Source organism: Oncorhynchus masou, unplaced genomic scaffold, assembly GCF_036934945.1.
Source record: "Oncorhynchus masou masou isolate Uvic2021 unplaced genomic scaffold, UVic_Omas_1.1 unplaced_scaffold_2162, whole genome shotgun sequence".
Lineage (NCBI taxonomy): Eukaryota > Metazoa > Chordata > Actinopteri > Salmoniformes > Salmonidae > Oncorhynchus > Oncorhynchus masou.
In genome coordinates this window covers 35-72,123 of record NW_027008639.1, presented here as the reverse complement: position 1 = coordinate 72,123, position 72,089 = coordinate 35, and the positions used below count along the sequence as shown (strand labels likewise).

General features: G+C 48.2%; 1 pseudogene; it reads right to left on the bottom strand.

Moving 5' to 3' along the window:
* Positions 1-22,894: 22,894 nt before the first annotated feature.
* LOC135533022 (guanine nucleotide-binding protein subunit alpha-12-like) lies at positions 22,895-71,372 on the bottom strand (annotated as a pseudogene).
* Between the last annotated feature and the right edge of the window lie 717 nt (positions 71,373-72,089).

The following is a 72,089-nucleotide window of genomic DNA, read 5'->3' as shown; positions in this document are numbered from 1 at the left end:
TGTGTTCTCTCCAGGAGCAGACCCTGGGTCAGTTAACTGTTGTTACTGTGTGTGTTCTCTCCAGGAACAGACCCTGGGTCAGTTAACTGTTGTTACTGTGTGTTCTCTCCAGGAGCAGACCCTGGGTCAGTTAACTGTTGGTACTGTGTGTTCTCTCCAGGAGCAGACCCTGGGTCAGTTAACTGTTGTTACTGTGTGTGTTCTCTCCAGGAGCAGACCCTGGGTCAGTTAACTGTTGTTACTGTGTGTTCTCTCCAGGAGCAGACCCTGGGTCAGTTAACTGTTGTTACTGTGTGTGTTCTCTCCAGGAGCAGACCCTGGGTCAGTTAACTGTTGTTACTGTGTGTTCTCTCCAGGAGCAGACCCTGGGTCAGTTAACTGTTGTTACTGTGTGTTCTCTCCAGGAGCAGACCCTGGGTCAGTTAACTGTTGTTACTGTGTGTGTTCTCTCCAGGAGCAGACCCTGGGTCAGTTAACTGTTGTTACTGTGTGTTCTCTCCAGGAGCAGACCCTGGGTCAGTTAACTGTTGTTACTGTGTGTGTTCTCTCCAGGAGCAGACCCTGGGTCAGTTAACTGTTGTTACTGTGTGTTCTCTCCAGGAGCAGACCCTGGGTCAGTTAACTGTTGTTACTGTGTGTTCTCTCCAGGAGCAGACCCTGGGTCAGTTAACTGTTGTTACTGTGTGTTCTCTCCAGGAACAGACCCTGGGTCAGTTAACTGTTGTTACTGTGTATGTTCTCTCCAGGAGCAGACCCTGGGTCAGTTAACTGTTGTTACTGTGTGTTCTCTCCAGGAACAGACCCTGGGTCCAGTTAACTGTTGTTGCATGCGTTCTCTCAGGAGCAGACCTAGGGTCAGTTAACTGTTGTTACTGTGTTCTCTCCAGGGCAGACCCTGGGTCAGTTAACTGTTGTTACTGTATGTTCTCTCCAGGAGCAGACCCTGGGTCAGTTAACTGTTGTTACTGTGTGTTCTCTCCAGGAGCAGACCCTGGGTCAGTTAACTGTTGTTACTGTGTGTTCTCTCCAGGAGCAGACCCTGGGTCAGTTAACTGTTGTTACTGTGTGTTTCTCTCCAGGAGCAGACCCTGGGTCAGTTAACTGTTACTGTGTGTTCTCTCCAGGAACAGACCTGGGTCAGTTAACTGTTGTTACTGTGTGTTCTCTCCAGGAGCAGACCCTGGGTCAGTTAACTGTTGTTACTGTGTGTGTTCTCTCCAGGAACAGACCCTGGGTCAGTTAACTGTTGTTACTGTGTGTTCTCTCCAGGGAGCAGACCCTGGGTCAGTTAACTGTTGTTACTGTGTGTTCTCTCCAGAGACAGACCCTGGGTCAGTTAACTGTTGTTACTGTGTGTGTGTTCTCTCCAGGAGCAGACCCTGGGTCAGTTAACTGTTACTGTGTGTGTTCTCTCCAGGAGCCAGACCCTGGGTCAGTTAACTGTTGTTACTGTGTGTGTTCTCTCCAGGAGCAGACCCTGGGTCAGTTAACTGTTGTTACTGTGTGTGTTCTCTCAGGAGCAGACCCTGGGTCAGTTAACTGTTACTGTGTGTTCTCTCCAGGAGCAGACCCTGGGTCAGTTAACTGTTGTTACTGTGTGTGTTCTCTCCAGGAACAGACCCTGGGTCAGTTAACTGTTGTTACTGTGTTCTCTCCAGGAGCAGACCCTGGGTCCAGTTAACTGTTGGTACTGTGTGTGTTCTCTCCAGGAGCAGACCCTGGGTGGTTACTATGAACATCCTGTCTCAGGATTCAGAGGGCTTCCCCAGACGTGCTGTGGTCCAGTTCTTCATCAGCTGGCTAAAGACACACCCCTCATCTTCCCCTCCTCCTCCTCCTCCTCGCTGTGTTCTGTCCTATCGCTGGGCAGCACTGATCTGGACTGGGAGGTTAAAGTTCACACCCTGGAGCTGGTTGAGCTCCTGATGGAGGGAAACACTTCCAGGTCACCAGGAGTCAGAGCTGGGGTCAGCTCCTCCCCTTACGGTGGCTCTGGAGGGACAAACCTTACTAACACACTGACCTCACACACCTACGCTGTGACGCCAAGCCAGCCCTCACCCCTTCTAACACCCCAACTAACAGCACACACCCCCACACAGACACACCCAACTTCATCTGTGGTATGTGGGTCTGTCAGTTGGTGGAGCTCGGTGTTGTAACAGCGTTACTCAACGGCCTGTTTGATTGCGACAGACCTGCGCTTTAAAAGCCTGTGGTCTGTTGCTACGACTACGAGACGCGGTGTGTCCGTCCGGTCGCTCGGGAAAGGTGATATGACAACTGACGACACAACAGTTATGGTGACTTTTGATCTGTGAGGGTCAGGTTTGGGAGAGCGGGAGGTCACGAGGAAGTTACAGGACAAGAGAGGATCTGATTGGGTTAAGAGTCCAGGGAAGTAGAGTTTGATAGGCGAACAAGAACAGAGATTCTGACAGGACAGACGGGGCTGGTTCGAAGCCTGCGATAAGGTCGACAGGGAAGAGTGTGTGTGAGGGTAGCGAGGTGTGTGAGGTGCTGTGGTCGTTGGGTCTAGAGAGGCAGTGTGTTATCACAGAGTAGTGACCATGTCCAGAACTCACCCTCTCTCTGCTAGGGGACATCCTGAACACTACTGACACCTCACACACTGACGAGGTTATAGTAGACTGTTACCTGACGACACGACCTGAACACTACCGACACCTCACACACTGACGAGGTTATAGTAGACTGTTACTGACCAACACGACCTGAACACTACCGACAGCTCACACACTGACGAGGTTATAGTAGACTGTTATTGACCGACACGACCTGAACACTACCGACACCTCACACACTGACGAGGTTATAGTAGACTGTTATTGACCGACACGACCTGAACACTACCGACACCTCACACACTGACGAGGTTATAGTAGACTGTTATTGACCGACACGACCTGAACACTAACACCTCACACACTGCATTATAGACTGTTACCCCGGCCGACACACTGACGCTACTGACACCTCACACACTGACGAGGTTATAGTACTGTTATTGACCGATTACGACCTGAACGCTACCGACACCTCACACACTGACGGGTTATAGTAGACTGTTATTGACCGACACACGACCTGAACGCTACTGACACCTCACACACTGACGAGGTTATAGTAGACTGTTACTGACCGACATGACCTGAACACTACCGACACCTCACACACTGACGAGGTTATAGTAGACTGTTACTGACCGACACGACCTGAACACTACCGACAGCTCACACTGACGGAGTTATAGTAGACTGTTATTGACCGACACGACCTGAACACTACACACCTCACACTGACGAGGTTATAGTAGACTGTTACTGACCGACACACGACCTGAACACTACCGACACCTCACACACTGACGAGGTTATAGTAGACTGTTACTGACCGATTACGACCTGAACACTACCGACACCTCACACACTGACGAGTTATAGTAGACTGTTATTGACCGACACGACCTGAACACTACCGACACCTCACACACTGACGAGGTTATAGTAGACTGTTATTGACCGACACGACCTGAACGCTACCGACACCTCACACTGACGAGGTTATAGTAGACTGTTATTGACCGACATGACCTGAACACTACCGACACCTCACACACTGACGAGGTTATAGTAGACTGTTACTGACCGACACGACCTGAACACTACCGACACCTCACACACACTGACGAGGTTATAGTAGACTGTTACTGACCGACACACGACCTGAACACTACCGACACCTCACACACTGACGAGGTTATAGTAGACTGTTATTGACCGACACGACCTGAACACTACCGACACCTCACACACTGACGAGGTTATAGTAGACTGTTATTGACCGACACGACCTGAACGCTACCGACACCTCACACACTGACGGGTTATAGTAGACTGTTATTGACCGACCACCTACCTGAACGGCTACCGACACCTCACTGACGAGGTTATAGTAGACTGTTATTGACCGACACGACCTGAACACTACCGACACCTCACACACTGACGAGGTTATAGTAGACTGTTGATGACGACACGACCTGAACACTACCGACACCTCACACTGACGACTGTTATTGACCGACACGACCTGAACACTACCGACACCTCACACACTGACGAGGTTATAGTAGACTGTTATTGACCGACACGACCTGAACACTACCGACACCTCACACACTGAGCGAGGTTATAGTAGACTGTTATTGACCCGACCGCGACCTGAACGCTACCGACACCTCACACACTGACGAGGTTATAGTAGACTGTTATTGACCTGACCCACCTGAACGTTCACGACACCTCACACACTGGCGAGGTTATAGTAGACTGTTATTGACCGACGACCTGAATACTGACACCTCACACACTGGCGAGGTTATAGTAGACTGTTATTGACCGACACACGACCTGAACACTACCGCGACACCTCACACACTGACGAAGTTATAGTAGACTGTTATTGACCGACACGACCTGAACAATACCGACACCTCACACACTGACGAGGTTATAGTAGATGTTACTGACCGACCGCAGCGTTGTGATGGACTAACACAGTTTTATTTGTGATGATTGTTTCTCCTCTGTGCGTTGACTAGTGGATACTGTAAAGGATTGAGTTCCATTGGGACATAACTGTTGATCATCTACCAGGAAAATAAATAAAGATACTGTTTTGATATTTCAAACCACTGGTGTCAACGTTTTCCTGACTTGGTATGTTGAGAGTGAGTGAGGAGAGAGTGAGGAGAGAGTGTGAGGAGAGTGAGAAGAGAGTGAGGAGAGAGAGTGAGGAGAGTGAGGGGAGGAGAGTGAGGGAGGAGAGTGAGGAGAAAGTGAGAAGAGAGTGGGGAGAGAGAGTGAGGAGAGTGGGGAGAGAGAGTGAGGAGAGTGGGGGAGGAGAGTGAGGGAGGAGAGTGAGGAGAAAGTGAGAAGAGAGTGGGGAGAGAGAGTGAGGAGAGTGGGGAGAGAGAGTGAGGAAAGAGTGGGGAGAGTGGCTACATTGTGATTCCCTCCCCTTCTCCCGGTTGGACACCGCTCCCCTCAGGGATCTAAAAGATGGACAACAAAGCCTCAGTCAACGTACAGAGGAAGTACTGTCCCACAATGCAGTGTGATTTTCCACTGAAGAACGGAGAGGCGTGTCTAATTGAAAAGACACCTGTATGTATTTGTTTGTGTTGACATGTAACGTGTGAAATACGTCCCCAAATGAAATGTGTATTAATTAATGTTAATGAGGTTTATGTATTGTTAAAACGACAGGGGGAATTGTCTTATTTAAAATTTAAAATAAATTGAATTTCATGCTTGTTTTATTATTTAAAAGTGGAACATGAATTGAGTGAGCGTTTCCTGGGGAGGGTCTGTACACAAGACACCCCTGTCACTCCTGCTGCCTCCCTCGCTTCTGAAAGATGGAGGGACCCAGGGGAGAGGGAGGGGGGAGGAGAGGAGTAGGAGGGGATAGAGAGAGAGGAGTAGGAGAAAGAGAGGAGAGGGTAGAAAGAGGGGAGAGGAGAGGAGTAGGAGAAAGAGGAGAGCGAGGAGTAGGAGAAAGAGAGGAGAGGGTAGAAAGAGGGGAGAGGAGAGTGAGGAGTAGGAGAAAGAGAGGAGAGGGGAGGGGAGCGAGGGTAGACAGAGGTAGGGAGAGAGCGAGGGCACAGAGAATATATTTTTTTAAATATAGAGAGAGAGGGAGGAAGGAGAGAGAGGTAGGGAGGAAGGCGAGAAGTAGGGAGAAGTAGTGTGAGGTGTAGGGAGGGGAGAGAAGAGAAAGGAGAGAGGGAGGGAGGTAGGAGGGAGAGAAAAGGAGAGAGGGAGGAAGGAGTGAGAGAGGTCGGGAGAGGAGAGGGAGGAAGGCTGGAGTGAGAGATGTAGTAATGTCTTCCACATGCTGATCAGTCTTAATGTTTCCTGGAGATTAGAGTTCCTGGAACTTTACACTGATCAATGTTTCTGACCGACCCACCGTGTGGAAACCATACACTCTGACCCCGGGTCAGCTGTCTGTGTCCCTTCTGACTGGTAGAAACCATACACTCTGACCCCAGGTCAGCTGTCTGTGTCCTTCTGAACTGGTAGAAACCATACACTCTGACCCCAGGTCAGCTGTCTGTGTCCCTTCTGACTGGTAGAAACCATACACTCTGACCCCAGGTCAGCTGTCTGTGTCCCTTCTGACTGGTAGAAACCATACACTCTGACCCCAGGTCAGCTGTCTGTGTTTATTTTACTTTTATTTAACTAGGGGGAACAGTGGGCTAACTGCCTTGTTCAGGGGAACAGTGGGTTAACTGCCTTGTTCAGGGGAACAGTGGGTTAACTGCCTTGTTCAGGGGAACAGTGGATTAACTGCCTTGTTCAGGGAACAGTGGATTAACTGCCTTGTTCAGGGGAACTGTGGGCTAACTGCCTTGTTCAGGGGAACAGTGGGTTAACTGCCTTGTTCAGGGGAACAGTGGGTTAACTGCCTTGTTCAGGGAACAGTGGGTTAACTGCCTTGTTCAGGGGAACAGTGGGTTAACTGCCTTGTTCAGGGGAACAGTGGGTTAACTGCCTTGTTCAGGGGAACAGTGGGTTAACTGCCTTGTTCAGGGGGAACAGTGGGCTAACTGCCTTGTTCAGGGGCAGAACGGCAGATTTGTACCTTGTCGGCTCGGGGATTAGGCCAACGCTCTAACCACCAGGCCAACGCTCTAACCACCAGGCCAACGCTCTAACCACTAGGCCAACGCTCTAACCACCAGGCCAGCGCTCTAACCACCAGGCCAGCGCTCTAACCACCAGGCCAACGCTCTAACCACCAGGCCAACGGCCAGCGCTCTAACCACCAGGCCAACGCTCTAACCACCAGGCCAACGCTCTAACCACCAGGCCAACGCTCTAACCACCAGGCCAACCACCAGCTCTAACCACCAGGCCAACGCTCTAACCACCAGGCCAACGCTCTAACCACCAGTCCAACGCTCTAACCACCAGGCCAGCGCTCTAACCACCAGGCCAGCGCTCTAACCACCAGGCCAACGCTCTAACCACCAGGCCAACGCTCTAACCACCAGTCCAACGCTCTAACCACCAGGCCAACGCTCTAACCACCAGCCAACGCTCTAACCACCAGGCCAACGCTCTAACCACCAGGCCAGCGCTCTAACCACCAGGCCAGCGCTCTAACCACCAGGCCAACGCTCTAACCACCAGGCCAACGCTCTAACCACCAGGCCAACGCTCTAACCACCAGGCCAACGCTCTAACCACCAGGCCAGCGCTCTAACCACCAGTCCAACGCTCTAACCACCAGGCCAACGCTCTAACCACCAGGCCAGCGCTCTAACCACCAGGCCAACGCTCTAACCACCAGGCCAACGCTCTAACCACCAGGCCAGCGCTCTAACCACCAGGCCAACGCTCTAACCACCAGGCCAAGCGCTCTAACCACCAGGCCAACGCTCTAACCACCAGGCCAACGCTCTAACCACCAGGCCAACGCTCTAACCACCAGGCCAACCACCAGCTCTAACCACCAGGCCAACGCTCTAACCACCAGGCCAACCACCAGCCAACGCTCTAACCACCAGGCCAGCGCTCTAACCACCAGGCCAGCGCTCTAACCACCAGGCCAGCGCTCTAACCACCAGGCCAGCGCTCTAACCACCAGGCCAACGCTCTAACCACCAGGCCAGCGGCCAGCGCTCTAACCACCAGGCCAACGCTCTAACCACCAGGCCAACGCTCTAACCACCAGGCCAACGCTCTAACCACCAGGCCAACGCTCTAACCACCAGGCCAACGCTCTAACCACTTGGCCAACGCTCTAACCACCAGGCCAACGCTCTAACCACCAGGCCAACCACCAGGCCAACGCTAACCACCAGGCCAGCGCTCTAACCACCAGGCCAGCGCTCTAACCACCAGGCCAGCGCTCTAACCACCAGGCCAGCGCTCTAACCACCAGGCCAACGCTCTAACCACCAGGCCAACGCTCTAACCACCAGGCCAACGCTCTAACCACTAGGCCAGCGCTCTAACCACCAGGCCAACGCTCTAACCACCAGGCCTAACCACCAGGCCAACGCTCTAACCACCAGGCCAACCACCAGTCGCGCTCTAACCACCAGGCCAACGCTCTAACCACCAGGCCAACGCTCTAACCACCAGGCCAACGCTCCACCAACCACCAGGCCAACGCTCTAACCACCAGGCCAACGCTCTAACCACCAGGCCAGCGCTCTAACCACCAGGCCAACGCTCTAACCACCAGGCCAGCGCTCTAACCACCAGGCCAGCGCTCTAACCACCAGGCCACCACGCTCTAACCACCAGGCCAACGCTCTAACCACCAGGCCAACGCTCTAACCACCAGGCCAAGGCGCGCTCTAACCACCAGGCCAACGCTCTAACCACCAGGCCAACGCTCTAACCACCAGGCCAGCGCTCTACCAGGCCACCAGGCCAACGCTCCAACCCACCAGGCCAGCGCTCTAACCACTTGGCCAACGCTCTAACCACCAGGCCAGCAGCGCTCTAACCACCAGGCCAACGCTCTAACCACCAGGCCAGCGCTCCACTAAACCACCAGGCCAACGCTCTAACCACCAGGCCAACGCTCTAACCACCAGTCCAACGCTCTAACCACCAGGCCAACGCTCTAACCACCAGGCCAGCGCTCTAACCACCAGGCCAGCGCTCTAACCAGGCCAGGCCACCAGGCCAGCTCTAACCACCAGGCCAACGCTCTAACCACCAGGCCAGCGCTCTAACCACCAGGCCAGCGCTCTAACCACCAGGCCAACGCTCTAACCACCAGGCCAACCACCAGCGCTCTAACCACCAGGCCAACGCTCTAACCACCAGGCCAGCGCTCTAACCACCAGGCCAACGCTCTAACCACCAGGCCAACGCTCTAACCACCAGGCCAGCGCTCTAACCACCAGGCCAACGCTCTAACCACCAGGCCAACGCTCTAACCACCAGGCCAACGCTCTAACCACCAGGCCAACGCTCTAACCACCAGGCCAACGCTCTAACCACCAGGCCAACGCCAACGCTCTAACCACCAGGCCAACGCTCTAACCACCAGGCCAACGCTCTAACCACCAGGCCAGCGCCAGCGCTCTAACCACCAGGCCAACGCTAACCACTTGGCCAACGCTCTAACCACCAGGCCAGCGCTCTAACCACCAGGCCAACGCTCTAACCACCAGGCCAACCACCAGGCGCTCTAACCACCAGGCCAACGCTCTAACCACCAGTCCAACGCTCTAACCACCAGTCCAACGCTCTAACCACCAGACCAACGCTCTAACCACCAGGCCAGCGCTCTAACCACCACCACTCTAACCCGCAGGCCAGCGCCAACGCTCTAACCACCAGGCCAGCGCTCTAACCACCAGAACCAGCGCGCTCTAACCACCAGGCCCTTCTGAAGTGATAGAAACGTCTGACATAGAATCAACACTGTGTGGGGCGAAAACAACTATTGATCCCACCAGGCCAAACCTTTAGTGATAAACGGTCTGACATAGGAACCACCAGGCCACTCACCCCACTAGGGACAATGATGAATACTGGGTGTGTTTGTGTGTAGGTTGAGTGTGTTTGCAGTGTGTGTGTGTGTTATCAGTGTGTATATGTGTTATCAGTGTGTGGCCAGCGCTATAGACTCTGCTCCATGCTGGGTAGTAGTGTGTGTGTGTGTCCAACGTCTGTTGTGTGTTTTGTGTGTGTCCAACGCTCTAACCACCAGGCCAGTGTGTAACCACTTGTGTCTAACCACCAGTGTGTGCAAGCTGGGTAGTAATTTCCAGTGTGTGTGCAGTGAGTCATTATCTTCCTTTGAGTTCCAGAGTCAACAGTCCAACAGCCACATCACTAACCACCAGTCCAGAGATCTCCCTCTCTCCCCAGGCCAACGTTAACCAAATACCAGAGTTCAGCTTTAGGTCCAATCAAACGACCCTCGACCACTTGGGAAATATCAGCTAAACCAAAGTCATGGCCACCTCTCTCTCTCACACACACACACAACCACCAGGCACACCACACAACGCTCTAACCACTAGGCACGTCCAGGCCACGCTCTAACCACTACCACACCACTAGGCACGCTCTAACCACCAGGCCAACGCTCACAGGCACACACCAACACACTTGGCCAGCGCTCTACCCACCAGAACAACACTCTAACCACTTGGCCACGCTCTACTCACACACACAGCCACGTCCACAGGCACACCACAGTCCACGCTCCCACCAGTCCACCACTCACACACAGGCAAACACACACACCAGCCACGTCTGACATAGAATCAACACTGTGTGGGGAAAACAACTATTGATCCTGGTGATTTTAGTGATAAAACACATGGAACCGACTACCCCACTATATGAATACTGGGTGTGTTTGTGTGTATTGAGTGTGTTTTTGCATATCGGTGTGTGTTATCATGTGTATATGTGTTATCAGTGTGTGTATATATGCTGGGTAGTAGTGTGTGTGTGTGTGTCTGTGTGTGTGTCTTTGTGTGTGTCTGTGTGTGTGTGTGTCTGTGTGTGCAAGCTGGGTAGTAATTTCAGTGTGTGTGCACAGTACGACATAGTATCAACAGTCCAACAGTCACATCCAGAGATTCCCTCTCTCCCCCGTTGTTAAATACCATTCCGTTTAGGTCCATCAAAACGTAGGAAATATCAGCTAAACCAAAGTAACTATATCACACACACACAGCCACGTCCACTCATCCACACACACACAGCCATACTACACACACAAACACACACAGCCACGTCCACTCACACATGTATACTATATATATGTATATGTACCATATATATATGTACAGTACTAGTATATGTACCATGTATATGTATATAGTAATAATATATACAGTACTAGTATATGTACCATGTATATAATATATATATAATAATATATATATATATATACAGTACTAGTGTATGTACCATGTATATACTAGTATATATACAGTACTAGTGTATGTACCATGTATATACTAGTATATATACAGTACTAGTGTATGTACCATGTATATAATAGTATATATACAGTACTAGTATATGTATATAATAATATATAGATATACTATACGGTACCAGTCCAAAGTTTGGACACAACTGAATGTCACCGTGTCATTGGATGAAATCAACAACAGAATGTCACCGTGTCATTGGATGAAATCAACAACAGAATGTCACCGTGTCATTGGATGAAATCAACAGAATGTCACCGTGTCGTTGGATGAAATCAACAACAGAATGTCACCGTGTCGTTGGATGAAATCAACAACAGAATGTCACCGTGTCATTGGATGAAATCAACAACAGAATGTCACCGTGTCATTGGATGAAATCAACAACAGAATGTCACCGTGTCATTGGATGAAATCAACAACAGAATGTCACCGTGTCATTGGATGAAATCAACAACAGAATGTCACCGTGTCATTGGATGAAATCAACAACAGAATGTCACCGTGTCATTGGATGAAATCAACAACAGAATGTCACCGTGTCATTGGATGAAATCAACAACAGAATGTCACCGTGTCATTGGATGAAAAATCAACAACAGAATGTCACCGTGTCATTGGATGAAATCAACAACAGAATGTCACCGTGTCATTGGATGAAATCAACAACAGAATGTCACCGTGTCATTGGATGAAATCAACAACAGAATGTCACCGTGTCATTGGATGAAATCAACAGCAGAATGTCACCGTGTCATTGATGAAATCAACAGCAGAATGTCACCGTGTCATTGGATGAAATCAACAGCAGAATGTCACCGTGTCATTGGATGAAATCAACAGCAGAATGTCACCGTGTCATTGGATGAAATCAACAACAGAATGTCACCGTGTCATTGGATGAAATCAACAACAGAATGTCACCGTCACCGAATGTCACCGTGTCATTGGATGAAATCAACAACAGAATGTCACCGTGTCATTGGATGAAATCAACAACAGAATGTCACCGTGTCATTGGATGAAATTAACAACAGAATGTCACCGTGTCATGGGTATTTAGGTTGCCAGTTGAGTGAATTAAAAGACTCCCTGACTTTTTCACATCCAATCAGTTTTCCATGTTGATTCAATGTCATCACGGTTTGGGTTGCCCGGGGGTGTGTGTGGGTGTGTGTGTGTGTGTACAGGGTTACACGAGGAGAGGTTTCAGTGCAACTATTGTTTGTACAAACAAAAACACACTCAGTGGTCTGGAAGGACAAGAAGTCCTGTGTTCTCTTCTCCTCTCTACTATAATCTAAGAGTTTCCTTCCATCTGAACTCTACTATAAACGAAGGTTTTCCTTCCATCTAAACTCTACTATAAACAAAGTTTCCCTCTAAACTCACGACTATAAACGAAGAGTTTCCATCTAAACTCTCTACTATAAACTAAGGGTTTCCTTCCATCTGAACTCTACTATAAACGAAGTTTCCATCTAAACTCTCTATTATAAATGAAGTTTCCTTCCATTAGAAACTCTCTACTATAAACGAAGAGTTTCTTTCCATCTAAACTCTACTATAAACGAAGGGGTTCTTTCCATTAGAAATTCTACTATAAATGAAGGGGTTCTTTCCATCTGAACTCTACTATAAACGAAGAGGTTCCTTCCATCTAAACTCTCCTCTCTTTTCCATCCCTCCTCTTTCCTCCTCTCCCTGGCTTTGTAGGGCGCCACAGGGGCTGGTTTGAGAGGGAGGGTGGTATTCTGTCTAATGTGGCGTCTGTGTGTGTGTCTGTCTGTGTGTCTGTCTGTGTGTGTGTGAGTGACTGGTTAATTTTTCAGTTGCTCCATTTGTCTCTGGGCAGGAAGTGTGTGAATAGGAAACATGACCCCTTCTCCTATCTCCTTTTCTCTCTAGATCTTTGCTCTCGTTCTCTCTCCTCCCCGTTACTCTCTATCCCTCCCCATTTCCTGTCTGTCTTTCTCTCTCCTCCCCTTTACTCTCTATCCCTCCCTCATCCCTCCCATTTCCTGTCTGTCTTTCTCCTCTCTTCTCCCCTTTACTCTCTATCCCTCCTTCTCTCCGTCTCCTCCCCTTTCCGTCTCTTCCTTTCCCTCCCTCTCCTCTCTCCGTCTCTCTCCCCTCTCTCTCCTCTCCCTCCCTCTACTCTCTATCTCCTCCCATCCCTCCCCTATTCCTCTCCCTCTCCCTTCCCTCTCTCTCCTCTCTCTCCTCCCTCTCCGTCTCTCCTCTCCTCTCCCTCTCTCCGTCTCTCCTCCCTCTCCGTCTCTTCCTCTCCCTCCCTCTATCTCTCTCTCCGTCTCTCCTCCCTCTCCGTCTCTTCCTCTCCCTCCCTCCCCTCTCTCTCCGTCTCTCCTCCCTCTCCGTCTCTTCCTCTCCCTCCCTCTCTCTCCGTCTCTCCTCCCCTCTCCGCCTCTTCCTCTCCCTCCCTCTCTCTCCGTCTCTCCTCCCTCTCCGTTCCTCTCTCCTCCTCTCCCGTCTCCCTCCCCCCCCTCTCTCTCTCCCGTCTCCTCCCTCCCTCTCCGTCTCTTCCTCTCCCTCCCTCTATCTCTCTCCGTCTCTCCTCCCTCTCCTCTTCCTCTCCCTCCCTCCTCTCTCCGTCTCTCTCCTCCCTCTCCGTCTCTTCCTCTCCCTCCCTCTATCTCTCTCCGTCTCTCCTCCCTCTCCCTTCCTCTCCCTCCCTCTATCTCTCTCCGTCTCTCCTCCCTCTCCGTCTCTTCCTCTCCCCTCCCCCTCCTCTCCGTCTCTCCTCCCTCTCCTCTCTTCCTCTCCCTCCCTCTATCTCTCTCCGTCTCTCCTCCCTCTCCGTCTCTTCCTCTCCCTCCCTCTATCTCTCTCCGTCTCTCCTCCCCTCTCCGTCTCTTCCTCTCCCTCCCTCTATCTCTCTCCGTCTCTCCTCCCTCTCCGTCTCTTCCTCTCCCTCCCTCTATCTCTCTCCGTCTCCCTCCCTCTCCGTCTCTTCCTCTCCCTCCCTTTCTCCGTCTCTCTTCTCTCCTCTCCCTCTTCCTCCCTCTCCTCCCCTCTCCTCTCCGTCCTCCTCCCTCTCCGTCTCTCTTCCCTCTCCCTCCCTCTCCTCTCCTCTCCGTCCTCTCCTTCTCCTCTCCCTCCCTCTCTTCTCTCCCGTCCTCTCCTCCCTCTCCCTCTCCGTCTCTTCCTCTCCCTCCCTCTTCCTCTCCCTCCCTCTCTCTCCGTCTCTCCTCCCTCTCCCTCTCTCTCCGTCTCTTCCCGTCTCTTCCTCTCCCTCCCCCTCTATCTCTCTCCGTCTCTCCTCCCTCTCCGTCTCTTCCTCTCCCCTCTATCTCTCGTCTCTCTCCTCTCCCTCCCCTCCCTCTATCTCTCTCCGTTTCTCCCTCCATCAGGTCCCAGAGGTGCTGTTTCCACGGAAACTAAACTAAACCAGGTCTTTGTCCATGTTTCTTTCTCTCTCCAAGGTCAGTTAGCTAGGGTTGGACTAGACAGGCCTCAGTAAACTGATCCAAGGTCAGTTAGCTAGTGTCTCTGCTAAGGTCGATACTGGGGTCAGTTAGTTAGGTTTGGACTAGACAGGCCTCAGTAAACTGATCCAAGCTCAGTTAGCTAGTGTCTCTGCCAGTGTCTCTGCTAAGGTCAGTTAGTTAGGTTTGGACTAGACAGGCCTCAGTAAACTGATCCAAGCTCAGTTAGCTAGTGTCTCTGCTAAGGTCGATACTGGGGTCAGTTAGTTAGGTTTGGACTAGACAGGCCTCAGTAAACCGATCCAAGCTCAGTTAGCTAGTGTCTCTGCCAGTGTCTCTGCTAAGGTCAGTTAGTTAGGTTTGGACTAGACAGGCCTCAGTAAACTGATCCAAGGTCAGTTAGCTAGTGTCTCTGCTAAGGTCGATACTGGGGTCAGTTAGTTAGGGTTGGACTAGACAGGCCTCAGTAAACTGATCCAAGCTCAGTTAGCTAGTGTCTCTGCTAAGGTCGATGCTGGGGTCAGTTAGTTAGGTTTGGACTAGACAGGCCTCAGTAAACTGATCCAAGGTCAGTTAGCTAGTGTCTCTGCTAAGGTCGATGCTGGGGTCAGTTAGTTAGGTTTGGACTAGATAGGCCTCAGTAAACTGATCCAAGCTCAGTTAGCTAGTGTCTCTGCTAAGGTCGATATATATATATATATATATATATATATATATATATATATATATATATATATATATATATATATATACAGTACTAGTATATGTACTAGTATATGTATATAATATCTCTCCTCCTTCCAAGCTGTATATAATAATAATATATATATACAGTGCCTTGCAAAAGTATTCGGCCCCCTTGAACTTTGCAACCTTTTGCCACATTTCAGGCTTCAAACATAAAGATATTAAACTGTATTTTTTTGTGAAGAATCAACAAATCAAAAACTGATTAACAGTATCTCGGACCTGCCTGGTGTGTTCCTTGTTCTTCGTGATGCTCTCTGCGCTTTAACGGACCTCTGAGACTATCACAGTGCAGGTGCATTTATACGGAGACTTGATTACACACAGGTGGATTGTATTTATCATCATTTGTCATTTAGGTCAACATTGGATCATTCAGAGATCCTCGCTGAACTTCTGGAGAGAGTTTGCTGCACTGAAAGTAAAGGGGCTGAATAATTTTGGCACCTGCTGCTATAAACCAATGAGGAGATGGCACCTGCTCCTATAAACCAATGAGGAGATGGCATGTGGGTACCTGCTCCTATAAACCAATGAGGAGATGGGAGAGGCAGGACTTGCAACGCGATCTGCGTCAGAAATAGAAGTGACTTCTATTAAAGCCCTCGGCAACGCAGACACTCGTTGGCACGCACAAGCAGTGTGGCTGCAATAATTGAATAACATGGATTTCTAAAGGTATTTTGCAACGCTCGCAGTGTAATCAGCCTGTCAGGTTTGGAATAAACAGGCCTCTATAGACTGATCCAAGGTCAGTTAGTTCCTCCCCAATTTAGTGATATCCAATATTAGTTACTGTCTTGTCCCATCGCTGGCAACTCCCGTACGGACTCGGGAGAGGCGAAGGCCGAGAGCCGAAACATGACCCGGCCAAGCCGCACTGCTTCTTGACCCAGTGCTCGCTTAACTCGGAAGAGACAGCCGCACCAATGTGTTGGAGGAAAACACCGTCCAACTGACGACCGGAGTCAAGGAATCCGCCCGGCAAGGAATCGCTGGAGCGCACTGTGACACGGACAAACCCGGCCGGCCAAACCCTTCCCGAAACAGGACGACGCTGGGCCGTTGTGCACCGCCTCATGGCTCTCCCGGTCGGCTACGACACATCCCGGGATCGAATCCAGGTCTGTGGTGACGCCTTTAGCACTGCGATGCAGTGCCTTAGAACTCTGCCCCACTCGGGAGGCCCTTCTTGTGTATTTTACCAATCAAGAAAATATCCAAACCTCTGTGACTCACTGAAAGCTGTAGCATTGGACCGCGTTTGAAACACACACACACACACACACACACACACACACACACACACACACACACACACACACACACACACACACACACACACACAATAAGGAGGCAGTGAGGCGTGGGGTCAGCGAATTGCAGTGCTGTATTTATCAGAACAGAACCAAGGCTAGCCAGTAGAAAAACAAACACAGCTCAGAACAGAACCAAGGCTAGCCAGTAGAAAACAAACACAGTGTTGTATTTATCAGAAAAGAACCAAGGCTAGCCTGTAGAAAAACAAACACAGTGTTGTATTTATCAGAACAGAACCAAGGCTAGCCTGTAGAAAAACAAACACAGCTCAGAACAGAACCAAGGCTAGCCAGTAGAAAAACAAACACAGCTCAGAACAGAACCAAGGCTAGCCAGTAGAAAAACAAACACAGTGTTGTATTTATCAGAACAGAACCGAGGCTAGCCAGTAGAAAAACAAACACAGACCAAACAATAAATGTGCACAACACATCCTCCTCTCTTCTGTTTTTCCAGAACAATCTGGGTTTTTTTCAATCAATTTCGCTATATGAGATTTCATCCAGTGCAATCAACAACAACAACAGTTAGAGAAGATACAACAATGGAACTGTACACACGCCAGGGTAACGTTGGGGTTAGTGGTGATAGTAGTAGTGTGTTTTGACACAGTTTTACAGTATACTCACAGAGAACAGATACACACAGTAGGCTATATACACACTCACAGAGAACAGATACACACAGTAGGCTATATACACACTCACAGAGAACGGATACACACAGTAGGCTATATACACACTCACAGAGAACGGATACACACAGTAGGCTATATACACACTCACAGAGAACGGATACACACAGTAGGCTATATACACACTCACAGAGAATGGATACACACAGTAGGCTATATACACACTCACAGAGAACGGATACACACAGTAGGCTATATACACACTCACAGAGAACGGATACACACAGTAGGCTATATACACACACTCACAGATAACGGATACACACAGTAGGCTATATACACACTCACAGGGAACGGATACACACAGTAGGCTATAGACACACTCACAGGGAACGGATACACACAGTAGGCTATATACACACTCACAGAGAACGGATACACACAGTAGGCTATATACACACTCACAGAGAACGGATACACACAGTAGGCTATATACACACTCACAGAGAACGGATACACACAGTAGGCCATATACACACTCACAGAGAACGGATACACACAGTAGGCTATATACACACTCACAGAGAACGGATACACACAGTAGGCCATATACACACTCACAGAGAACGGATACACACAGTAGGCCATATACACACTCACAGAGAACGGATACACACAGTAGGCTATATACACACTCACAGAGAACAGATACACACAGTAGGCTATATACACACTCACAGAGAACGGATACACACAGTAGGCTATATACACACTCACAGGGAACGGATACACACAGTAGGCTATAGACACACTCACAGGGAACGGATACACACAGTAGGCTATAGACACACTCACAGAGAACAGATACACACAGTAGGCTATAGACACACTCACAGAGAACGGATACACACAGTAGGCTATAGACACACTCACAGAGAACGGATACACACAGTAGGCTATAGACACACTCACAGAGAACGGATACACACAGTAGGCTATATACACACTCACAGAGAACGGATACACACAGTAGGCTATATACACACTTACATAAACAGAAGGAACAGTGTCTGGAGAGGGAGGAGAGGAGGCAGAGAGAGGGACAGTGTCTGGAAAGGAGGCAGAGAGAGGGACAGTGTCTGGAGAGGGAGGAGAGGAGGCAGAGAGAGGAACAGTGTCTGGAGAGGGAGGAGAGGAGGCAGAGAGATGAACAATGTCTGGAGAGGGAGGAGAGGAGGCAGAGAGAGGAACAGTGTCTGGAGAGGGAGGAGAGGAGGCAGAGAGAGGGACAGTGTCTGGAGAGGGAGGAGGCAGAGAGAGGAACAGTGTCTGGAGAGGGAGGAGAGGAGGCAGAGAGAGGGACAGTGTCTGGAGAGGGAGGAGAGGAGGCAGAGAGAGGAACAGTGTCTGGAGAGGGAGGAGAGGAGGCAGAGAGAGGGACAGTGTCTGGAGAGGGAGGAGAGGAGGCAGAGAGGAACAGTGTCTGGAGAGGGAGGAGAGGAGGCAGAGAGAGGGACAGTGTCTGGAGAGGGAGGAGAGGAGGCAGAGAGAGGAACAGTGTCTGGAGAGGGAGGAGAGGAGGCAGAGAGAGGGACAGTGTCTGGAGAGGGAGGAGAGGAGGCAGAGAGGAACAGTGTCTGGAGAGGGAGGAGAGGAGGCAGAGAGAGGAACAGTGTCTGGAGAGGAGGCAGAGAGAGGAACAGTGTCTGGAGAGGGAGGAGAGGAGGCAGAGAGAGGGACAGTGTCTGGAGAGGGAGGAGAGGAGGCAGAGAGAGCAACAGTGTCTGGAGAGGGAGGAGAGGAGGCAGAGAGAGGGACAGTGTCTGGAGAGGGAGGAGAGGATGCAGGGAGAGCAACAGTGTCTGGAGAGGGAGGAGAGGAGGCAGAGACAGGAACAGTGTCTGGAGAGGGAGGAGAGGAGGCAGAGAGATGAACAGTGTCTGGAGAGGGAGGAGAGGAGGCAGAGAGAGGAACAGTGTCTGGAGAGGGAGGAGAGGAGGCAGAGAGAGGGACAGTGTCTGGAGAGGGAGGAGAGGATGCAGGGAGAGGGACAGTGTCTGGAGAGGGAGGAGAGGAGGCAGAGAGAGGAACAGTGTCTGGAGAGGGAGGAGAGGAGGCAGAGAGAGCAACAGTGTCTGGAGAGGGAGGAGAGGAGGCAGAGAGAGGAACAGTGTCTGGAGAGGGAGGAGAGGAGGCAGAGAGAGGGACAGTGTCTGGAGAGGGAGGAGGCAGAGAGAGGAACAGTGTCTGGAGAGGGAGGAGTGGAGGCAGAGAGAGCAACAGTGTCTGGAGAGGGAGGAGAGGAGGCAGAGAGAGGGACAGTGTCTGGAGAGGGAGGAGAGGAGGCAGAGAGAGGGACAGTGTCTGGAGAGGGAGGAGAGGATGCAGGGAGAGGAACAGTGTCTGGAGAGGGAGGAGAGGAGGCAGAGAGGGACAGTGTCTGGAGAGGGAGGAGAGGAGGCAGAGAGAGGGACAGTGTCTGGAGAGGGAGGAGAGGAGGCAGAGAGAGTGACAGTGTCTGGAGAGGGAGGAGAGGAGGCAGAGAGAGTGACAGTGTCTGGAGAGGGAGGAGAGGAGGCAGAGAGAGGGACAGTGTCTGGAGAGGGAGGAGAGGAGGCAGAGAGAGCAACAGTGTCTGGAGAGGGAGGAGAGGAGGCAGAGACAGGAACAGTGTCTGGAGAGGGAGGAGAGGAGGCAGAGAGATGAACAATGTCTGGAGAGGGAGGAGAGGAGGCAGAGAGAGGAACAGTGTCTGGAGAGGAGGCAGAGAGAGGGACAGTGTCTGGAGAGGGAGGAGGCAGAGAGAGGAACAGTGTCTGGAGAGGGAGGAGAGGAGGCAGAGAGAGGGACAGTGTCTGGAGAGGGAGGAGAGGAGGCAGAGAGAGGGACAGTGTCTGGAGAGGGAGGAGAGGATGCAGGGAGAGGAACAGTGTCTGGAGAGGGAGGAGAGGAGGCAGAGAGGGACAGTGTCTGGAGAGGGAGGAGAGGAGGCAGAGAGAGGGACAGTGTCTGGAGAGGGAGGAGAGGAGGCAGAGAGAGTGACAGTGTCTGGAGAGGGAGGAGAGGAGGCAGAGAGATGGACAGTGTCTGGAGAGGGAGGAGAGGAGGCAGAGAGATGAACAGTGTCTGGAGAGGGAGGAGAGGAGGCAGAGAGATGAACAGTGTCTGGAGAGGGAGGAGAGGAGGCAGAGAGATGAACAGTGTCTGGAGAGGGAGGAGAGGAGGCAGAGAGAGGGACCGTGTCTGGAGAGGAGGCAGAGAGGGACAGTGTCTGGAGAGGGAGGAGAGGAGGCAGAGAGAGGGACAGTGTCTGGAGAGGGAGGAGAGGAGGCAGAGAGGGGACAGTGTCTGGAGAGGGAGGAGAGGAGGCAGAGAGGGACAGTGTCTGGAGAGGGAGGAGAGGAGGCAGAGAGAGGGACAGTGTCTGGAGAGGGAGGAGAGGAGGCAGAGAGAGGGACAGTGGTTATAAGGTAGTGTTGGTAACAAGTTAGACTAGTTAGACTAGATGTTCTGGTGTAAGGGTGGGGGGGGGTTTCTTTACCCTCAGAGTCATTAATTCATCTTTCCAGCCACAACAGAGGAGGAGAGGGGGGTGAGGGGGTACAATCACTCCTTTGTGTGTGTGGGGGGGGCGGAGGAAAGGAGAGGAAGAGGGGGCAGTGGTTACAGAGACAGAATAGAGGGAGAGAGAGACAAACTCACATTAAGAGTTTCTGTCCTGAATATGATGTACTGATATCGTCAACATGTGATAGGAGGAGGGAGAGGGGGAGGGAGTAGAGAGAGAGAGAGAGAGAGAAACTCACTTTAAGTTCACCAAGAGGAACACTTGTGCAACACGATGATGATCACATAACATATGACTGGACTGATCTCTCTCTCTCTGTCTCTCTTTCTCTCTCTCTACCAACTCTTCCTCCTCTATTTAGTCTCTCTCTCTCTCTCTGTCTGTCTGTCTGTCTGTCTGTCTGTCTGTCTGTCTGTCTGTCTGTCTGTCTGTCTACCAACTCTTCCTCCTCTATTTAGTCTCTCTCTGTCTCTCTCTCTCTCTGTCTCCTCTTCCTCCTCTATTTAGTCTCTCTCTGTCTCTCTACCAACTCTTCCTCCTCTATTTAGTCTCTCTGTCTCTCTCTCTCTCTCTCTCTGTCTCCTCTTCCTCCTCTATTTAGTCTCTCTGTCTCTCTCTCTCTGTCTCTGTCTTTCTACCAACTCTTACTCCTCTATTTAGTGTCTGTCTATCTCTGATGTAACAGAATCAGAAGGAAGGGCTGAAGAAGAAGAAGTTGGAGACCAGCAGGATGTTAGACGAGTTCTCAGTCCTATGATTGGTCTCCTGCTGTGATAATGTCATCCACAATGTCATCATATCAGTGATGTCATTAAGAGTCTTCCTTGTCCTGAGACTGCAGTTCCCATAATCCACTACGATCCCCAGGGTCACCGGTCAGGCCTCTTTGACCTCTCAGGGTTCCAAAGATAATGACCCTGTATTGACCTATTGACTATTCCATAGGTCAGAGTCCAGAGTTCAGGAGGACTGTCTGTCTGCTTCTCAGTGCAGTGGTTACTCAGGTCATAGAAATATACATTCTAGAACAGATCAATTCTAGAACAGATCAATTCTAGAACGGATCAATTCTAGAACGATATAGTTCTAAAAATCCACAAGAACTGTCAAAATGGCGGCAAATTCCATCTAGTTGATGTAAAATGGCCGACAGCATGAAACAACTGCAGAACTTCCAGAGCAGGTGACTCTAACATCCAGTCCATCAAGGGTCCACAGAAGACCAAAATGGCAGCCGGTCTGGTCCATCCACCATGGACCGCTGTTCAGAAGGGGAAATCCTCCCTTCTAGTGGTTCTATAATCTACAAACACAGGGGAGGGGGAGGGGGGGGCTCTATATAATACCTGTATAATGTGTGTATATATAATGTTAGTGTGTGTGTGTATGTATGTGTATAACGTGTGTGTCTAGAATCTATGTGTGTGTGTGTATGATGTGTGTGTGTATATAATGTGTGTCTGTGTGTGTGTATTTAATGTGTGTGTCTGTGTGTGTGTGTATAATGTGTGTGTGTATTTAATGTGTGTGTGTATTTAATGTGTGTGTGTGTATATAATGTGTGTGTGTATTTAATATGTGTGTGTGTGTGTGTGTGTGTGTATATAATGTGTGTGTGTATTTAATGTGTGTGTGTATTTAATGTGTGTGTGTGTGTATATAATGTGAGTGTGTGTATTTAATGTGTGTGTGTGTATTTAATGTGTGTGTGTGTATTTAATGTGTGTGTGTGTGTGTGTGTGTGTGTGTGTGTGTGTGTGTGTGTGTATATAATGTGTGTGTGTATTTAATGTGTGTGTGTATATAATGTGTGTGTGTGTGTGTGTGTGTATAATGTGTGTGTGTGTATAATGTGTGTGTGTGTATATAATGTGTGTGTGTATTTAATGTGTGTGTATATAATGTGTGTGTGTATATAATGTGTGTGTGTATATAATGTGTGTGTGTATATAATGTGTGTGTGTGTATATCATGTGTGTGTGTATATCATGTGTGTGTGTGTGTGTGTGTGTATATAATGTGTGTGTGTGTGTGTGTGTGTATATAATGTGTGTGTGTGTGTGTATATAATGTGTGTGTGTATATATAATGTGTGTGTGTGTATATAATGTGTGTGTGTATATAATGTGTGTGTGTATATATAATGTGTGTGTGTGTGTATATAATGTGTGTGTGTATATAATATGTGTGTGTATTTAATGTGTGTGTGTATTTAATGTGTGTGTGTATTTCATGTGTGTGTGTATTTAATGTGTGTGTGTATATAATGTGTGTGTATATATAATGTGTGTGTGTCACTGCAGCATGATGTCTTTGAGGTTCTCTTGCAGTATGGTGTCTTTAACAGCGTGGAACACAAAGCGGATGTTCTCCGTGTCGATCGCCGTGGTAAAGTGATGAAACAGAGGTTTCCCACGGTTACGCCGCTTACGACTGAACGATTGCACCAGGAACGCCTGCAGAGAGAGAGAGAGACAGAGAAGAGGTTTGAGAGTTTGTGTGTACCTGGTCAGGTGTTTGTGTGTTTACCTGGTCAGGTGTGATTGTGTACCTGGTCAGGTGTGATTGTGTACCTGGTCCGGTTTGATTGTGTACCTGGTCAGGTGTGATTGTGTACCTGGTCAGGTGTGATTGTGTACCTGGTCAGGTGTGATTGTGTACCTGGTCAGGTGTGATTGTGTACCTGGTCAGGTGTGATTGTGTACCTGGTCAGGTGTGATTGTGTACCTGGTCAGGTGTGATTGTGTACCTGGTCAGGTGTGATTGTGTACCTGGTCAGGTGTGATTGTGTACCTGGTCAGGTGTGATTGTGTACCTGGTCAGGTGTGTGTACCTGATCAGGTGTGATTGTGTGTACCTGGTCAGGTGTGTGTACCTGGTCAGGTGTGTGTTACATGTAGGTCCTGTGTGTTTGATCCTACCTGTAGGTCCTGTGTGTTAGATCCTACCTGTAGGTCCTGTGTGTTAGATCCTACCTGTAGGTCCTGTGTGTTAGATCCTACCTGTAGGTCCTGTGTGTTAGATCCCACCTGTCGGTCCTGTGTGTTAGATCCTACCTGTAGATCCAGTGTGTTAGGTCCTACCTGTCGGTCCTGTGTGTTAGATCCTACCTGTAGATCCAGTGTGTTAGATCCTACCTGTAGGTCCTGTGTGTTAGATCCTACCTGTGTGTTAGATCCTACCTGTAGGTCCTGTGTGTTAGATCCTACCTGTGTGTCCTGTGTGCTAGATCCTACCTGTTGGTCCAGTGTGTTCGATCCTACCTGTTGGTCCTGTGTGTTAGATCCTACCTGTACATCCTCCAGCCTGCGAGGGTCTCCCTGTATTCTGGGAAGTGTTTAGTGATGTCAGACTGGCCTAGCTTCTCCACCAGCAGGTCAGTCTTGTTGAGGAAGAGGATGATGGACACGTTGAGGAAGAGCTTGTTGTTCACGATCGTCTCAAAGATGTTCATGCTCTCTACCAGCCGATTGGTCCTCCGGTCCTCCATCAGAACCTATGGGAAAGGAGGTGAGAAATGTCTCCTTCCTGTTGACTCACGTCAAACTGAAGATGTGATTTCACCCCCAAAACCTCCCAGCTACATCAACACCTCATATACTCAGGTCTGTTGGGTGGGTGTACCTGCTCGTCTGTCTGTCTGTCTGTCTGTCTGTCTGTCTGTCTGTCTGTCTGTCTGTCTGTCTGTCTGTCTGTCTGTCGGTCGGTCGCCTACCTGGTCGTACTCGGATGATGACACCATGAACAGTATAGATGTGATTCCGTCGAAGCACTGAAACCATTTCTGTCTCTGTGACCTCTGACCCCCACATCAACCATCTTAAACGGAATCTTCTTTATGATAAAGTCGTGTTCTACGATTCCTTTAGTCGCCTTCCGTGCAAACAGAATGTCCTGCCGACTCGGGATATAGTTCTGGAGAGAGGAGGAGAGAGGGATGGAAGGATGGAGGAGAGAGGGATGGATGGGGATGGAAGGATGGAGGAGAGAGGAGAGGAGGAGAGAGGAGAGGAGGAGAGAGGGATGAAAGGATGGATGAGAGAGGAGCAGATAGGGATGAAAGGATGGATGAGAGAGGAGCAGAGAGGGATGAAAGGATGGATGAGAGAGGGATGAAAGGATGGAGGAGAGAGGGATGAAAGGATGGATGAGAGAGGGGAGGATGAGAGAGGGATGAAAGGATGGAGGAGAGAGGGATGAGAGAGGGAGGATGAGAGAGGGATGAAAGGTTGGATGAGAGAGGGATGAAAGGATGGAGGAGAGAGGGATGAAAGGATGGAGGAGAGAGGGAGGAGGAGAGAGGGATGAAAGGATGGATGAGAGAGGGAGGAGGAGAGAGGGATGAAAGGATGGATGAGAGAGGGATGAAAGGATGGATGAGAGGGGATGGAAGGATGGATGAGAGAAGGATGGATGAGAGAAGGATGGATGAGAGAGGAGCAGAGAGGAAGAGAACAGTAATATTATCATGCTCTGATTGTTTTGGTTTGTCATTCATGTACAGTATTCATGTACAGTATTCATGTACAGTATTCATGTACAGTATTCATGTACAGTATTCATGTACAGTATTCATGTACAACAACAGTATTCAACAATAATGTAATTACATAGTCAGTAATACTATCAGATGGGGGGTGTGGCCAGAGGTTCTGACATTAAAGGTTAAACGTAAAGAAGCTCCGCCCACTCACCGGCTGGCCAATCCGGTCCAGGTTATCCAGGAAGTATTTCACCGACTCACTCTGTGAACAGGAAGAGACAACAGTCGTTTTAATTAAATGTTTTATTCAGTTGTTTCCATTGGACACAACAGGCTGAAAGCACAGCTCAAGCACAAGTTTTTGAAAGTATTTGCTGTATAATTCAACCACACACACAACAAACACTTTTCCCACTGGGCAAAGACGTCAATTCAACGTCTATTCCACGTTGGTTCAATGTAATTTCATTGAAATGACGTGAAAACGACTTTGATTCAACCAGTGTGTGCCCAGTGGGAAACGACGTTGACACCGAGGCCTCTAGAATGCTCTACAATGTTCACACAAACACAACTGATCATTAAACTCAACCCTGACACAGACAGAGAGGAGGGAGGGAGGAGGGACAGAAAGAGAGAGAGAGAGAGAGAGAGAGAGAGAGAGGGACAGAGGGGGAGAGAAAGGGAATAAGAAAGAGAGCAATGTTTTCTGATAAAAGTGTGTTGACCCTGTGTTCTGCCTCTAAGAGGGGAACAACACTAAACAGACCCAGGATCAGCTTATTGATGCGTTCCAGGGGCTCTATGAAGCAATCTCCCAATGCCTCTGACGGGAACAACACTAAAACAGACCCAGGATCAGCTTATTGATGCGTTCCAGGGGCTCTATGAAGCAATCTCCCAATGCCTCTGACGGGAACAACACTAAAACAGACCCAGGACCAGCTTCTTAATGCGTTCCAGGGGCTCTATGAAGCAATCTCCCAATGCCTCTGACGGGAACAACACTAAAACAGACCCAGGACCAGCTTCTTAATGCGTTCCAGGGGCTCTATGAAGCAATCTCCCAATGCCTCTGACGGGAACAACACTAAAACAGACCCAGGACCAGCTTATTGATGCGTTCAGCAGACACTTTCATCCAAAGTCATTGGACCATTTTATGAATAGGTGTCCCCAGGCTGTATCAAACCCACGACCTTTGACCTTTGGTCTCACATGAACCACACCGACTGAGCCAAACAGGATGTTTAACGTTATTTAGTATGATAGTTCAGTCTGGTACATTACAACCTCGCTCACATCCACCACCCCAGGAAACAGCTGTGTGTGTGTGAAAACAGAGAGAGGGATTAACCAGACAGAGAGACAGCAACCCCCCACCTTCCCCTCCCTTCCCCACACACAGAAAACTAGCCCTCGTTCCAAAACTATTCCTCGTTCCAAAACTATTCCTCTTTCCAAAACTATTCCTCTTTCCAAAACTATTCCTCTTTTCAAAACTATGCCTCTTTCCAAACACTATTCCTCTTTTCAAACACTATTCCTCTTTTCAAAACTATTCCTCTTTTCAAAACTATTCCTCTTTTCAAAACTATGCCTCTTTCCAAACACTATTCCTCTTTACAAAACTATTCCTCTTTACAAAACTATGCCTCTTTCCAAAACTATGCCTCTTTCCAAAACTATTCCTCTTTTCAAAACTATTCCTCTTTCCAAAACTATGCCTCTTTCCAAAACTATGCCTCTTTCCAAAACTATTCCTCTTTTCAAAACTATTCCTCTTTTCAAAACTATGCCTCTTTCCACTATTCTTCTTTCAATCCGTCTTTCATTTAGTTGATGGGCTCTGGTCTGGTCTTATTGTAAAAGTCAGTTTGTCTTCTTCTCCAAATGAGATTCCAACTTGTTTTATAAATGAATAATAATTTGTCACAGATTCGTGTCCTAAAACGGACCCCATTGGACGAACGGCCGTGAACCGTCGTGTTGCCGTGCCAAACAGGAAACGCGACCCCATGACCCAAAGGCTGACCTGTGATGTCACCGCCACAGGAAACAAAGTCCGCCAAAGTAAGGGGGAGGGGCCAGGAGTGGGGGAGAGGGGGAATTCCCAGCGTTGAGGAGATTAACACAGACTACATAGGCAGGCAGACAGACAGACACACTACACTCTAGTCTCACTTTGCCATACCACCGTCTGGAGAATTTAGATTTGGTGCAAAAACACAGCGAACCGATTTTGATAAGATGTTACATTTCTAGCCCCCTCCCCCTGTAGAACGGCTGCTGGGTGCTATGTGAATCACCTTTTTTTATTTATTTTATTTATTTCACCTTTATTTAACCAGGTAGGCTAGTTGAGAACAAGTTCTCATTTACAATTGCGACCTGGCCAGGATAAAGCAAAGCAGTTCGACACATACAATGACACAGAGTTACACATGGAGTAAAACAAACATACAGTCAATAATACAGTATAAACAAGTCTATATACGATGTGAGCAGATGAGGTAAGATAAGGACTACCGTCCCGGTAGTTGGTGTTGTTGTCTATGCTAGTTTTTCAAACGCAAGTTATCAAGTGTTGCTGACAAGTCTGCCGATTGATATTTTATTGAAAGTGAATTACGTTGGTAAAGTCAAAGGTCACGTTCTGAACCGCTCTGGTGACAAACCCCTTTTCTTTTTGTGTCCATTCATCCTGTCCACACGGCCGCTTTGCTACCACTGAAAATATCTTGAAAATGGCCCATTATTTAGTTTCTAAGGACCCATAAAACAGAAGCAGTGGGAGAACATATTCAAGTAATTAAATACATTAAAAACAACTTTAAACAGGGTATTATTAACTAGCTAGCTGGCTACAGTAGGCCACTTTGTAGGCTAACTCCACTGAGCTGCTAACTAGCTAGCTGGCTACAGTAGGCCACTTTATAGGCTAACTCCACTGAGCTGCTAACTAGTTAGCTAGCTACAGAAGGTCACTTTGTAGGCTAACTCCACCGAGCTGCTAACTAGCTAGCTGGCTACAGTAGACATCTTTGTAGACTCCACTAAGCTGCTAACTAGGTAGCTAGCTACCGTAGGCCATTTTGTAGGCTAACTCCACTGAGCTGCTAACTAGCGAGCTAGCTAACTTTACACACTGTTTAGCTAAGCGAATTAAAATGTCATCAGCTAGCTAACTTCCTATTGGCTAGCTATCTTGATGTAATCATTGTAAAATAAAAAATAGTCTCCAAATGTATTTTGTAGATAACGGCCATGGAAGAGGGTGACATTGCAGCTTCATCTGTCAGTAAAGGGAGAATGGTAGGCCACTGGACAGGTCATTATGAACAGATTCTCCAGTCCCTAGAGGGTTAAACTACGAGAGATAGAGAGATAATGGCAACATACTATTCAGTGCCGTCTCATTGGAGTATATATATAATGTATAATGTTACTTACCCTACATTATTCATCTCATATGCATACGTATATACTGTTCTCTATATCATCGACTGCATCCTTATGTAATACATGTATCACTAGCCACTTTAACTATGCCACTTTGTTTACATACTCATCTCATATGTATATACTGTACTCGATACCATCTACTGTATCTTGCCTATGCTGCTCTGTACCATCACTCATTCATATATCCTTATGTACATATTCTTTATCTCCTTACACTGTGTATAAGACAGTAGTTTAGGAATTGTTAGTTAGATTACTTGTTGGTTATTACTGCATTGTCGGAACTAGAAGCACAAGCATTTCGCTACACTCACATTAACATCTGCTAACCATGTGTATGTGACAAATAAAATTTGATTTGATTTGATTTAATGAAGCCTGTTTCTTTGTGATGTAATCTGTCCTCGGCTACGGAATGCTGTGTAAGAAAGCCTGTTGGCAGATGAAGAGGGAGGTCCCGATGAACGTCCCAAGAGACGAAGGGTATATCCTGGGTTATATGTGTTGGCCCACCTATGTTTAACAGAATGCTGTGTACAGTTATCCAGTTAAACATCCCACACAGTGTATTAACCTGTTTACAACGGGAGCTGCTGGCTGTGCAGGGTTCTGTTCCAGCCCAGCAATAACACACCCGATGACCAACTCATCATCACATCTAAAGAGATAATCATCAAGAGTGCTATTTTCTGGGCTGGAATAGAAGTCTACTCAGCCAGTAGATCAGTGGAGCAGGGTTGGCCACCTCTGGAATAGAAGTCTGCTCAGCCAGTAGATCAGTGGGGCAGGGTTGGCCACCTCTGGAATAGAAGTCTACTCAGCCAGTAGATCAGTGGAGCAGGGTTGGCCACCTCTGGAATAGAAGTCTGCTCAGCCAGTAGATCAGTGGGGCAGGGTTGGCCACCTCTGGAATAGAAGTCTACTCAGCCAGTAGATCAGTGGAGCAGGGTTGGCCACCTCTGGAATAGAAGTCTACTCAGCCAGTAGATCAGTGGAGCAGGGTTGGCCACCTCTGGAATAGAAGTCTGCTCAGCCAGTAGATCAGTGGAGCAGGGTTGGTGGAGCAGGGTTGGCCACCTCTGGAATAGAAGTCTACTCAGCCAGTAGATCAGTGGAGCAGGGTTGGCCACCTCTGGAATAGAAGTCTACTCAGCCAGTAGATCAGTGGAGCAGGGTTGGCCACCTCTGGAATAGAAGTCTACTCAGCCAGTAGATCAGTGGAGCAGGGTTGGCCACCTCTGGAATAGAAGTCTACTCAGCCAGTAGATCAGTGGAGCAGGGTTGGTCACCTCTGGAATAGAAGTCTGCTCAGACAGCCAGTAGATCTGTGGAGCAGGGTTGGCCACCTCTGGAATAGAAGTCTGCTCAGCCAGTAGATCAATAGAGCAGGGTTGGTGGAGCAGGGTTGGTGGAGCAGGGTTGGTGGAGCAGGGTTGGTGGAGCAGGGTTGGTGGATCAGGGTTGGTGGAGCAGGGTTGGTGGAGCAGGGTTGGTGGAGCAGGGTTGGTGGATCAGGGTTGGTGGAGCAGGGTTGGTGGAGCAGGGTTGGTGGGGCAGGGTTGGTGGGGCAGGGTTGGTGGAGCAGAGTTGGTGGGGCAGGGTTGGTGGAGCAGGGTTGGTGGAGCAGGGTTGGTGGAGCAGGGTTGGTTTTGAGTTGTTGTTTTCCTGAAAATGCCGCTTTAGTAATAACAACCTACTTGTTGCTAAGTCAACGATCGCGTGTTGTTTGGACTGAGACGTCTCATCTTTACAGAACAGTTTGCGTTTATTTACACATGTTGAAGTGATGACTCTTGTGAAGTGTTTCAACTGGTTTAAAATGGTTAAACTGATGAACTCGTGTTGATGTCGATTAATCACAATCCTGAAATAAAGACAGGAAGGGGTTCTGTCTGTAATGGGTCTGTGTGTCAATAAAGAGAGGAAGGGGTTCTGTCTGTAATGGGTCTGTGTGTCAATAAAGAGAGGAAGGGGTTCTGTCTGTAATGGGTCTGTGTGTCAATAAAGAGAGGAAGGGGGTTCTGTCTGTAATGGGTCTGTGTGTCAATAAAGAGAGAGGAAGGGGTGTTCTGTCTGTAATGGGTCTGTGTGTCAATAAAGAGAGGAAGGGGTTCTGTCTGTAATGGGTCTGTGTGTCAATAAAGAGAGGAAGGGGTTCTGTCTGTAATGGGTCTGTGTGTCAATAAAGAGAGGAAGGGGTTCTGTCTGTAATGGGTCTGTGTGTCAATAAAGAGAGGAAGGGGTTCTGTCTGTAATGGGTCTGTGTGTCAATAAAGAGAGGAAGGGGTTCTGTCTGTAATGGGTCTGTGTGTCAATAAAGAGAGGAAGGGGTTCTGTCTGTAATGGGTCTGTGTGTCAATAAAGAGAGGAAGGGTTCTGTCTGTAATGGGTCTGTGTGTCAATAAAGAGAGGAAGGGGTTCTGTCTGTAATGGGTCTGTGTGTCAATAAAGAGGGAAGGGGTTCTGTCTGTAATGGGTCTGTGTGTCAATAAAGAGAGGAAGGGGTTCTGTCTGTAAGGGAGGGGAAGGGGTTCTGTCTGTAATGGGTCTGTGTGTCAATAAAGAGAGGAAGGGGTTCTGTCTGTAATGGGTCTGTGTGTCAATAAAGAGAGGAAGGGGTTCTGTCTGTAATGGGTCTGTGTGTCAATAAAGAGAGGAAGGGGTTCTGTCTGTAATGGGTCTGTGTGTCAATAAAGAGGAAGGGGTTCTGTCTGGAAGGGGAAGGGGTTCTGTCTGTAATGGGTCTGTGTGTCAATAAAGAGAGGAAGGGGTTCTGTCTGTAATGGGTCTGTGTGTCAATAAAGAGAGGAAGGGGTTCTGTCTGTAATGGGTCTGTGTGTCAATAAAGAGAGGAAGGGGTTCTGTCTGTAATGGGTCTGTGTGTCAATAAAGAGAGGAAGGGGTTCTGTCTGTAATGGGTCTGTGTGTCAATAAAGAGAGGAAGGGGTTCTGTCTGTAATGGGTCTGTGTGTCAATAAAGAGGAAGGGTTCTGTCTGTAATGGGTCTGTGTGTCAATAAAGAGGAAGGGGTTCTGTCTGTAATGGGTCTGTGTGTCAATAAAGAAGGGTTCTGTCTGTAATGGGTCTGTGTGTCAATAAAGGGGAAGGGGTTCTGTCTGTAATGGGTCTGTGTGTCAATAAAGAGAGGAAGGGGTTCTGTCTGTAATGGGTCTGTGTGTCAATAAAGAGGGAAGGGGTTCTGTCTGTAATGGGTCTGTGTGTCAATAAAGAGAGGAAGGGGTCTGTCTGTAATGGGTCTGTGTGTCAATAAAGAGAGGAAGGGGTTCTGTCTGTAATGGGTCTGTGTTCTGTCAATAAAGAAAGAGAGGAAGGGGTTCTGTCTGTAATGGGTCTGTGTGTCAATAAAGAGAGGAAGGGGTTCTGTCTGTAATGGGTCTGTGTGTCAATAAAGAGAGGAAGGGGTTCTGTCTGTAATGGGTCTGTGTGTCAATAAAGAGAGGAAGGGGTTCTGTCTGTAATGGGTCTGTGTGTCAATAAAGAGAGGAAGGGGTTCTGTCTGTAATGGGTCTGTGTGTCAATAAAGAGAGGAAGGGGTTCTGTCTGTAATGGGTCTGTGTGTCAATAAAGAGAGGAAGGGGTTCTGTCTGTAATGGGTCTGTGTGTCAATAAAGAGAGGAAGGGGAGAGGAAGGGGGTTCTGTCTGTAATGGGTCTGTGTGTCAATAAAGAGAGGAAGGGGTTCTGTCTGTAATGGGTCTGTGTGTCAATAAAGAGAGGAAGGGGGTTCTGTCTGTAATGGGTCTGTGTGTCAATAAAGAGAGGAAGGGGTTCTGTCTGTAATGGGTCTGTGTGTCAATAAAGAGAGGAAGGGGGTTCTGTCTGTAATGGGTCTGTGTGTCAATAAAGAGAGGAAGGGGGTTCTGTCTGTAATGGGTCTGTGTGTCAATAAAGAGAGGAAGGGGTTCTGTCTGTAATGGGTCTGTGTGTCAATAAAGAGAGGAAGGGGGTTCTGTCTGTAATGGGTCTGTGTGTCAATAAAGAGAGGAAGGGGGTTCTGTCTGTAATGGGTCTGTGTGTCAATAAAGAGAGGAAGGGGTTCTGTTCTGTCTGTAATGGGTCTGTGTGTCAATAAAGAGAGGAAGGGGTTCTGTCTGTAATGGGTCTGTGTGTCAATAAAGAGAGGAAGGGGGTTCTGTCTGTAATGGGTCTGTGTGTCAATAAAGAGAGGAAGGGGGTTCTGTCTGTAAATAAAGAGAGGAAGGGGTTCTGTCTGTAATGGGTCTGTGTGTCAATAAAGAGAGGAAGGGGTTCTGTCTGTAATGGGTCTGTGTGTCAATAAAGAGAGGAAGGGGGTTCTGTCTGTAATGGGTCTGTGTGTCAATAAAGAGAGGAAGGGGGTTCTGTCTGTAATGGGTCTGTGTGTCAATAAAGAGAGGAAGGGGTTCTGTCTGTAATGGGTCTGGTTCTGTTCTGTAATGGGTCTGTGTGTCAATAAAGAGAGGAAGGGGTTCTGTCTGTAATGGGTCTGTGTGTCAATAAAGAGAGGAAGGGGTTCTGTCTGTAATGGGTCTGTGTGTCAATAAAGAGAGGAAGGGGTTCTGTCTGTAATGGGTCTGTGTGTCAATAAAGAGAGGAAGGGGGTTCTGTCTGTAATGGGTCTGTGTGTCAATAAAGAGAGGAAGGGGTTCTGTCTGTAATGGGTCTGTGTGTCAATAAAGAGAGGAAGGGGTTCTGTCTGTAATGGGTCTGTGTGTCAATAAAGAGAGGAAGGGGTTCTGTCTGTAATGGGTCTGTGTGAGAGGAAGGGGTTCTGTCTGTAATAAAGAGAGGAAGGGGTTCTGTCTGTAATGGGTCTGTGTGTCAATAAAGAGAGGAAGGGGTTCTGTCTGTAATGGGTCTGTGTGTCAATAAAGAGAGGAAGGGGTTCTGTCTGTAATGGGTCTGTGTGTCAATAAAGAGAGGAAGGGGTTCTGTCTGTAATGGGTCTGTGTGTCAATAAAGAGAGGAAGGGGTTCTGTCTGTAATGGGTCTGTGTGTCAATAAAGAGAGGAAGGGGTTCTGTCTGTAATGGGTCTGTGTGTCAATAAAGAGAGGAAGGGGTTCTGTCTGTAATGGGTCTGTGTGTCAATAAAGAGAGGAAGGGGTTCTGTCTGTAATGGGTCTGTGTGTCAATAAAGAGAGGAAGGGGTTCTGTCTGTAATGGGTCTGTGTGTCAATAAAGAGAGGAAGGGGTTCTGTCTGTAATGGGTCTGTGTGTCAATAAAGAGAGGAAGGGGTTCTGTCTGTAATGGGTCTGTGTGTCAATAAAGAGAGGAAGGGGTTCTGTCTGTAATGGGTCTGTGTGTCAATAAAGAGAGGAAGGGGTTCTGTCTGTAATGGGTCTGTGTGTCAATAAAGAGAGGAAGGGGTTCTGTCTGTAATGGGTCTGTGTGTCAATAAAGAGAGGAAGGGGTTCTGTCTGTAATGGGTCTGTGTGTCAATAAAGAGAGGAAGGGGTTCTGTCTGTAATGGGTCTGTGTGTCAATAAAGAGAGGAAGGGGTTCTGTCTGTAATGGGTCTGTGTGTCAATAAAGAGAGGAAGGGGTTCTGTCTGTAATGGGTCTGTGTGTCAATAAAGAGAGGAAGGGGTTCTGTCTGTAATGGGTCTGTGTGTCAATAAAGAGAGGAAGGGGTTCTGTCTGTAATGGGTCTGTGTGTCAATAAAGAGAGGAAGGGGGTTCTGTCTGTAATGGGTCTGTGTGTCAATAAAGAGAGGAAGGGGTTCTGTCTGTAATGGGTCTGTGTGTCAATAAAGAGAGGAAGGGGTTCTGTCTGTAATGGGTCTGTGTGTCAATAAAGAGAGGAAGGGGTTCTGTCTGTAATGGGTCTGTGTGTCAATAAAGAGAGGAAGGGGTTCTGTCTGTAATGGGTCTGTGTGTCAATAAAGAGAGGAAGGGGTTCTGTCTGTAATGGGTCTGTGTGTCAATAAAGAGAGGAAGGGGTTCTGTCTGTAATGGGTCTGTGTGTCAATAAAGAGAGGAAGGGGTTCTGTCTGTAATGGGTCTGTGTGTCAATAAAGAGAGGAAGGGGTTCTGTCTGTAATGGGTCTGTGTGTCAATAAAGAGAGGAAGGGGTTCTGTCTGTAATGGGTCTGTGTGTCAATAAAGAGAGGAAGGGGTTCTGTCTGTAATGGGTCTGTGTGTCAATAAAGAGAGGAAGGGGTTCTGTCTGTAATGGGTCTGTGTGTCAATAAAGAGAGGAAGGGGGGGTTCTGTCTGTAATGGGTCTGTGTGTCAATAAAGAGAGGAAGGGGGTTCTGTCTGTAATGGGTCTGTGTGTCAATAAAGAGAGGAAGGGGTTCTGTCTGTAATGGGTCTGTGTGTCAATAAAGAGAGGAAGGGGTTCTGTCTGTAATGGGTCTGTGTGTCAATAAAGAGGAAGGGGTTCTGTCTGTAATGGGTAATGTTCTGTCTGTAATGGGTCTGTGTGTCAATAAAGAGAGGAAGGGGTTCTGTCTGTAATGGGTCTGTGTGTCAATAAAGAGAGGAAGGGGTTCTGTCTGTAATGGGTCTGTGTGTCAATAAAGAGAGGAAGGGGTTCTGTCTGTAATGGGTCTGTGTGTCAATAAAGAGAGGAAGGGGTTCTGTCTGTAATGGGTCTGTGTGTCAATAAAGAGAGGAAGGGGGTTCTGTCTGTAATGGGTCTGTGTGTCAATAAAGAGAGGAAGGGGTTCTGTCTGTAATGGGTCTGTGTGTCAATAAAGAGAAGGGGTTCTGTCTGTAAGGGGTTCTGTCTGTAATGGGTCTGTGTGTCAATAAAGAGAGGAAGGGGTTCTGTCTGTAATGGGTCTGTGTGTCAATAAAGAGAGGAAGGGGTTCTGTCTGTAATGGGTCTGTGTGTCAATAAAGAGAGGAAGGGGTTCTGTCTGTAATGGGTCTGTGTGTCAATAAAGAGAGGAAGGGGTTCTGTCTGTAATGGGTCTGTGTGTCAATAAAGAGAGGAAGGGGTTCTGTCTGTAATGGGTCTGTGTGTCAATAAAGAGAGGAAGGGGTTCTGTCTGTAATGGGTCTGTGTGTCAATAAAGAGAGGAAGGGGTTCTGTCTGTAATGGGTCTGTGTGTCAATAAAGAGGAAGGGGTTCTGTCTGTAATGGGTCTGTGTGTCAATAAAGAAGGGGGTTCTGTCTGTAATGGGTCTGTGTGTCAATAAAGAGAAGGGGGGGGTTCTGTCTGTAATGGGTCTGTGTGTCAATAAAGAGAGGAAGGGGTTCTGTCTGTAATGGGTCTGTGTGTCAATAAAGAGAGGAAGGGGGTTCTGTCTGTAATGGGTCTGTGTGTCAATAAAGAGAGGAAGGGGTTCTGTCTGTAATGGGTCTGTGTGTCAATAAAGAGAGGAAGGGGTTCTGTCTGTAATGGGTCTGTGTGTCAATAAAGAGAGGAAGGGGTTCTGTCTGTAATGGGTCTGTGTGTCAATAAAGAGAGGAAGGGGTTCTGTCTGTAATGGGTCTGTGTGTCAATAAAGAGAGGAAGGGGGTTCTGTCTGTAATGGGTCTGTGTGTCAATAAAGAGAGGAAGGGGTTCTGTCTGTAATGGGTCTGTGTGTCAATAAAGAGAGGAAGGGGTTCTGTCTGTAATGGGTCTGTGTGTCAATAAAGAGAGGAAGGGGTTCTGTCTGTAATGGGTCTGTGTGTCAATAAAGAGAGGAAGGGGTTCTGTCTGTAATGGGTCTGTGTGTCAATAAAGAGAGGAAGGGGTTCTGTCTGTAATGGGTCTGTGTGTCAATAAAGAGAGGAAGGGGTTCTGTCTGTAATGGGTCTGTGTGTCAATAAAGAGAGGAAGGGTCTGTTCTGTCTGTAATGGGTCTGTGTGTCAATAAAGAGAGGAAGGGGTTCTGTCTGTAATGGGTCTGTGTGTCAATAAAGAGAGGAAGGGGTTCTGTCTGTAATGGGTCTGTGTGTCAATAAAGAGAGGAAGGGGTTCTGTCTGTAATGGGTCTGTGTGTCAATAAAGAGAGGAAGGGGTTCTGTCTGTAATGGGTCTGTGTGTCAATAAAGAGAGGAAGGGGGTTCTGTCTGTAATGGGTCTGTGTGTCAATAAAGAGAGGAAGGGGGTTCTGTCTGTAATGGGTCTGTGTGTCAATAAAGAGAGGAAGGGGTTCTGTCTGTAATGGGTCTGTGTGTCAATAAAGAGAGGAAGGGGTTCTGTCTGTAATGGGTCTGTGTGTCAATAAAGAGAGGAAGGGGTTCTGTCTGTAATGGGTCTGTGTGTCAATAAAGAGAGGAAGGGGGTTCTGTCTGTAATGGGTCTGTGTGTCAATAAAGAGAGGAAGGGGTTCTGTCTGTAATGGGTCTGTGTGTCAATAAAGAGAGGAAGGGGTTCTGTCTGTAATGGGTCTGTGTGTCAATAAAGAGAGGAAGGGGTTCTGTCTGTAATGGGTCTGTGTGTCAATAAAGAGAGGAAGGGGTTCTGTCTGTAATGGGTCTGTGTGTCAATAAAGAGAGGAAGGGGTTCTGTCTGTAATGGGTCTGTGTGTCAATAAAGAGAGGAAGGGGTTCTGTCTGTAATGGGTCTGTGTGTCAATAAAGAGAGGAAGGGGTTCTGTCTGTAATGGGTCTGTGTGTCAATAAAGAGAGGAAGGGGTTCTGTCTGTAATGGGTCTGTGTGTCAATAAAGAGAGGAAGGGGTTCTGTCTGTAATGGGTCTGTGTGTCAATAAAGAGAGGAAGGGGGTTCTGTCTGTAATGGGTCTGTGTGTCAATAAAGAGAGGAAGGGGTTCTGTCTGTAATGGGTCTGTGTGTCAATAAAAAGAGAGGAAGGGGTTCTGTCTGTAATGGGTCTGTGTGTCAATAAAGAGAGGAAGGGGTTCTGTCTGTAATGGGTCTGTTCTGTCTGTAATGGGTCTGTGTGTCAATAAAGAGAGGAAGGGGTTCTGTCTGTAATGGGTCTGTGTGTCAATAAAGAGAGGAAGGGGTTCTGTCTGTAATGGGTCTGTGTGTCAATAAAGAGAGGAAGGGGTTCTGTCTGTAATGGGTCTGTGTGTCAATAAAGAGAGGAAGGGGTTCTGTCTGTAATGGGTCTGTGTGTCAATAAAGAGAGGAAGGGGTTCTGTCTGTAATGGGTCTGTGTGTCAATAAAGAGAGGAAGGGGTTCTGTCTGTAATGGGTCTGTGTGTCAATAAAGAGAGGAAGGGGTTCTGTCTGTAATGGGTCTGTGTGTCAATAAAGAGAGGAAGGGGTTCTGTCTGTAATGGGTCTGTGTGTCAATAAAGAGAGGAAGGGGTTCTGTCTGTAATGGGTCTGTGTGTCAATAAAGAGAGGAAGGAAGGGTCTGTGTGTCAATAAAGAGTTCTGTAATGGGTCTGTGTGTCAATAAAGAGAGGAAGGGGTTCTGTCTGTAATGGGTCTGTGTGTCAATAAAGAGAGGAAGGGGTTCTGTCTGTAATGGGTCTGTGTGTCAATAAAGAGAGGAAGGGGTTCTGTCTGTAATGGGTCTGTGTGTCAATAAAGAGAGGAAGGGTCTGTTCTGTCAATAAAGTTCTGTTTGTAATGGGTCTGTGTGTCAATAAAGAGAGGAAGGGGTTCTGTCTGTAATGGGTCTGTGTGTCAATAAAGAGAGGAAGGGGGTTCTGTCTGTAATGGGTCTGTGTGTCAATAAAGAGAGGAAGGGGTTCTGTCTGTAATGGGTCTGTGTGTCAATAAAGAGAGGAAGGGGTTCTGTCTGTAATGGGTCTGTGTGTCAATAAAGAGAGGAAGGGGGTTCTGTCTGTAATGGGTCTGTGTGTCAATAAAGAGAGGAAGGGGTTCTGTCTGTAATGGGTCTGTGTGTCAATAAAGAGAGGAAGGGGGTTCTGTCTGTAATGGGTCTGTGTGTCAATAAAGAGAGGAAGGGGTTCTGTCTGTAATGGGTCTGTGTGTCAATAAAGAGAGGAAGGGGTTCTGTCTGTAATGGGTCTGTGTGTCAATAAAGAGAGGAAGGGGTTCTGTCTGTAATGGGTCTGTGTGTCAATAAAGAGAGGAAGGGGTTCTGTTTGTAATGGGTCTGTGTGTCAATAAAGAGAGGAAGGGGTTCTGTGTGTCAATGTTCTGTCTGTAATGGGTCTGTGTGTCAATAAAGAGAGGAAGGGGGGTTCTGTCTGTAATGGGTCTGTGTGTCAATAAAGAGAGGAAGGGGTTCTGTCTGTAATGGGTCTGTGTGTCAATAAAGAGAGGAAGGGGGTTCTGTCTGTAATGGGTCTGTGTGTCAATAAAGAGAGGAAGGGGTTCTGTCTGTAATGGGTCTGTGTGTCAATAAAGAGAGGAAGGGGGTTCTGTCTGTAATGGGTCTGTGTGTCAATAAAGAGAGGAAGGGGGTTCTGTCTGTAATGGGTCTGTGTGTCAATAAAGAGAGGAAGGGGTTCTGTCTGTAATGGGTCTGTGTGTCAATAAAGGAAGAGGAAGGGGTTCTGTCTGTAATGGGTCTGTGTGTCAATAAAGAGAGGAAGGGGTTCTGTCTGTAATGGGTCTGTGTGTCAATAAAGAGAGGAAGGGGTTCTGTCTGTAATGGGTCTGTGTGTCAATAAAGAGAGGAAGGGGGTTCTGTCTGTAATGGGTCTGTGTGTCAATAAAGAGAGGAAGGGGGTTCTGTCTGTAATGGGTCTGTGTGTCAATAAAGAGAGGAAGGGGTTCTGTCTGTAATGGGTCTGTCTGTAATGGGTGTCAATAAAGAGAGGAAGGGGTTCTGTCTGTAATGGGTCTGTGTGTCAATAAAGAGAGGAAGGGGTTCTGTCTGTAATGGGTCTGTGTGTCAATAAAGAGAGGAAGGGGTTCTGTCTGTAATGGGTCTGTGTGTCAATAAAGAGAGGAAGGGGGTTCTGTCTGTAATGGGTCTGTGTGTCAATAAAGAGAGGAAGGGGTTCTGTCTGTAATGGGTCTGTGTGTCAATAAAGAGAGGAAGGGGTTCTGTCTGTAATGGGTCTGTGTGTCAATAAAGAGAGGAAGGGGTTCTGTCTGTAATGGGTCTGTGTGTCAATAAAGAGAGGAAGGGGTTCTGTCTGTAATGGGTCTGTGTGTCAATAAAGAGAGGAAGGGGTTCTGTCTGTAATGGGTCTGTGTGTCAATAAAGAGAGGAAGGGGTTCTGTCTGTAATGGGTCTGTGTGTCAATAAAGAGAGGAAGGGGTTCTGTCTGTAATGGGTCTGTGTGTCAATAAAGAGAGGAAGGGGGTTCTGTCTGTAATGGGTCTGTGTGTCAATAAAGAGAGGAAGGGGTTCTGTCTGTAATGGGTCTGTGTGTCAATAAAGAGAGGAAGGGGGTTCTGTCTGTAATGGGTCTGTGTGTCAATAAAGAGGAGGAAGGGGGTTCTGTCTGTAATGGGTCTGTGTGTCAATAAAGAGAGGAAGGGGTTCTGTTTGTAATGGGTCTGTGTGTCAATAAAGAGAGGAAGGGGGTTCTGTCTGTAATGGGTCTGTGTGTCAATAAAGAGAGGAAGGGGGTTCTGTCTGTAATGGGTCTGTGTGTCAATAAAGAGAGGAAGGGGGGTTCTGTCTGTAATGGGTCTGTGTGTCAATAAAGAGAGGAAGGGGTTCTGTCTGTAATGGGTCTGTGTGTCAATAAAGAGAGGAAGGGGTTCTGTCTGTAATGGGTCTGTGTGTCAATAAAGAGAGGAAGGGGTTCTGTCTGTAATGGGTCTGTGTGTCAATAAAGAGAGGAAGGGGTTCTGTCTGTAATGGGTCTGTGTGTCAATAAAGAGAGGAAGGGGGTTCTGTCTGTAATGGGTCTGTGTGTCAATAAAGAGAGGAAGGGGTTCTGTCTGTAATGGGTCTGTGTGTCAATAAAGAGAGGAAGGGGTTCTGTCTGTAATGGGTCTGTGTGTCAATAAAGAGAGGAAGGGGTTCTGTCTGTAATGGGTCTGTGTGTCAATAAAGAGAGGAAGGGGTTCTGTCTGTAATGGGTCTGTGTGTCAATAAAGAGAGGAAGGGGTTCTGTCTGTAATGGGTCTGTGTGTCAATAAAGAGAGGAAGGGGTTCTGTCTGTAATGGGTCTGTGTGTCAATAAAGAGAGGAAGGGGTTCTGTCTGTAATGGGTCTGTGTGTCAATAAAGAGAGGAAGGGGTTCTGTCTGTAATGGGTCTGTAATAAAGGGTTCTGGGTCTGTGTCAATAAAGAGAGGAAGGGGTTCTGTCTGTAATGGGTCTGTGTGTCAATAAAGAGAGAAGGGGTTCTGTCTGTAATGGGTCTGTGTGTCAATAAAGAGAGGAAGGGGTTCTGTCTGTAATGGGTCTGTGTGTCAATAAAGAGAGGAAGGGGTTCTGTCTGTAATGGGTCTGTGTGTCAATAAAGAGAGGAAGGGGGTTCTGTCTGTAATGGGTCTGTGTGTCAATAAAGAGAGGAAGGGGTTCTGTCTGTAATGGGTCTGTGTGTCAATAAAGAGGGGAAGGGGTTCTGTCTGTAATGGGTCTGTGTGTCAATAAAGAGAGGAAGGGGTTCTGTCTGTAATGGGTCTGTGTGTCAATAAAGAGAGGAAGGGGTTCTGTCTGTAATGGGTCTGTGTGTCAATAAAGAGAGGAAGGGGTTCTGTCTGTAATGGGTCTGTGTGTCAATAAAGAGAAGGGGTTCTGTCTGTAATGGGTCTGTGTGTCAATAAAGAGGGAAGGGGTTCTGTCTGTAATGGGTCTGTGTGTCAATAAAGAGAGGAAGGGGTTCTGTCTGTAATGGGTCTGTGTGTCAATAAAGAGAGGAAGGGGTCTGTAATGGGTCTGTGTGTCAATAAAGAGAGGAAGGGGTTCTGTCTGTAATGGGTCTGTGTGTCAATAAAGAGAGGAAGGGGTTCTGTCTGTAATGGGTCTGTGTGTCAATAAAGAGAGGAAGGGGTTCTGTCTGTAATGGGTCTGTGTGTCAATAAAGAGAGGAAGGGGTTCTGTCTGTAATGGGTCTGTGTGTCAATAAAGAGAGGAAGGGGTTCTGTCTGTAATGGGTCTGTGTGTCAATAAAGAGAGGAAGGGGTTCTGTCTTGTAATGGGTCTGTGTGTCAATAAAGAGAGGAAGGGTCTGTTCTGTCTGTAATGGGTCTGTGTGTCAATAAAGAGAGGAAGGGGGTTCTGTCTGTAATGGGTCTGTGTGTCAATAAAGAGAGGAAGGGGTTCTGTTTGTAATGGGTCTGTGTGTCAATAAAGAGAGGAAGGGGGTTCTGTCTGTAATGGGTCTGTGTGTCAATAAAGAGAGGAAGGGGTTCTGTCTGTAATGGGTCTGTGTGTCAATAAAGAGGGAAGGGGGTTCTGTCTGTAATGGGTCTGTGTGTCAATAAAGAGAGGAAGGGGGTTCTGTCTGTAATGGGTCTGTGTGTCAATAAAGAGGGGAAGGGGTTCTGTCTGTAATGGGTCTGTGTGTCAATAAAGAGAGGAAGGGGTTCTGTCTGTAATGGGTCTGTGTGTCAATAAAGAGAGGAAGGGGTTCTGTCTGTAATGGGTCTGTGTGTCAATAAAGAGAGGAAGGGGGTTCTGTCTGTAATGGGTCTGTGTGTCAATAAAGAGAGGAAGGGGTTCTGTCTGTAATGGGTCTGTGTGTCAATAAAGAGAGGAAGGGGTTCTGTCTGTAATGGGTCTGTGTGTCAATAAAGAGAGGAAGGGGGTTCTGTCTGTAATGGGTCTGTGTGTCAATAAAGAGAGGAAGGGGTTCTGTCTGTAATGGGTCTGTGTGTCAATAAAGAGAGGAAGGGGTTCTGTCTGTAATGGGTCTGTGTGTCAATAAAGAGAGGAAGGGGGTTCTGTCTGTAATGGGTCTGTGTGTCAATAAAGAGAGGAAGGGGTTCTGTCTGTAATGGGTCTGTGTGTCAATAAAGAGAGGAAGGGGTTCTGTCTGTAATGGGTCTGTGTGTCAAAGAGAGGAAGGGGGTTCTGTCTGTGTGTCAATAAAGAGAGGAAGGGGTTCTGTCTGTAATGGGTCTGTGTGTCAATAAAGAGAGGAAGGGGTTCTGTCTGTAATGGGTCTGTGTGTCAATAAAGAGAGGAAGGGGGTTCTGTCTGTAATGGGTCTGTGTGTCAATAAAGAGAGGAAGGGGTTCTGTCTGTAATGGGTCTGTGTGTCAATAAAGAGAGGAAGGGGTTCTGTCTGTAATGGGTCTGTGTGTCAATAAAGAGAGGAAGGGGTTCTGTCTGTAATGGGTCTGTGTGTCAATAAAGAGAGGAAGGGGGTTCTGTCTGTAATGGGTCTGTGTGTCAATAAAGAGAGGAAGGGGGTTCTGTCTGTAATGGGTCTGTGTGTCAATAAAGAGAGGAAGGGGGTTCTGTCTGTAATGGGTCTGTGTGTCAATAAAGAGAGGAAGGGGTTCTGTCTGTAATGGGTCTGTGTGTCAATAAAGAGAGGAAGGGGGTTCTGTCTGTAATGGGTCTGTGTGTCAATAAAGAGAGGAAGGGGGTTCTGTCTGTAATGGGTCTGTGTGTCAATAAAGAGAGGAAGGGGTTCTGTCTGTAATGGGTCTGTGTGTCAATAAAGAGAGGAAGGGGTTCTGTCTGTAATGGGTCTGTGTGTCAAAGAGAGGAAGGGGGTTCTGTCTGTGTGTCAATAAAGAGAGGAAGGGGGTTCTGTCTGTAATGGGTCTGTGTTTCAATAAAGAGAGGAAGGGGGGTTCTGTCTGTAATGGGTCTGTGTGTCAATAAAGAGAGGAAGGGGGTTCTGTCTGTAATGGACGTGTAGTCCACTTGTCATTCCAATCTCCTTTGCATTAGCGTAGCCTCTTCTGTACCCTGTTAACTATGTGTCTATCTATCCCTGTTCTCTCCTCTCTGCACAGACCATACAAATGCTCCACACCGCGTGGCCGCGGCCACCCTAATCTGGTGGTCCCAGCGCGCACGACCCACGTGGAGTTCCTGGTCTCCGGTAGCCTCTGGAACTGCCGATCTGCGGCCAACAAGGCAGAGTTCATCTCAGCCTATGCCTCCCTCCAGTCCCTCGACTTCCTGGCACTGACGGAAACATGGATCACCACAGATAACACTGCTACTCCTACTGCTCTCTCTTCGTCCGCCCATGTGTTCTCGCACACCCCGAGAGCTTCTGGTCAGCGGGGTGGTGGCACCGGGATCCTCATCTCTCCCAAGTGGTCATTCTCTCTCTCCCCCTTACCCATCTATCTATCGCCTCCTTTGAATTCCATGCTGTCACAGTTACCAGCCCTTTCAAGCTTAACATCCTTATCATTTATCGCCCTCCAGGTTCCCTCGGAGAGTTCATCAATGAGCTTGATGCCTTGATAAGCTCCTTTCCTGAGGACGGCTCACCTCTCACAGTCCTGGGCGACTTTAACCTCCCCACGTCTACCTTTGACTCATTCCTCTCTGCCTCCTTCTTTCCACTCCTCTCCTCTTTTGACCTCACCCTCTCACCTTCCCCCCTACTCACAAGGCAGGCAATACGCTCGACCTCATCTTTACTAGATGCTGTTCTTCCACTAACCTCACTGCAACTCCCCTCCAAGTCTCCACTACCTTGTATCCTTTTCCCTCTCGCTCTCATCCAACACTTCCCACACTGCCCCTACTCGGATGGTATCGCGCCGTCCCAACCTTTGCTCTCTCTCCCCCGCTACTCTTTCCTCTTCCATCCTATCATCTCTTCCCTCTGCTCATACCTTCTCCAACCTTTCTCCTGATTCTGCCTCCTCAACCCTCCTCTCTTCCCTTTCTGCATCCTTTGACTCTCTATGTCCCCTATCCTCCAGGCCGGCTCGGTCCTCCCCTCCCGCTCCGTGGCTCGATGACTCATTGCGAGCTCACAGAACAGAGCTCCGGGCAGCCGAGCGGAAATGGAGGAAAACTCGCCTCCCTGCAGACCTGGCATCCTTTCACTCCCTCCTCTCTACATTTTCCTCCTCTGTCTCTGCTGCTAAAGCCACTTTCTACCACTCTAAATTCCAAGCATCTGCCTCTAACCCTAGGAAGCTCTTTGCCACCTTCTCCTCCCTCCTGAATCCTCCTCCCCCCCCTCCTCCCTCTCTGCAGATGACTTCGTCAACCATTTTGAAAAGAAGGTCGACGACATCCGATCCTCGTTTGCTAAGTCAAACGACACCGCTGGTTCTGCTCACACTGCCCTACCCTGTGCTCTGACCTCTTTCTCCCCTCTCTCTCCAGATGAAATCTCGCTTCTTGTGACGGCCGGCCGCCCAACAACCTGCCCGCTCGACCCTATCCCCTCCTCTCTTCTCCAGACCATTTCCGGGGACCTTCTCCCTTACCTCACCTCGCTCATCAACTCATCCCTGACCGCTGGCTACGTCCCTTCCGTCTTCAAGAGAGCGAGAGTTGCACCCCTTCTGAAAAAACCTACACTCGATCCCTCCGATGTCAACAACTACAGACCAGTATCCCTTCTTTCTTTTCTCTCCAAAACTCTTGAACGTGCCGTCCTTGGCCAGCTCTCCCGCTATCTCTCTCAGAATGACCTTCTTGATCCAAATCAGTCAGGTTTCAAGACTAGTCATTCAACTGAGACTGCTCTTCTCTGCATCACGGAGGCGCTCCGCACTGCTAAAGCTAACTCTCTCTCCTCTGCTCTCATCCTTCTAGACCTATCGGCTGCCTTCGACACTGTGAACCATCAGATCCTCCTCTCCACCCTCTCCGAGTTGGGCATCTCCGGTGCGGCCCACGCTTGGATTGCGTCCTACCTGACAGGTCGCTCCTACCAGGTGGCGTGGCGAGAATCTGTCTCCTCGCCACGCGCTCTCACCACTGGTGTCCCCCAGGGCTCTGTTCTAGGCCCTCTCCTATTCTCGCTATACACCAAGTCACTTGGCTCTGTCATAACCTCACATGGTCTCTCCTATCATTGCTATGCAGACGACACACAATTAATCTTCTCCTTTCCCCCTTCTGATGACCAGGTGGCGAATCGCATCTCTGCATGTCTGGCAGAGATGCGTGTGTCAATAAAGAGGGGAAGGGGTTCTGTCTGTAATGGGTCTGTGTGTCAATAAAGAGGGGAAGGGGTTCTGTCTGTAATGGGTCTGTGTGTCAATAAAGAGAGGAAGGGGTTCTGTCTGTAATGGGTCTGTGTATCAATAAAGAGAGGAAGGGGGTTCTGTCTGTAATGGGTCTGTGTGTCAATAAAGAGAGGAAGGGGTTCTGTCTGTAATGGGTCTGTGTGTCAATAAAGAGAGGAAGGGGTTCTGTCTGTAATGGGTCTGTGTGTCAATAAAGAGAGGAAGGGGTTCTGTCTGTAATGGGTCTGTGTGTCAATAAAGAGAGGAAGGGGTTCTGTCTGTAATGGGTCTGTGTGTCAATAAAGAGAGGAAGGGGTTCTGTCTGTAATGGGTCTGTGTGTCAATAAAGAGAGGAAGGGGTTCTGTCTGTCATGGGTCTGTGTGTCAATAAAGAGAGGAAGGGGTTCTGTCTGTAATGGGTCTGTGTTTCAATAAAGAGAGGAAGGGGTTCTGTCTGTAATGGGTCTGTGTGTCAATAAAGAGAAGAAGGGGTTCTGTCTGTAATGGGTCTGCGTGTCAATAAAGAGAGGAAGGGGTTCTGTCTGTAATGGGTCTGTGTGTCAATAAAGAGAGGAAGGGGTTCTGTCTGTAATGGGTCTGTGTGTCAATAAAGAGAGGAAGGGGTTCTGTCTGTAATGGGTCTGCGTGTCAATAAAGAGAGGAAGGGGGTTCTGTCTGTAATGGGTCTGTGTGTCAATAAAGAGAGGAAGGGGTTCTGTCTGTAATGGGTCTGTGTGTCAATAAAGAGAGGAAGGGGTTCTGTCTGTAATGGGTCTGCGTGTCAATAAAGAGAGGAAGGGGTTCTGTCTGTAATGGGTCTGTGTGTCAATAAAGAGAGGAAGGGGTTCTGTCTGTAATGGGTCTGTGTGTCAATAAAGAGAAGAAGGGGTTCTGTCTGTAATGGGTCTGTGTGTCAATAAAGAGAGGAAGGGGTTCTGTCTGTAATGGGTCTGTGTTTCAATAAAGAGAGGAAGGGGTTCTGTCTGTAATGGGTCTGCGTGTCAATAAAGAGAGGAAGGGGTTCTGTCTGTAATGGGTCTGTGTGTCAATAAAGAGAGGAAGGGGTTCTGTCTGTAATGGGTCTGTGTGTCAATAAAGAGAGGAAGGGGTTCTGTCTGTAATGGGTCTGTGTTTCAATAAAGAGAGGAAGGGGTTCTGTCTGTAATGGGTCTGGGTGTCAATAAAGAGAGGAAGGGGTTCTGTCTGTAATGGGTCTGTGTGTCAATAAAGAGAGGAAGGGGTTCTGTCTGTAATGGGTCTGTGTGTCAATAAAGACAGGAAGGGGTTCTGTCTGTAATGGGTCTGTGTGTCAATAAAGAGAGGAAGGGGTTCTGTCTGTAATGGGTCTGTGTTTCAATAAAGAGAGGAAGGGGTTCTGTCTGTAATGGGTCTGTGTGTCAATAAAGAGAGGAAGGGGTTCTGTCTGTAATGGGTCTGTGTGTCAATAAAGAGAGGAAGGGGTTCTGTCTGTAATGGGTCTGTGTGTCAATAAAGAGAGGAAGGGGTTCTGTCTGTAATGGGTCTGTGTGTCAATAAAGAGAAGAAGGGGTTCTGTCTGTAATGGGTCTGTGTGTCAATAAAGAGAGGAAGGGGTTCTGTCTGTAATGGGTCTGTGTTTCAATAAAGAGAGGAAGGGGGTTCTGTCTGTAATGGGTCTGCGTGTCAATAAAGAGAGGAAGGGGTTCTGTCTGTAATGGGTCTGTGTGTCAATAAAGAGAGGAAGGGGTTCTGTCTGTAATGGGTCTGTGTTTCAATAAAGAGAGGAAGGGGTTCTGTCTGTAATGGGTCTGCGTGTCAATAAAGAGAGGAAGGGGTTCTGTCTGTAATGGGTCTGTGTGTCAATAAAGAGAGGAAGGGGTTCTGTCTGTAATGGGTCTGTGTTTCAATAAAGAGGGGAAGGGGTTCTGTCTGTAATGGGTCTGTGTGTCAATAAAGAGAGGAAGGGGTTCTGTCTGTAATGGGTCTGTGTGTCAATAAAGGAAGGGATTCTGTCTGTAATGGGTCTGTGTGTCAATAAAGAGGAAGGGGTTCTGTCTGTAATGGGTCTGTGTGTCAATAAAGAGAGGAAGGGGTTCTGTCTGTAATGGGTCTGTGTGTCAATAAAGAGAGGAAGGGGTTCTGTCTGTAATGGGTCTGTGTGTCAATAAAGAGAGGAAGGGGGTTCTGTCTGTAATGGGTCTGTGTGTCAATAAAGAGAGGAAGGGGTTCTGTCTGTAATGGGTCTGTGTGTCAATAAAGAGAGGAAGGGGTTCTGTCTGTAATGGGTCTGTGTGTCAATAAAGAGAGGAAGGGGTTCTGTCTGTAATGGGTCTGTGTGTCAATAAAGAGAGGAAGGGGGTTCTGTCTGTAATGGGTCTGTGTGTCAATAAAGAGAGGAAGGGGTTCTGTCTGTAATGGGTCTGTGTGTCAATAAAGAGAGGAAGGGGTTCTGTCTGTAATGGGTCTGTGTGTCAATAAAGAGAGGAAGGGGTTCTGTCTGTAATGGGTCTGTGTGTCAATAAAGAGAGGAAGGGATTCTGTCTGTAATGGGTCTGTGTGTCAATAAAGAGAGGAAGGGGTTCTGTCTGTAATGGGTCTGTGTTTCAATAAAGAGAGGAAGGGGTTCTGTCTGTAATGGGTCTGTGTGTCAATAAAGAGAGGAAGGGGTTCTGTCTGTAATGGGTCTGTGTGTCAATAAAGAGAGGAAGGGGTTCTGTCTGTAATGGGTCTGTGTGTCAATAAAGAGAGGAAGGGGTTCTGTCTGTAATGGGTCTGTGTGTCAATAAAGAGAGGAAGGGGTTCTGTCTGTAATGGGTCTGTGTGTCAATAAAGAGAGGAAGGGGTTCTGTCTGTAATGGGTCTGTGTGTCAATAAAGAGAGGAAGGGGGTTCTGTCTGTAATGGGTCTGTGTGTCAATAAAGAGAGGAAGGGGTTCTGTCTGTAATGGGTCTGTGTGTCAATAAAGAGAGGAAGGGGTTCTGTCTGTAATGGGTCTGTGTGTCAATAAAGAGAGGAAGGGGTTCTGTCTGTAATGGGTCTGTGTGTCAATAAAGAGAGGAAGGGGTTCTGTCTGTAATGGGTCTGTGTGTCAATAAAGAGAGGAAGGGGTTCTGTCTGTAATGGGTCTGTGTGTCAATAAAGAGAGGAAGGGGTTCTGTCTGTAATGGGTCTGTGTGTCAATAAAGAGAGGAAGGGGTTCTGTCTGTAATGGGTCTGTGTGTCAATAAAGAGAGGAAGGGGTTCTGTCTGTAATGGGTCTGTGTGTCAATAAAGAGAGGAAGGGGTTCTGTCTGTAATGGGTCTGTGTGTCAATAAAGAGAGGGAAGGGGTTCTGTCTGTAATGGGTCTGTGTGTCAATAAAGAGAGGAAGGGGTTCTGTCTGTAATGGGTCTGTGTGTCAATAAAGAGAGGAAGGGGTTCTGTCTGTAATGGGTCTGTGTGTCAATAAAGAGAGGAAGGGGTTCTGTCTGTAATGGGTCTGTGTGTCAATAAAGAGAGGAAGGGGTTCTGTCTGTAATGGGTCTGTGTGTCAATAAAGAGAGGAAGGGGTTCTGTCTGTAATGGGTCTGTGTGTCAATAAAGAGAGGAAGGGGTTCTGTCTGTAATGGGTCTGTGTGTCAATAAAGAGAGGAAGGGGTTCTGTCTGTAATGGGTCTGTGTGTCAATAAAGAGAGGAAGGGGTTCTGTCTGTAATGGGTCTGTGTGTCAATAAAGAGAGGAAGGGGGTTCTGTCTGTAATGGGTCTGTGTGTCAATAAAGAGAGGAAGGGGTTCTGTCTGTAATGGGTCTGTGTGTCAATAAAGAGAGGAAGGGGTTCTGTCTGTAATGGGTCTGTGTGTCAATAAAGAGAGGAAGGGGTTCTGTCTGTAATGGGTCTGTGTGTCAATAAAGAGAGGAAGGGGTTCTGTCTGTAATGGGTCTGTGTGTCAATAAAGAGAGGAAGGGGGTTCTGTCTGTAATGGGTCTGTGTGTCAATAAAGAGAGGAAGGGGTTCTGTCTGTAATGGGTCTGTGTGTCAATAAAGAGAGGAAGGGGTTCTGTCTGTAATGGGTCTGTGTGTCAATAAAGAGAGGAAGGGGTTCTGTCTGTAATGGGTCTGTGTGTCAATAAAGAGAGGAAGGGGTTCTGTCTGTAATGGGTCTGTGTGTCAATAAAGAGAGGAAGGGGTTCTGTCTGTAATGGGTCTGTGTGTCAATAAAGAGAGGAAGGGGTTCTGTCTGTAATGGGTCTGTGTGTCAATAAAGAGAGGAAGGGGTTCTGTCTGTAATGGGTCTGTGTGTCAATAAAGAGAGGAAGGGGTTCTGTCTGTAATGGGTCTGTGTTGTATTCTCAAATGAACATAACCTTTATGTACAGTGGTAAGATCTCCAATGAGTTGTATTTGATTGTCACTCTCTCTCTCTCTCTCTCTCTCTCTCTCTCTCTGTATATCAGCTATGTGAATTCATTTTGCAGCTTCTCATGTGACATCACTCATGCAGCCACAGTCCTACAGTGTGAGGGCACTATACTGGCCTATAGGGCATCTGTCATCTGGATCAGAGAATAGCTGACCTGGCACATTGTTTACATGTCTACGTTCTCTACTTAAAATGACCCCAGTAAGACCATGTACATGAGGCAAACCATATACCAGATTTTCTACATGCCTTTTAAAGCAACAATATGTAACTTTTATGGGAGTGACCAGACCAAATTCAGATAGAAATGTAAGTTATAGATCTGTCATTCTCATGAAAAGCAAGTCTAATAAGCAGTAGATATGTTCTATGTGCTCTATTTCTATGCTTCCTGGTCTACATTATCGTTGCTTGTTTTTGGTCACATAAAAACTGAAATTAGGAAAACTATTAAGAGTTTTAACAACCAGGAAATGGCGGAGCGATTTCTGCACATTGAAGTGCTGACATATTGTTTATAATTGTTTAGTTCAAATCCAACCCTTGTAATTTAGGTACAATATGACAGTAAGGAGACGACAGTTAGGCTCCAGGAGGTTACAGGTAGCATTCTTATGTTATTTCGTTCATTTTTAGCAATGTTGCTAAACAAAATGACTGCAGTAGTTCTCATAGACATGGTTGCTCTATGTGTCACCGACCCTGTATAAGCTAGCGACTGGGCTAACACAGCTATCCTCTTAGGTCAATAATATGCTGTTTTTATTATCTTTTTGGTTTGGCTTTATAATCCTGAGAGACATTGAACTAGCTAGTAGCTAGCTAGTTAGTTATAGTAACTCGTAGCTAGCTAGTTAGTTATAGTAGCTAGCTCGTCAGTTATAGTAGCTAGTAGCTAGCTAGTTAGTTATACCTAGGTCGCTACGAGGTTAGCTGACTTTTCTCCCCAAAAAATCTCATCGTAGCTAGCGACTTGTCCCGCATGCTAGCCTTTACAGCCAAATATCACGTTAGAAACGTCAAAATATAAATATTGATATGGCCAGTGTTGTATATCATTTCTTCATGCTAGCCTTTACAGCCAAATATCACGTTAGAAACATCAAAATATTAAATATTGATATGGCCAGTGTTGTAGACCATTTCTTCATGCTAGCCTTTACAGCCAAATATCACGTTAGAAACGTCAAAATATTAAATATTGATATGGCCAGTGTTGTAGACCATTTCTTCCTTCTTACTGCAGCTTGACAGGTTTCGCTCATCTGGACAAAACGTTATAAAATGTTTTCTAACCAGTGGTTGTTTTGTTGATATTCTTTTGGCATAAATCTGATGAGGCACCGGGTTCCTTCCTGATTTCTGCCATGGAACTTCCCCACATTTCCCATTTTAGGGAAGCCTGGTTCGCTACACCCATACCACACACACACATGCTGCTGACTAGACCTACAGTGGTGTGACAAATAGCAGTACGCATCACTACTGACGCAGAAAGACAGAGAGAGGGAGGGAGAGAGAGAGGGGTAGGAAGAGAGAGAGAGAGGTAGTGAGAGAGCGAGATGGGGGAGAGAGAGAGGGGTAGGGAGAGAGAGAGAGAGGTAGGGAGAGAGAGAGAGAAGGGGGAGAGAGAGAGAGAGAGAGAGAAAGTGGGAGGGAGAGAGAGAGAGAGATGGGGAGAGAGAGAGGTAGAGAGAGAGTGGGAGAGAGAGAAGGAGAGGGAGAGAGAGAGAGGGGAGAGAGAGAGAGAAGGAGAGAGGGTAGAGAGAGAGATGGGGAGAGAGAGAGAGAGAGGAGGTAGAGAGAGGGGTAGGGAGAGAGAGAGAGAGTAGGGAGAGATTGAGAGATGGGGGAGAGAGAGAGAAAGTGGGAGAGATGGGGAGAGAGAGAGAGAGGTAGAGAGAGTGGGAGAGAGAGAAGGAGAGGGAGAGAGAGAAGGAGAGGTAGAGAGAGAGAGAGAGGGGAGAGAGAGAGAGAGGGAGAGAGAGAGAGAGAGATGGGGAGAGAGAAAGAAAGAGACAAAAGAGAGTATTTTTTTTCTCTGAAGTTACCATTTCAAAACTAAAATAACTTTATTAGTCGACAGTGAAAATGCTGACAGAGTGTTTTAAAGACTGAGTAAGCAGATGGACTGAGGTTTCCTCTCTATTTCAGGAAGAGAGGGGGAGGGGGAGGGAGGGGGAGAGAGAGAGAGGGGGGGGGGGGGATGGGGGAGAGAGGGAGGGGGAGGGAGGGATGGGGGGAGAGAGGGAGGGGGGAGGGAGGGATGGGGGGAGAGAGGGAGGGGGAGGGAGAGAGGGAGGGGGAGGGAGAGGGAGGGATGGGGGAGAGAGGGGGGAGGGAGAGGGAGGGAGGGGGGAGGGGAGGGGAGGGGGAGAGAGGGAGGGGGGAGGGAGAGAGGGGGAGAGAGGGAGGGGGGAGGGAGGGATGGGGGGAGAGAGGGAGGGAGGGGGGGGAGGGATGGGGGGAGAGAGGGAGGGGGAGGGGGAGGGAGAGAGAGGGAGGGAGGGATGGAGGGAAAGAGGGAGGGGATGAGAGATAGAGAGATGGCATGTTTTTTTTGTATATAATTTATGAACCAAGTTAATAAAACATGTAACATTGGGGGAACACCAATGACGAAAGCCTGTCACAGCAGATGCATTACAGCTGACCAATCAAAACAGGTTTCTGGTGGGTTAAACCAATCAATGGATAGAACTGGTGTAGTTGTGGTGTGAGTAAGGCAGCAGGAATGGAACTCCATTCACAGTTTGTATTGGTCAGATTAGAGGATTTACTACTAGACAGGTCTGAATATACTGTGTGCTTGTGGCCCCTCCCTCTCAGACTCTCTCTCTGTCTCTCTCCTCCCTACTGCAGTGAACAGGCCCCACACCACAGTGTTTATCTCTGTTGTCTCTCTCCTCCCTACTGCAGTGAACAGGCCCCACACCACAGTGTTCATCTCTGTTGTCTCTCTCTCCTCTCTACTGCAGTGAACAGGCCCCACACCACAGTGTTCATCTCTGTTGTCTCTCTCTCCTCTCTACTGCAGTGAACAGGCCCCACACCACAGTGTTTATCTCTGTCTCTCTCCTCTCTACTGCAGTGAACAGGCCCCACACCACAGTGTTTATCTCTGTTGTCTCTCTCCTCCCTACTGCAGTGAACAGGCCCCACACCACAGTGTTCATCTCTGTCTCTCTCTCCTCCCTACTACAGTGAACAGGCCCCACACCACAGTGTTTATCTCTGTTGTCTCTCTCCTCCCTACTGCAGTGAACAGGCCCCACACCACAGTATTTATCTCTGTCTCTCTCCTCCCTACTGCAGTGAACAGGCCCCACACCACAGTGTTTATCTCTCTCTCTCTCCTCTCTACTGCAGTGAACAGGCCCCACACCACAGTGTTTATCTCTGTCTCTCTCCTCTCTACTACAGTGAACAGGCCCCACACCACAGTGTTTATCTCTGTTGTCTCTCTCCTCCCTACTGCAGTGAACAGGCCCCACACCACAGTATTTATCTCTGTTGTCTCTCTCCTCCCTACTGCAGTGAACAGGCCCCACACCACAGTGTTTATCTCTGTTGTCTCTCTCTCCTCCCTACTGCAGTGAACAGGCCCCACACCACAGTGTTCATCTCTGTCTCTCTCTCCTCCCTACTACAGTGAACAGGCCCCACACCACAGTGTTTATCTCTGTCTCTCTCCTCCCTACTACAGTGAACAGGCCCCACACCACAGTGTTTATCTCTGTTGTCTCTCCTCCCTACTGCAGTGAACAGGCCCCACACCACAGTGTTTATCTCTGTCTCTCTCCTCCCTACTACAGTGAACAGGCCCCACACCACAGTGTTTATCTCTGTTGTCTCTCTCTTCCCTACTACAGTGAACAGGCCCCACACCACAGTATTTATCTCTGTCTCTCTCCTCCCTACTGCAGTGAACAGGCCCCACACCACAGTATTTATCTCTGTCTCTCTCTCTCCTCCCTACAACAGTGAACAGGCCCCACACCACAGTGTTTATCTCTGTCTCTCTCCTCCCTACTGCAGTGAACAGGCCCCACACCACAGTATTTATCTCTGTCTCTCTCTCCTCCCTACTGCAGTGAACAGGCCCCACACCACAGTGTTTATCTCTGTTGTCTCTCTCCTCCCTACTGCAGTGAACAGGCCCCACACCACAGTATTTATCTCTGTTGTCTCTCTCTCCTCCCTACTGCAGTGAACAGGCCCCACACCACAGTATTTATCTCTGTCTCTCTCCTCCCTACTGCAGTGAACAGGCCCCACACCACAGTGTTTATCTCTGTTGTCTCTCTCCTCCCTACTACAGTGAACAGGCCCCACACCACAGTGTTTATCTCTGTCTCTCTCTCCTCCCTACTGCAGTGAACAGGCCCCACACCACAGTGTTTATCTCTGTTGTCTCTCTCCTCCCTACTGCAGTGAACAGGCCCCACACCACAGTATTTATCTCTGTTGTCTCTCTCTCCTCCCTACTGCAGTGAACAGGCCCCACACCACAGTGTTTATCTCTGTTGTCTCTCTCCTCCCTACTACAGTGAACAGGCCCCACACCACAGTATTTATCTCTGTCTCTCTCTCCTCCCTACTACAGTGAACAGGCCCCACACCACAGTGTTTATCTCTGTTGTCTCTCTCTCCTCCCTACTACAGTGAACAGGCCCCACACCACAGTATTTATCTCTGTCTCTCTCCTCCCTACTACAGTGAACAGGCCCCACACCACAGTGTTTATCTCTGTCTCTCTCCTCCCTACTGCAGTGAACAGGCCCCACACCACAGTATTTATCTCTGTCTCTCTCCTCCCTACTGCAGTGAACAGGCCCCACACCACAGTGTTTATCTCTGTTGTCTCTCTCCTCCCTACTACAGTGACCAGGCCCCACACCACAGTGTTTATCTCTGTCTCTCTCCTCCCTACTACAGTGACCAGGCCCCACACCACAGTATTTATCTCTGTCTCTCTCCTCCCTACTGCAGTGAACAGGCCCCACACCACAGTATTTATCTCTGTCTCTCTCCTCCCTACTACAGTGACCAGGCCCCACACCACAGTGTTTATCTCTGTCTCTCTCTCCTCCCTACTACAGTGACCAGGCCCCACACCACAGTGTTTATCTCTGTCTCTCTCCTCCCTACTGCAGTGAACAGGCCCCACACCACAGTGTTTATCTCTGTTGTCTCTCTCCTCCCTACTGCAGTGAACAGGCCCCACACCACAGTGTTCATCTCTGTCTCTCTCTCCTCCCTACTACAGTGAACAGGCCCCACACCACAGTATTTATCTCTGTTGTCTGTCTCTCTCCTCCCTACTACAGTGAACAGGCCCCACACCACAGGGTTTATCTCTGTTGTCTCTCTCTCTCCTCCCTACTGCAGTGAACAGGCCCCACACCACAGTGTTTATCTCTGTCTCTCTTTCCTCCCTACTGCAGTGAACAGGCCCCACACCACAGTATTTATCTCTGTCTCTCTCTCCTCCCTACTGCAGTGAACAGGCCCCACACCACAGTATTTATCTCTGTCTCTCTCCTCCCTACTGCAGTGAACAGGCCCCACACCACAGTATTTATCTCTGTTGTCTCTCTCTCCTCCCTACTGCAGTGAACAGGCCCCACACCACAGTGTTTATCTCTGTTGTCTCTCTCTCCTCTCTACTGCAGTGAACAGGCCCCACACCACAGTATTTATCTCTGTCTCTCTCCTCCCTACTGCAGTGAACAGGCCCCACACCACAGTGTTTATCTCTGTTGTCTCTCTCTCCTCCCTACTGCAGTGAACAGGCCCCACACCACAGTATTTATCTCTGTCTCTCTCCTCCCTACTGCAGTGAACAGGCCCCACACCACAGTATTTATCTCTGTTGTCTCTCTCTCCTCTCTACTGCAGTGAACAGGCCCCACACCACAGTATTTATCTCTGTTGTCTCTCTCTCCTCCCTACTGCAGTGAACAGGCCCCACACCACAGTATTTATCTCTGTCTCTCTCCTCCCTACTGCAGTGAACAGGCCCCACACCACAGTGTTTATCTCTGTTGTCTCTCTCTCCTCCCTACTGCAGTGAACAGGCCCCACACCACAGTATTTATCTCTGTCTCTCTCCTCCCTACTGCAGTGAACAGGCCCCACACCACAGTGTTTATCTCTGTCTCTCTCTCCTCCCTACTACAGTGACCAGGCCCCACACCACAGTATTTATCTCTGTCTCTCTCCTCCCTACTGCAGTGAACAGGCTCCACACCACAGTATTTATCTCTGTTGTCTCTCTCTCCTCCCTACTGCAGTGAACAGGCCCCACACCACAGTATTTATCTCTGTTGTCTCTCTCCTCCCTACTACAGTGAACAGGCCCCACACCACAGTGTTTATCTCTGTCTCTCTCCTCCCTACTACAGTGAACAGGCCCCACACCACAGTGTTTATCTCTGTCTCTCTCCTCCCTACTGCAGTGAACAGGCCCCACACCACAGTGTTTATCTCTGTCTCTCTCTCCTCCCTACTACAGTGAACAGGCCCCACACCACAGTGTTTATCTCTGTCTCTCTCTCCTCCCTACTACAGTGAACAGGCCCCACACCACAGTGTTTATCTCTGTCTCTCTCTCCTCCCTACTGCAGTGAACAGGCCCCACACCACAGTGTTTATCTCTGTTGTCTCTCTCTCCTCCCTACTGCAGTGAACAGGCCCCACACCACAGTGTTTATCTCTGTTGTCTCTCTCTCCTCCCTACTGCAGTGAACAGGCCCCACACCACAGTATTTATCTCTGTCTCTCTCTCCTCCCTACTGCAGTGAACAGGCCCCACACCACAGTGTTTATCTCTGTTGTCTCTCTCCTCCTCCCTACTGCAGTGAACAGGCCCCACACCACAGTGTTTATCTCTGTTGTCTCTCTCTCCTCCCTACTGCAGTGAACAGGCCCCACACCACAGTATTTATCTCTGTCTCTCTCTCCTCCCTACTGCAGTGAACAGGCCCCACACCACAGTGTTCATCTCTGTTGTCTCTCTCCTCCCTACTGCAGTGAACAGGCCCCACACCACAGTGTTCATCTCTGTTGTCTCTCTCCTCCCTACTGCAGTGAACAGGCCCCACACCACAGTGTTCATCTCTGTTGTCTCTCTCTCCTCCCTACTACAGTGAACAGGCCCCACACCACAGTGTTTATCTCTGTTGTCTCTCTCTCTCCTCCCTACTGCAGTGAACAGGCCCCACACCACAGTGTTCATCTCTGTTGTCTCTCTCTCTCCTCTCTACTGCAGTGAACAGGCCCCACACCACAGTGTTTATCTCTGTTGTCGCTCTCTCCTCACCTACTGCAGTGAACAGGCCCCACACCACAGTGTTTATCTCTGTTGTCTCTCTCTCTCCTCTCTACTGCAGTGAACAGGCCCCACACCACAGTGTTTATCTCTGTTGTCTCTCTCTCCTCCCTACTGCAGTGAACAGGCCCCACACCACAGTGTTGATCTCTGTCTCTCTCCTCCCTACTGCAGTGAACAGGCCCCACACCACAGTGTTTATCTCTGTTGTCTCTCTCTCCTCCCTACTGCAGTGAACAGGCCCCACACCACAGTGTTGATCTCTGTCTCTCTCCTCTCTACTGTAGTGAACAGGCCCCACACCACAGTGTTTATCTCTGTTGTCTCTCTCTCTTACCTACTACAGTGAACAGGCCCCACACCACAGTGTTGATCTCTGTCTCTCTCCTCTCTACTGTAGTGAACAGGCCCCACACCACAGTGTTTATCTCTGTTGTCTCTCTCTCTTCCCTACTGCAGTGAACAGGCCCCACACCACAGTGTTTATCTCTGTCTCTCTCCTCTCTACTGCAGTGAACAGGCCCCACACCACAGTGTTTATCTCTGTCTCTCTCCTCTCTACTACAGTGAACAGGCCCCACACCACAGTATTTATCTCTGTCTCTCTCTCCTCCCTACTACAGTGAACAGGCCCCACACCACAGTGTTTATCTCTGTCTCTCTCCTCTCTACTACAGTGAACAAGCCCCACACCACAGTATTTATCTCTGTCTCTCTCCTCTCTACTACAGTGAACAAGCCCCACACCACAGTATTTATCTCTGTCTCTGTCTCCTCCCTACTACAGTGAACAGGCCCCACACCACAGTGTTTATCTCTGTCTCTCTCTCCTCCCTACTGCAGTGAACATGCCCCACACCACAGTATTTATCTCTGTCTCTCTCTCCTCCCTACTGCAGTGAACAGGCCCCACACCACAGTATTTATCTCTGTTGTCTCTCTCCTCCCTACTGCAGTGAACAGGCCCCACACCACAGTGTTTATCTCTGTTGTCTCTCTCTCCTCCCTACTACAGTGAACAGGCCCCACACCACAGTGTTTATCTCTGTCTCTCTCTCCTCCCTACTGCAGTGAACAGGCCCCACACCACAGTGTTTATCTCTGTCTCTCTCCTCTCTACTACAGTGAACAGGCCCCACACCACAGTATTTATCTCTGTCTCTCTCCTCCCTACTACAGTGAACAGGCCCCACACCACAGTGTTTATCTCTGTCTCTCTCCTCTCTACTACAGTGAACAAGCCCCACACCACAGTATTTATCTCTGTCTCTCTCCTCTCTACTACAGTGAACAAGCCCCACACCACAGTATTTATCTCTGTCTCTGTCTCCTCCCTACTACAGTGAACAGGCCCCACACCACAGTGTTTATCTCTGTCTCTCTCTCCCCCTACTACAGTGAACAGGCCCCACACCACAGTATTTATCTCTGTCTCTCTCCTCCCTACTGCAGTGAACAGGCCCCACACCACAGTATTTATCTCTGTTGTCTCTCTCCTCCCTACTGCAGTGAACAGGCCCCACACCACAGTGTTTATCTCTGTTGTCTCTCTCCTCCCTACTGCAGTGAACAGGCCCCACACCACAGTGTTTATCTCTGTTGTCTCTCTCTCCTCCCTACTACAGTGAACAGGCCCCACACCACAGTGTTTATCTCTGTCTCTCTCTCCTCTCTACTGCAGTGAACAGGCCCCACACCACAGTGTTTATCTCTGTCTCTCTCTCCTCCCTACTGCAGTGAACATGCCCCACACCACAGTATTTATCTCTGTCTCTCTCCTCCCTACTGCAGTGAACAGGCCCCACACCACAGTATTTATCTCTGTTGTCTCTCTCCTCCCTACTGCAGTGAACAGGCCCCACACCACAGTATTTATCTCTGTCTCTCTCCTCCCTACTGCAGTGAACAGGCCCCACACCACAGTATTTATCTCTGTCTCTCTCTCCTCCCTACTGCAGTGAACAGGCCCCACACCACAGTATTTATCTCTGTCTCTCTCTCCTCTCTACTGCAGTGAACAGGCCCCACACCACAGTGTTTATCTCTGTTGTCTCTCTCTCCTCCCTACTACAGTGAACAGGCCCCACACCACAGTGTTTATCTCTGTCTCTCTCTCCTCCCTACTGCAGTGAACAGGACCCACACCACAGTATTTATCTCTGTCTTTCTCTCCTCCCTACTGCAGTGAACAGGCCCCACACCACAGTATTTATCTCTGTCTCTCTCTCCTCCATACTGCAGTGAACAGGCCCCACACCACAGTGTTTATCTCTGTCTCTCTCCTCTCTACTACAGTGAACAGGCCCCACACCACAGTATTTATCTCTGTCTCTCTCTCCTCCCTACTGCAGTGAACAGGCCCCACACCACAGTGTTTATCTCTGTCTCTCTCCTCTCTACTACAGTGAACAGGCCCCACACCACAGTATTTATCTCTGTCTCTCTCTCCTCTCTACTACAGTGAACAGGCCCCACACCACAGTATTTATCTCTGTCTCTCTCTCCTCTCTACTGCAGTGAACAGGCCCCACACCACAGTGTTTATCTCTGTCTCTCTCTCCTCCCTACTGCAGTGAACAGGCCCCACACCACAGTATTTATCTCTGTCTCTCTCCTCCCTACTACAGTGAACAGGCCCTACACCACAGTGTTTATCTCTGTCTCTCTCTCCTCCCTACTGCAGTGAACAGGCCCCACACCACAGTGTTTATCTCTGTCTCTCTCCTCCCTACTACAGTGAACAGGCCCCACACCACAGTATTTATCTCTGTCTCTCTCTCCTCTCTACTGCAGTGAACAGGCCCCACACCACAGTGTTTATCTCTGTTGTCTCTCTCTCCTCCCTACTACAGTGAACAGGCCCCACACCACAGTATTTATCTCTGTTGTCTCTCTCCTCCCTACTGCAGTGAACAGGCCCCACACCACAGTGTTTATCTCTGTCTCTCTCTCCTCCCTACTGCAGTGAACAGGCCCCACACCACAGTATTTATCTCTGTTGTCTCTCTCCTCCCTACTGCAGTGAACAGGCCCCACACCACAGTATTTATCTCTGTTGTCTCTCTCCTCCCTACTGCAGTGAACAGGCCCCACACCACAGTATTTATCTCTGTCTCTCTCTCCTCCCTACTACAGTGAACAGGCCCCACACCACAGTGTTTATCTCTCTCTCTCTCTCTCCTCCCTACTGCAGTGAACAGGCCCCACACCACAGTGTTTATCTCTGTTGTCTCTCTCCTCCCTACTGCAGTGAACAGGCCCCACACCACAGTGTTTATCTCTGTTGTCTCTCTCCTCCCTACTGCAGTGAACAGACCCCACACCACAGTGTTTTATCTCTGTTGTCTCTCTCTCCTCCCTACTACAGTGAACAGGCCCCACACCACAGTATTTATCTCTGTCTCTCTCCTCCCTACTACAGTGAACAGGCCCCACACCACAGTATTTATCTCTGTCTCTCTCTCCCCCTACTGCAGTGAACAGGCCCCACACCACAGTATTTATCTCTGTCTCTCTCCTCCCTACTGCAGTGAACAGGCCCCACACCACAGTATTTATCTCTGTCTCTCTCTCCTCCCTACTACAGTGAACAGGCCCCACACCACAGTATTTATCTCTGTCTCTCTCTCTCCTCCCTACTGCAGTGAACAGGCCCCACACCACAGTATTTATCTCTGTCTCTCTCTCCTCTCTACTGCAGTGAACAGGCCCCACACCACAGTATTTATCTCTGTCTCTCTCTCTCCTCTACTGCAGTGAACAGGCCCCACACCACAGTATTTATCTCTGTCTCTCTCTCTCCTCTCTACTGCAGTGAACAGGCCCCACACCACAGTATTTATCTCTGTCTCTCTCTCCTCCCTACTGCAGTGAACAGGCCCCACACCACAGTATTTATCTCTGTCTCTCTCTCCTCCCTACTGCAGTGAACAGGCCCCACACCACAGTATTTATCTCTGTCTCTCTCTCCCCCTACTGCAGTGAACAGGCCCCACACCACAGTATTTATCTCTGTCTCTCTCCTCCCTACTACAGTGAACAGGCCCCACACCACAGTATTTATCTCTGTCTCTCTCCTCTCTACTGCAGTGAACAGGCCCCACACCACAGTGTTTATCTCTGTTGTCTCTCTCCTCCCTACTGCAGTGAACAGGCCCCACACCACAGTATTTATCTCTGTCTCTCTCCTCCCTACTGCAGTGAACAGGCCCCACACCACAGTGTTCATCTCTGTTGTCTCTCTCTTCCCTACTGCAGTGAACAGGCCCCACACCACAGTATTTATCTCTGTCTCTCTCTCCTCCCTACTGCAGTGAACAGGCCCCACACCACAGTATTTATCTCTGTTGTCTCTCTCTCTCCTCCCTACTGCAGTGAACAGGCCCCACACCACAGTATTTATCTCTGTTGTCTCTCTCCTCCCTACTGCAGTGAACAGGCCCCACACCACAGTATTTATCTCTGTTGTCTCTCTCCTCCCTACTGCAGTGAACAGGCCCCACACCACAGTATTTATCTCTGTTGTCTCTCTCTCCTCCCTACTGCAGTGAACAGGCCCCACACCACAGTATTTATCTCTGTTGTCTCTCTCCTCCCTACTACAGTGAACAGGCCCCACACCACAGTATTTATCTCTGTTGTCTCTCTCCTCCCTACTGCAGTGAACAGGCCCCACACCACAGTGTTTATCTCTGTCTCTCTCTCCTCCCTACTACAGTGAACAGGCCCCACACCACAGTGTTTATCTCTGTCTCTCTCTCCTCCCTACTACAGTGAACAGGCCCCACACCACAGTATTTATCTCTGTTGTCTCTCTCCTCTCTACTGCAGTGAACAGGCCCCACACCACAGTATTTATCTCTCTCTCTCTCCTCTCTACTGCAGTGAACAGGCCCCACACCACAGTATTTATCTCTCTCTCTCTCCTCCCTACTACAGTGAACAGGCCCCACACCACAGTGTTTATCTCTGTCTCTCTCCTCCCTACTACAGTGAACAGGCCCCACACCACAGTGTTTATCTCTGTTGTCTCTCTCTCCTCCCTACTGCAGTGAACAGGCCCCACACCACAGTGTTTATCTCTGTTGTCTCTCTCCTCCCTACTGCAGTGAACAGACCCCACACCACAGTGTTTTATCTCTGTTGTCTCTCTCTCTCTCCTCCCTACTACAGTGAACAGGCCCCACACCACAGTATTTATCTCTGTCTCTCTCCTCCCTACTGCAGTGAACAGGCCCCACACCACAGTATTTATCTCTGTCTCTCTCTCCTCCCTACTACAGTGAACAGGCCCCACACCACAGTATTTATCTCTGTTGTCTCTCTCTCCTCCCTACTGCAGTGAACAGGCCCCACACCACAGTATTTATCTCTGTCTCTCTCCCTCCCTACTACAGTGAACAGGCCCCACACCACAGTGTTTATCTCTGTCTCTCTCTTCCCTACTACAGTGAACAGGCCCCACACCACAGTGTTTATCTCTGTTGTCTCCCTACTACAGTGAACAGGCCCCACACCACAGTATTTATCTCTGTCTCTCTCTCCTCCCTACTGCAGTGAACAGGCCCCACACCACAGTATTTATCTCTGTCTCTCTCTCCTCCCTACTGCAGTGAACAGGCCCCACACCACAGTGTTTATCTCTGTCTCTCTCCTCTCTACTACAGTGAACAGGCCCCACACCACAGTATTTATCTCTGTCTCTCTCTCCTCCCTACTGCAGTGAACAGGCCCCACACCACAGTGTTTATCTCTGTCTCTCTCCTCCCTACTGCAGTGAACAGGCCCCACACCACAGTGTTTATCTCTGTTGTCTCTCTCCCCCTACTGCAGTGAACAGGCCCCACACCACAGTGTTTATCTCTGTTGTCTCTCTCTCTCCCCTACTGCAGTGAACAGGCCCCACACCACAGTGTTTATCTCTGTTGTCTCTCTCCCTCCCTACTACAGTGAACAGGCCCCACACCACAGTGTTTATCTCTGTTGTCTCTCTCTCCTCCCTACTACAGTGAACAGGCCCCACACCACAGTGTTTATCTCTGTTGTCTCTCTCCTCCTTACAACAGTGAACAGGCCCCACACCACAGTATTTATCTCTGTTGTCTCTCTCTCTCTCCTCCCTACTACAGTGAACAGGCCCATGTATCTTTAAGATAGAGTGAGGGCCTGATTTGATCATTCCTTATGGGCACCTTTTAAAGGGAATGTTCCCCTCGTTGGCATTAACAGTAAACGCTGCATATGTCAGCTACATCGTTAATTACCTTTAAATGGCACATAGCCGACGGCACGATCGGATTGGATCCCGGCATAACAGTATTCAATCTCTTATCAATTGTGACGTTCTCCAACTTGTGTGTGTGTGTGTTTAAAAAAATATATTTTTGTATTTATCTGTTTGCAGCAACGACCTGGGGAATAGTTACAGGGGAGAGGAGGATGAATGAGACAATTTGTAAACTGGGGATTATGATGGTTTGAGGGCCAGATTGGGAATATAGCCAGGACACCGGGGTTAACACCCCTACTCTTACGATAAGTGTCATGGGTTCTTTAATGACCTCAGAGAGTCAGGACACCCGTTTAACGTCCCATCCGAAAGACGGCACCCGACACAGGGCAGTGTCCCCAATCACTGCCCTGTGGCATTGGGATAAAACAATTTTAGACCAGAGGAAAGTGTGCCTCCTACTGGCCCTCCAACACCACTTCCAGCAGCATCTGGTCTCCCATCCAGGAACTGACCAGGACCAACCCTGCTTAGCTTCAGAAGCAAGCCAGCAGTGGTATGCAATCCCTATCCCCTCCCCCAACCTTATTTCTCTCTCGGGTGATATGCTGCTGGGTGATATGCAGGGTGGTATGCAGGGTGGTATGCTGCTGGGTGTCTGTTGTGGGGGCTGTCAGTCATTTCTGTTTTCTCTCTATCTCTCTACTCCTCCCTTCTCTCCATTTCTGTTTCTCTCAATCCCCTCCCCTCCCCCCAACCTTATTTCTCTCTCGCTCTCCTTTTCTCTGGCTGGGATCCAGAGTTCCCTGGGAAAACTGGGCTGTGGTAACCGGAAAAACCTCTCAGAGAGAAAGATAGAGGGGTAGCGAGACAGACAGAGAAAAGGAGAGAGGGTGAAGAGAGAGAATGAGAGGGAGAAAAATAAAGACTCATAAATAAAGTTAGTAAGAGAGAAAGAGATGGAAGAAGAGAAAAATACACACAGAGAAAGAGATGGAAGAAGAGAGAAAAATACACACAGAGAAGGAGATGGAAGAAGAGAGAAAAATACACAGAGAGAAAGAGATGGAAGAAGAGAGAAAAATACACACAGAGAAAGAGATGGAAGAAGAGAAAAATACACACAGAGAGGAAAGAGATGGAAGAAGAGAGAAAAAATACACACAGAGAAAGGGATGGAAGAAGAGAAAAAATACACACAGAGAGGAAAGAGATGGAAGAAGAGAGAAAAATACACACAGAGAAAGAGATGGAAGAAGAGAGACAAATACACAGAGAGAGAAAGAGATGGAAGAAGAGAGAAAATACACACAGAGAAAGAGATGGAAGAAGAGAGACAAATACACAGAGAGAGGAAAGAGATGGAAGAAGAGAGAAAAATACACACAGAGAGGAAAGAGAGAAGAAGAGAGAAAAATACACACAGAGAGGAAAGAGAGAAGAAGAGAGAAAAATACACACAGAGAGGAAAGAGAGAAGAAGAGAGAAAAATACACACAGAAAGGAAAGAGAGAAGAAGAGAGAAAAATACACACAGAAAGGAAAGAGATGGAAGACTGAAAGGCAGCTGAGGATTCACTCTGTCTTGTTCTGTTTATCTGAACAGGAACCAAGTTGTCTTCTGTATATCATGTTAGCATGCTAGCATTATCCACTGTGACTAATGACAAGATTAGCCTCGTTTGCAGTACACATCAGGACAGCAGGACAGCACACAGCAGGACGGCCTACAGGGAGGAGGTGAGGGCCCTCGGAGGTGATGTCAGGAAAATAACCTCACACTCAACGTCAACAAAACTAAGGAGATGATTGTGGACTTCAGGAAACAGCAGCGGGAACACCCCCCTATCCACATCGATGGGAAAGTAGTGGAGAGGGTAGTAAGTTTTAAATTCCTCGGCGTACACATCACATTGACAAACTGAATTGGTCCACTCACACAGACAGCATCGTGAAGAAGGCGCAGCAGCGCCTCTTCAACCTCAGGAGGCTGAAGAAATTCGGCTTGTCACCAAAAGCACTCACAAACTTCTACAGATGCACAATCGAGAGCATCCTGGCGGGCTGTATCACCGCCTGGTACGGCAACTGCTCCGCCCTCAACCGTAAGGCTCTCCAGAGGGTAGTGAGGTCTGCACAACGCATCACCGGGGGCAAACTACCTGCCCTCCAGGACACCTACACCACCCGATGTCACAGGAAGGCCATAAAGATCATCAAGGACAACAACCACCCGAGCCACTGCCTGTTCACCCCGCTATCATCCAGAAGGCGAGGTCAGTACAGGTGCATCAAAGCTGGGACCGAGAGACTGAAAAACAGCTTCTATCTCAAGGCCATCAGACTGTTAAACAGCCACCACTAACATTGAGTGGCTGCTGCAAACACACTGACTCAACTCCAGCCACTTTAATAATGGGAATTGACGGGAAATGATGTAAATATATCACTAGCCACTTTAAACAATGCTACCTAATATAATGTTTACATACCTTACATAATTCATCTCATTCATCTCTCATATGTATACGTATATACTGTACTCTATCATTTACTGCATCCTTATGTAATACATGTATCACTAGACACTAACTATGCCACCTTGTTTACATACTCATCTCATATGTATATACTGTACTCAATACCATCTACTGTATCTTGCCTATGCTGCTCTGTACCATCACTCATTCATATATCCTTGTGTACATATTCTTTATCTCCTTACACTTGTGTCTATAAGGTAGTAGTTTTGGGATTGTTAGCTAGATTACTTGTTGGTTATTACTGCATTGTCGGAACTAGAAGCACAAGCATTTCACACAGCAGCACACTAACATTAACATCTGCTAACCATGTGTATGTAACAAATATTGATTTGATTTGATTTGAGGACAGAACACAGCAAGACAGCAGGACAACAGGACAGCAGGACAGTACACAGTAGGACAGCAGGACAGCAGGACAGCAGGACAGCAGGACAGCAGGACAGTAGGACAGTACACAGTAGGACAGCACACAGCAGGACAGCACACAGTAGGACAGTACACAGCAGGACAGCAGGACAGCACACTGCAGGACAGTACACAGTAGGACAGTACACAGCAGGACAGTACACAGCAGGACAGCACACAGCAGGACAGCACACAGCAGGACAGTACACAGCAGGACAGTACACAGCAGGACAGTACACAGCAGGACAGTACACAGCAGGACAGCTGGACAGCACACAGCAGGACAGCAGGACAGCACACAGCAGGACAGCACACAGCAGGACAGCACACAGCAGGACAGCACACAGCAGGACAGCACACAGCAGGACAGTACACACAGCAGGACAGCACACAGCAGGACAGTACACAGCTGGACAGCAGGACAGCACACAGCAGGACAGCAGGACAACAGGACAGCACACAGCAGGACAGTACACAGTAGGACAGCAGGACAGCAGGACAGTAGGACAGCAGGACAGCAGGACAGTAGGACAGCAGGACAGCAGGACAGTAGGACAGCAGGACAGCAGGACAGTAGGACAGCAGGACAGCAGGACAACAGGACAGCACACAGTAGGACAGTACACAGCAGGACAGCACACAGCAGGACAGTACACAGCAGGACAGTACACAGCAGGACAGCACACAGCAGGACAGCACACAGCAGGACAGCAGGACAACAGGACAGCACACAGTAGGACAGTACACAGCAGGACAGCACACAGCAGGACAGTACACAGCAGGACAGCACACAGCAGGACAGTACACAGCAGGACAGTACACAGCAGGACAGCACACAGCAGGACAGCACACAGCAGGACAGTACACAGCAGGACAGCACACAGCAGGACAGTACACAGCAGGACAGCACACAGCAGGACAGCACACAGCAGGACAGTACACAGCAGGACAGCTGGACAGCACACAGCAGGACAGCAGGACAGCACACAGCAGGACAGTAGGACAGTACACAGTAGTACAGCACACAGTAGGACAGTACACAGTAGGACAGCACAAAGCAGGACAGCAGGAGAGTACACAGCAGGACAGCAGGACAGTACACAGTCGGACAGCACACAGCAGGACAGCACACAGTAGGACAGTACACAGTAGGAAAGCAGGACAGCAGGACAGCACACAACAGGACAGCACACAGCAGGACAGCACACAGCAGGACAGCACACAACAGGACAGTACACAGTAGGACAACAGGACAGCACACTGCAGGACAGTACACAGCAGGACAGCACACAGCAGGACAGTACACAGCAGGACAGTACACAGCAGGACAGTACACAGCAGGACAGCACACAGCAGGACAGTACACAGCAGGACAGTACACAGCAGGGACAGCACACAGCAGGACAGCACACAGCAGGACAGTACACAGCAGGACTGCACACAGCAGGACAGTACACAGTAGGACAGCAGGACAGCACACAGCAGGACAGTACACAGCAGGACAGTACACAGGACAGTACACAACAGGACAGTACACAACAGGACAGTACACAGTAGGACAGCAGGACAGCACACAGCAGGACAGTACACAACAGGACAGTACACAGCAGGACAGTACACAGTAGGACAGCAGGACAGCACACAGCAGGACAGTACACAGCAGGACAGCACACAGTAGGACAGCACACAGCAGGACAGTACACAGCAGGACAGCACAGCAGGACAGTACACAGCAGGACAGCACACAGCAGGACAGTACACAACAGGACTGCACACAGCAGGACAGTACACAGTAGGACAGCACACAGCAGGACAGTACACAGCAGGACAGCACACAGCAGGACAGTACACAGCAGGACAGCACACAGCAGGACAGTACACACAGGACTGCACACACAGCAGGACAGTACACAGTAGGACAGCAGGACAGCACACAGCAGGACAGTACACAGCAGGACAGTACACAGCAGGACAGCACACAGTAGGACAGCACACAGCAGGACAGCACACAGCAGGACAGCACACAGTAGGACAGTACACAGCAGGACAGTACACAGTAGGACAGCAGGACAGCACACAGCAGGACAGTACACAGTAGGACATTACACAGTAGGACAGCACACAGCAGGACAGCACACAGTAGGACAGTACACAGCAGGACAGTACACAGTAGGACAGCAGGACAGTACACAGCAGGACAGCACACAGTAGGACAGCAGGACAGTACACAGCAGGACAGCACACAGTAGGACAGTACACAGTAGTAGGTATCCTGGCAACGCTAGGTATCCAGGGGACTAATAATGACAGAACCAACTATACCAATAGCCTGGCAACGTAAGTTATCCAGGGGACTAGTAATGACAGAACCAACTATATCAATAGCCTGGCAACGTAAGGTATCCAGGGGACTAGTAATGACAGAACCAACTATATCAATAGCCTGGCAACGTAAGGTATCCAGGGGACTAGTAATGACAGAACCAACTATATCAATAGCCTGGCAACGTAAGGTATCCAGGGGACTAATAATGACAGAACCAACTATATCAATAGCCGGACAACGTAAGGTATCCAGGGAACTAGTAATGACAGAACCAACTATATCAATAGCCGGACAACGTAAGGTATCCAGGGAACTAGTAATGACAGAACCAACTATATCAATAGCCTGACAACGTAAGGTATCCAGGAACTAATAATGACAGAACCAACTATATCAATAGCCTGGCAACGTAAGGTATCCAGGGGACTAGTAATGACAGAACCAACTATATCAATAGCCTGACAACATAAGCCTAGCCTTTAGAAAAGGTACAGCAGCTCATTAAGAAAGATATGACCCATGCGGGCCGGAAGATCTCTCTATGCGAGTCTAAAACCAAATGTCCAATAACCTATCCTCATTCCTCTTACCGGCCTGTCGTAAAAGTTAAGTTAAGGTTATGAACAGTAGCTAATTTCCCAAATATTCTAGCCTACAAAGGTGTTGTCCTAAAGTTGTTGGGGCTTTTCAAAACTAACAAGAATGAACAACTATAGCACAGCTTTCAACAATACTATCTTATTATAGAGCCTCTACCCAGGCTATAAACAATACTATCTTATTATAGAGCCTCTACCCAGGCTACAAACCATACTATCTGATTATATAGCTTCTACCCAGGCTATAAACAATACTATCTGATTATATAGCCTCTACCCAGGCTATAAACAATACTATCTGATTATATAGCTTCTACCCAGGCTATAAACAATACTATCTGATTATATAGCCTCTACCCAGGCTATAAACAATACTATCTGATTATATAGCCTCTACCCAGGCTATATACAATACTATCTGATTATATAACTTCTACCCAGGCTATAAACAATACTATCTTATTATATAGCCTCTACCCAGGCTATAAACAATACTACCTGATTATAGAGCCTCTACCCAGGCTATAAACAATACTATCTGATTATATAGCCTCTACCCAGGCTATAAACAATACTATCTGATTATAGAGCCTCTACCCAGGCTTCGTCCTGATTGGTCCAGGAGCGGTGTGGCCAATAGGGCCAGTATAGCACAGTGTTTTATGGGTACATATTCTTGATAGGACGAAGGTTGACATCGCACAACCCTAACACAAACTACCATGAGTGGATTTTTGATGTCAGACAGTGATAAATTAATGATAAATTAACGATAAATTAATGATTGATTAATGATTGACAGTCTCTCGTCAGCCCTGACAGCCTTGTTGTGACCTAGCAACATACAAACCTACACACACCCTCTACACACACTACACCCTCTACACACACTACACCCTCTACACACACTGCACACTACAATACACACTACACTACACACAACACTACACACTCTACACACGCTACACTTCACACACTCTACACACTACTCTCTACACACTACTCTCTACACACTACTCTCTACACACTACTCTCTACACTCAAATACACTCTACACTCAAATACACTCTACACTCTACACACTCAAATACACTCTACACTACACACACTCTACACACTCAAATACACTCTACACTACACACACTCTACACACTCAAATACACTCTACACTACACACACTCTATACACTCAAATACACTCTACACTACACACTCTACACTACACTACACACTCAAATACACTCTTAAAAAAAGGTTCCAAAGGGTTCTTCGGCTGTCTCCAAGGGAGAACCCTTTTGGTTCAAGGTAGAACCCTCTGTGGAACATGGAACCCAAAAGGGGTTCTACTTGGAACCTAAAGGCTTCTTCAAAGGGTTCTCCTATGGGGACAGTCAAAGAATCCTTTTAGGTTCTAGAATCTTTTTGTCATAGCGTGTTCTCAGTTTGTAAACAATGACCTGTTTTGAACGTTGAATGCAGCTCTACCTTATCTGGAGTTGAAGACCAGGGAGAGACTGTGACATCATAATAACAACACACACAGTCACTCTCTGACACAAACAAATGAGAGTGTGTGATTTTTCAGTCTCAGACACGGCTGTCGTGTGTGTGTGTGTAGCAGTGTGTGTGTGTGTGTGTGTGTGTGTGTGTGTGTGTGTGTGTGTGTGTGTGTGTGTGTGTAGCTGTGTGTGTGTGTATCTCTGTGTGTCTGTGTGTGTGTATCTCTGTGTATCTCTGTGTGTGTGTGTGTGTGTGTGTGTCAGACTCACCAGTTGAAACTCACTGCGTCGTGCGTAGGCGTCCTGTATTCCAGAATCCCTCCACAGAGCGTCCAGCGCCAGACCATAAAGCTGGAATTCCATTGGTTCTACCGCCACTCCACCACGCCCCTCAAATGACATCACAAACATGCCGTGCTTCTCGTTTTCAGAGTTCTGCCACGGAATCCCCAGCTTGTCCCGTGCATCTACCAATACACGCATCCCCTGTAGACCAATATATACATTAATATATACATCCACCAATACACGCATCCCCTGTAGAACAATATATACATTAATATATACATCCACCAATACACGCATCCCCTGTAGAACAATATATACATTAATATATACATCCACCAATACACGCATCCCCTGTAGACCAATATATACATCCACCAATACACGCATCCCCTATAGAACAATATATACATTAATATATACATCCACTAATACACCCATCCCCTGTAGAACAATATATACATCTACCAATACACGCATCCCCTATAGAACAATATATACATTAATATATACATCCTCCAATACACGCATCCCCTATAGAACAATATATACATCTACCAATACACGCATCCCCTATAGAACAATATATACATTAATATATACATCCACCAATACACGCATCCCCTATAGAACAATATATACATCCACCAACACACCCATCCCCTGTAGAACAATATATACATTAACATATACATCCACCAATATACCCATCCCTTATAGAACAATATATACATTAATATATACATCCACCAATACACGCATCCCCTTATAGCATCCCCACCAACACACCATATAGAACAATATATACATTAATATATACATCCACACAACACATCCCATCCCCTATAGAACAATATATACATTAATATATACATCCTCCAATACACCCATCCCCTGTAGAACAATATATACATCCAC